Raw genomic sequence first — 71,723 nt, forward strand, 5'->3', positions numbered from 1 at the left:
GGCATTCTTGACCTGGGCGGTGGTGACACAGGTTATATACCTATATACACACGCACACACATGTGCATACACACATATATTTCACTATATATATAGTTTACCATTTTAACCATTTTTAAGTGTATCATCCAATGATATTAAATATATCCACATTTTTGTGCAGCCATCACCACCATCCATCTCCGGAACTTCTTCATCTCCCACTGAAACTCTGTATCTGTTAAACAAAGAATAACTCCCATTTTCCCCTCCCCCCAGCCCTTGGTAACCACTATTCTACTTTCTGTCTCAATAAATCTGATTACCCTAGATACTGCATACAAGTGGAATCATACAGTAAGTGCCCTTTTTGGGTCTGGCTTATTTCACTTAGCTTGATGTTTTCAGGGTTCAGCCATGTTGTAGCATGTGTCACAGCTTCACTTCCCTTTAAAGTTGAATAATTGTCCACAATTTGCTTTTTACAATAAATGTTGATTTAAGGTTGCTCACCATGATATTACATTTTCCCAGCCACACCCTCTGATGACTGGAAACAAAACTACCCCTGCATTGTGTAAAGGCAAATAGAAATTAAAAATGAGACAATTCTCCTTGTTGAAAATAAGGGAAGAGGAACCCCTTCCTCCTTTTTCTTTCAAAGTTTCTTTCTCTGTCCTTTTCAAATGTATGTATATCTTTATAATGGCTGAATAACCTCTGCCAGTCAGTCTCACAACTCTGGAATGTTTCCTCCAGGACCTGGGAGCCATCTTTTGAAATTCAAACATCCGGGGAGATATCGCCCCAAACTCCAGTTCCTGAGGCTAACTTTCCTGGGGGCTTTGCTCCAATTTGCAAAACCATCTCCTGTCCTAAAGGTGTGAGAAGTTTGTTTCTTCTCTGGATAAGCCAACTCAGGTGGTCTCCCCAAAGACCGTGATAAAGTTAGAACAATGTCTTACATAAGGTCCTGTTGAGTCCTCTCACTTGAGGACCACTGATTATCTGAGAACTTGCCTGGAGCGGGTAGTGTCTGCTTGGCAATGTAAGGGGGCAGATTCCTTTCTGCCTTTGCAACCTCTTAGCGCATTGCCTGTGATGTGCATCACAGTCTGGTTCAAAGCTTATTCAATAATAAAACTGTTTCGAATCTGCTATCTTTGTGCAGAGGTTTTCTGGGTTGGAAGACTTAAAAAATTTTTTTCTTTCCCCTAGCCCAGGAGTGCAGAGGGGCCTTGTTCAGAGTCATGTGTTGTAAGGCCTTTAATTTTTGCTTGAGGCTGCTAAGATCTTAACACTCAATTACTTGTTTGGGTGACGGGGGTGGGACGTACTACAGTGAATGATACCGACAGACTAACAACCCCGTCCTTATGGGCAACAGTATTTAATTCAACAAAAATTTAAAGCCTAGGCCTTCATGGGAGGTCCATAGCACTCTTAGCGGTGCATTTCCTTCTCTCAAAACAAAATGCAGAATAAAGGTTTTTATGGAAAAAAAAAAAAAAAAGATCTATACATCACTTCTTCCCAGATTATATCTTCTCTCCCTCACTGCTTCTTTCTTAACAGTCCGGGCCGGTGTCCATCCCCCCAGCCCCCACTTCCCGCTCCGAGCCTCCGGGTCCACCCAGGCCTCCGGCGGCGGCTGGAAGCCGCCCCTTCCCCTCCCCCGCCCCTTCCCTCTGTCCTCTTTCTCTCTTACAGCGATCCGCAGGTAAAGCTGCGCGGTCGGACTACAACTCCCAGCATGCCGCGGGGATCGGCGGGTCACGTGAGCGCCCGGAAACCCGGCCCGCGGCGGCGCCGATGAGGTGGCGGCGGGAGTGGCGGGGTTGGGGGCGCGGCGCAGCGAGCGGAGCGGCCGGCTGGAGCGCGACGACTACTGCGGGTCTCAGGTGCGCGAGCGGCAGCGCGCGGGGCCCGAGCCTAGAAGGGCCGGAGCCCAGCTTGGGGCAGCGGTGGGGGCGCCGCAAGCGAGGGCAGGTGTGAGGGGCTTCCAGGCGACGTGGGGACGGGGCGGAGAGGCAGATGGTGGCGGCCGGTGGGTGTGGTGCCGCGGGCAGGGCCGGCCGCCGCTCGTTCCCTCCACGCTGGGCCTGGCTCCTCGGCGCCCAGGTGCTCCGGAACCAGGCGGGGCCGGCGAGGACCGCAGCTGAGGGGGCGGGAGGATCCGGAGGGCCTCGGGAGAGCCGGCGGCCTGGTCCCCCGGCAGCGCGGCGGCGGAGGCGCTAGTGCAAGAAAGGGCTTGTCGTCTAGACCGGCGAAAGGATATCTCGCAGGTAGGGCGGGGATGCTTTTGCAAAGGATGTGCGGAGGCTAGAGAGGGAGAAGCGTCTTAGGGCAATAACTGGGTTTTGTTTTTTGGTGACTGCTATGGTCTCAATCAGGAATTTGATCTGATTGCTTTTTCGTCCTTAACTCAGAGTATTCTCATTTGCAGAATGTGGTCTGTTTATTCTAACTTTTGTTTATTTATTTATTATTTTTTTATTCTCACTTTTGACGGGATTATAGGAATGTGTGCACAGGGTTTTTGGCGTTTCCACAAATTAGGCGATCTCCTGATAACTTACTGAAATGATTATAGGGAGTTCCTGGGGTGGGCAAAATCTGGTTCCTCATGGCCACCTTCTTTCTTCAGCGTTTTGATGCTTGAATTCTTTTTTTCCCCCATTTGTTGAATGTTTGCTGTATGCCAGGCATTGTACTTAGAACCCTCTGTAAATTATCTCATTTAATCCTTCAGTGAGGAAATTGAGACTCAAAGAAGTTCAGTGGAGGGTCTCGAATTCCACCTGGAACTTTCATGTCTTTGTGTGCGTCACGTGTGGCTTCAGATGACAGGCTTCAAATGACAGTCTTCTATTAACCTTTGATATTCCGTCTCTGCATCAGAAAATGACCCTGAAACGATACTTTTATAAGCTCAAAGTCAGTGCAATGTCTTGTTCACTAGCTGTCAGAATCCAGTGTATTAGTCATTGTCGCAGGTTCTGATTTGTCTTGTTAGTCAGTGATAAGGAAATGTCACAGCAGTGGCCATTAGCTTGAGTATAAGTTCTTTGTCCAAGAGGGAAAGATTTTTATCTTGAAAACTCCTGTCTTTGGAATATGTTCAAAATAGGTAAGGAAGAATGTGGTTTGGGGAACTCTGCAATGAGATGAGAGAATTTTATAGAAAAGTGCTAGGTGTTTTACATCTGTGGCAAGGAACAATAAGAGAGACAAATTGCAGGAAGACTTGAGGTTTTTTTTAAAGAAATTTGAGTATTTATTTTTTGGCTGCGTTGGGTCTTTGCTGCTGCGTGCGTGCTTTCTGTAGTTGCGGTGAGCGGGGCTACTCTGTTGCGATGCTCGCGCTTCTCGTTGTGGTGGCTTCTCTTGTTGCGGAGCATGGGCTCTAGGCATGTGAGTTTCAGTAGTTGTGGCGCACGGGCTCAACAGTTGTGGCTGGCGGGCTGTAGAGCTGAGGCTCAGTAGTTGTGGCACACAGGCTTAGTTGCTCCGCAGCATGTGGGATCTTCCCAGATCAGGGCTCGAACCCACGTCCCCTGCATTGGCAGGCAGATTCTTAACCACTGTGCCACCAGGGAAGCCCAAGACTTGGGTTTTGAATAAAAGGATTTCCACGGTACAGGGAAACGACTTCAAATGAGATCATGTGGGATAAAAAAGATACTTGTGTAAATTACAATGCACAACTGACGCAATAAGTGAGCTCAATTATCCATTTAATGCTTTTTCCCCTACCTCTTTATACTGAGTGTACATAATTATTTTACTTTGCAAACATAAAAACTGAAGTCTAGGGAGTGAAGTAATTGCCCATATAATACCCTTCTTAATTGTGTGTGAGAACCACTATTATTAATAAAGTGCTTTTTTCCATCCTGGATCTATACTTCTGTGTTTAAGGTGTGATATTTCTAATTACTGTGTCTTACCTGACTTGGGATATTTTAACCTTTCAACCTTTCCTCTTACACAGTATAACATAGGGTCTAAGGTCAGGTCTGGGTTTGAATGCTCCTTTCATCTCCTAAGAGAGATTACATTCTAAAACCCATTTTTTCAGGACTTCCCTGGTGGCACAGGTTAAGAATCTGCCTGCCAGTGCAGGGGACACAGTTCGATCCCTGGTCCAGGAAGATCCCATATGCCACGGAGCAACTGAGCCCATGTGCCACAACTACTGAGCCTGTGCTCTAGAGCCCGCCAACAACAACTACTGAGCCCATGTACCACAGCTACTGAGCCTGTGTGCCTAGAGCCCGTGCTCCATAACAAGAGAAGCCACCGCACGGAGAAGCCCGCACACCGCAACGAAGAGTAGCTCCTGCTCGCTGCAGCTAGAGAAAGGCCACGTGCTGTAACGAAGACCCAACACAGCCAAAAAGAAGAGAAAAAAAGAAAATCCATTTTTCATCTGTAAGATGTGTGAGAACTACATGCAATGGCACATGGCAAGTGCCTAGCACAGGGCCTGACACCTTGAAAGCAGTGTTGGCCATCAGTCAAAGCAGTCATTCATTCAGAAAATTTTTACTGATCATTCTAAATGCTCTGCCGGGCCCTGGGGATGTACCTGTGGATTTAAGACAGGTAAGGCCACTGCTTTCATGGAACTTACAGATGAACAATAAACATGTGAACAATTAAAGCAGGTAATTAGATTGGGAGAAATGCTGTGAAGGTAAGAAACAGGTGGAGATGGGAGACGTAGTCACAGAAGGAGACCGTTTTAGAGAGGATGATCGGAGCAGCCACTCCAGGGGGTGACATTTGAGGCTGAGCCAAGGAAAGGCAAGAGCAAGCCATTTGCAGAGAACCAGGAGAAAAGTATTTCAGACACCAGAACAGCAAATGCAAAGTCCCAAAGCAAGGAAGGGCTTCGTGGTGAGTGGGGAGCAGGGCGGGCATCAGAGGAGAAGGAAGCGGCTACCTCCACGCTATGTAGGCTAGCAAAGGACTGGAGACCACCCCGATGTCCAGTGGGAGACTGGCCTGCGGCAGCTCTGTAGGTGCAGATGGTGGTGGACCTCCCGCCTCTGATAAGTGAAGGAAAAAATGATGCAGGATAGAGCGTGTTGTGTGCTCCCATTTGTATGTGTGCGTGTGGGGGGCTACACCTGGCACGCACGCACAGGTGCAGGTTCTGCAAGAATAGAGAAGAAAGGGTAGGAGCCCAGGGTGACGTGAGAACAGGGAGGGAGGTGTCCCCATGTATATACCCTTTGAGCTTTCTACCATATGTATATAGTATTTACTGCATACAGGTTTTGGAGGCCATGGCAAAACTCATGTTTTGTGGTTTTATCTGAGTCTTGGGAAACCATTAAGAAGGCATTTTAAGCAGAAGAATGACAGCTGATTTATGTTTTAAGATATATTTCTGGCTGATATGTGAAGAGTGAGGGGGTGGGGTGAGGGGGTGGTGGTGGTGTGTGTGCTAGATGTAAAATAGTGAAACCCTGCAGGAGGCTGTTGCACTAGGCTTGGTGGGAGACATGGGCCGTTGACCTTGGTAGTGGCCATGGGGATGGAGATTAGAAGATGGATTTGGGATGAATTTGGGGGTGAAAAAGACTGGATTTAGTAATGGGTTGAATGGGTTGAGGAAAAGAGAAATGAGGGCTAAGTGCTGGGGAGAGATGGGTGTGGAGGGAGGATGTGAAGCACTGTGTTTTAGCTCCAAGGAGGGCTCTCAGGTGGTCCGTTGGCTGTGCTGCTGGGAGCCCTGGAGGGTCCGAGTTAGAGCTGGTGCTCTGGGAGCCGTTGGCAGAAAGCCATGGTACCAGATGAAGGGGACAGAGAGCTCGGAAGTTGAGAGAGAGCAGTGTAAATGGTTTAGAGGTTGAGAAAGCAGGTCATTAGGGAAGTGTGGACTTGCTGGGCAGAGTTGCATGCCCTTTGAGGTTTGTGGTTTTGAATCTAAAAAGCAAAACCAGCTGGCCTGTGTGATTTTTCTCTGGCAGAACTCAACGGCTTGGGCGCAGGGGAGGAGGCCAGAGGCGAGAAAAAAAGGCCGAGAAGGGAGATAGTCCAGATTCTAAGTTGGGAAAGAAGGGAATGAGGACAAGAGGAGGGTTGTGGAAGAGAGGAAACAATGGGGAGGTGACCAGATGGGTAGCGTGCTGAGGTAAAATGACTGTCGAATGGAGAGTTTGAAGTAAGCAGTTTTCTGGAAGGAAAGAAAACAGGATGTTTGAAATCCGGTTTGGGAGGTGACGCGCTTGTTTTCTTACCGGATAACACGGGCTGGGTTTTGACTGCGGAGTGGGTTTTTCTTGTGGGACAGAGGAGAAGATTGGTGGGGAAGAGGACAGGGGACTGTTAGGTTACCCACCTGGGTGCTCACATGAGACAGAGCAGGGGGGCACAGTGGTGTCAGGCGCAGCGAGGCCCTGGAGCTTCAGAGAAGCTGGGGTCTCACAAGGAGGAGGGGTGGTTGTGGCGAAGGAAGATTGCTTCTTCCTAAGAGACCCCGGAGGAAGGGGAGTTATCTGGGGGCGGGCAAGAGTCTGCCAGGCTGAACAGGGTCATGGTGCAGCACAGGGTCACGGTACGGACAAGTGGATTAACCCCTTCTCTCCATTTCCAGAGAGCATTTCCTTCTGGTGTGGGTGGGGTGAGGATGGGTCCAGTGAGATGGAGGTGGCAGGTGATCTTTTCTGCAGTCTCACCTTTCCGCTCTGCAGTCTGTTTCCCCCAAAGTGTTCCTAATACAAGACAACTTTAAATCTTACTATATTTGAGTTCGAATGGACTCTATGTATGGAAAGTGAAATTTAATATTCCAAGGCAGTGTTTAGAAGGGGGAGATTGCCCTCTGCCTGGATGTGTCACATGTGAAGTCATCTCTTATTCGGCCTTGATCATACAATATGGAGTGTGCCATCCTGGGAAGTACCTTGTGTGGGTGATACTGTTGGACCCCAGAAAGCGTCATTACAAATCAGATGAGTTAGTGATCATGAACTTGCCTTGAAAAGTAGAACAGGACTCGGTGGTTCTATATCCTTTTTGATGGCAGGGATCTTACATTAAAAAAAAAATTTGTTTATTTGGTTGCTCCAGGTCTTAGTTGTGGCAGGCGGGCTCTTTAGTTGTGGCACATGAACTCTTAGTTGCGGCATGCATGTGGGATGTAGTTCCCAGACCAGGGATTGAACCTGGGCGCCCTGCATTGTGAACACGGAGTCTTAAACACTGGGCCACCAGGGAAGTCCCAGGGAGCTTACTTTTTATAAGGTTTTTTGTTTTGTTTTGTTTGGAAGATCATTCTTGTTCTCACATGATAGCTGTATATTTGGTATCCATGGGTTAAGAGAATACTAAATGACAGGCTTCAATTATTAATTCATGAACACTTAAAATGAATTTTGGTTTTACTAATTAAAACAGCATTTACACACACTTGAAAAATGTTAGACATTTGTTCAGTTTATATTCAGAGCTGGGAATAAAATGGTCTAAAAGTAGGATGTGCTTGATGGAGTCAGGCCTGGCAAAAACCCTGGACTTCTGCAGCACCCCAGAGCTCACAGATGATCAGAAATCACTTCTCTGATGTAGGGCATATGAGTGCAAGGTATTATTATTATTAATGATTATAATTACATAGGACCAGATGTTATAATAATATTCATTTTAAATGGCATTCTGCCAAAATCAGGTGAATGTTTAAAACTCTTTTCCCATTGTACTTATTAAGCATTTTCTCTCCTGTCACTGTAGCTAAGGAAAAGATGCTTTATTTAGAAGCTAAATCCAGATGGTTTCAAACAGCTTGGTAGTCATTTAAAACCATTAATGTAACTGTGCAGCCTTGAAATCCACAGCCATTATTGCCGAAGGAGTGTAATCCCTATCTATTGGAGCATACATTTTTGGAATTATTATCTTACCTGATTAATTATAGAATTTCATAACCCACACCCTTTCCTGAAATATTCAGTACAGTGTTGTGAGTTGTGAGTGTGTTCAGTTCAAAGAACTATGATCTATAAAGAATGGTTAAAACTTTGAGTTGTTTCACTTGGGTGTCATGTTTAGTTTGAGGCATGGAGGTAAATTTAGCAGTGACACTAGTAGCCCTCGGGTTTGTAATTTCCTGGAATTACAGACAGAAAGTTTATGTACATTTTGTGAGTGGAAATTTGTAGTTTTACTCGGCTCATAATTTTGTTTTAACATTTTTCAAGGAGAATGCTTATATGAAATTAGCTACACTTTCCTGATGTGGGATTAACTCTGGGCAGATCAGTGACTAAAATAATTATCTTAATACTTTACATCCATTGTTTATTTTGGTCTCATAACTCTCAGAAAAGATAGGCCATTTTACATATGACCGCCTGTAATTCAGAGAGATTGACTTGTCCCAGGGCTCACAGCCAGTAAGTGAATCAGCTATAATGTCTATATAACTTTAACCACCTCAACTTTGTACCTTTTGTCCAAAAGTTTCAAGGATGGCCTATCAGCTGGGTCTCTCAGCATTTAACGTTTTGGATTCATCTAGCAAGCAGTAGTATACATTGTAATAGAGAACAGGAGTATAAACAGCGGTCACAGGGAACATGGCCTTGGGCAAAGTCTTGTGATTCACTAATTTTACTGTTGGAGGCTTTAGAGTTTGTCTCCTACCTTGACTATTGTGGTATGTTTATCATACAAGGTATTTTGTTAATTTAATTTTTTCCTAATATGAAGATAAACTATAGGACCTTTCCAATGCAGTGGATGTTTTCCCTCCTGATTATATAAGTAATATGCATGTTTATTGTAGAATTTTTAGCAAAGTATATGGAAAACTGAAACCACCCATAATCCTACTACCCAGAGAGAACTCTATATTCTCTGTTTACTTGTAAATATTATGTAAACCTAGAGTTCAGTTGATTATAAATATTTATATCATATCCTACTTTTTTCACTTGACATTTTCTCATGTTGTTGTAAAGTCTTAATCATCATGTCAAATGATTAAGTAGTCAGCCATATGGATATACCGTAATTTGTTTAATCATTCTCCTCTTATTGCATATTTAGGTTGTTTCTGCAGACTCATAGCTGGAGACTGTTAAGTTTAGATGCTTACTTTATGCTTAATTATTCTTGGATGTCAGAGCCTGAATGCGGCTTTCCGAGAGGACAGAGGAGAGGTGAGAGGAAAGAGATGGCAGAGGAGTGGCCCTGTCTCTTTCCCCTATTTCTTTGTGACTGGCACAAAGTTCATTTCTTCATATAAGAGAGCTCTTCCGACTTTTTGTGAAAAGTACCTTTGTGTATAGAGCTGAATGCATCTTGTATTTCTTTAGGAATAAATCCCTGGAATTTGAATTTTTGTATCAAAGGCTCTTGGTGAACATGGCCATGTCATCTTTCTGTAAAATTGTGTTTATTTTTGCTTTCATCAGCATTGTATGAGAGTTCAGGATCATTCGACCTTGAGCTGCATTGAGCAGTCTTTTTTAACTACAGACTTTTTTTCCGCTGTAATTAGTGTTTCTTATGTTCTAGTGAGATTAGAACTTTTATTTGATAACTTTAATAGCTGTTTCATTTCTTCTGAGTTGTCTGTTCATTTCCTTTACTCATTTTTGGGTCAGAATTAGTGATTTTCTTATTAGTTTGTATGAGAGTTCGTATATTAGGATGTAATCTTCTGTCAAGGATTTCTTTTTAAAGGACTAGCTAATAGCTATAAAACATAATTATCAATCTAGTTTTCTGGTGTCAGCTAATCCATGTGATTTTTGTTCAAGTTCTGATTATATGGTGACTGGTTAGAAGTCTAAATAACAGTCTTTTTTTTTTGTTTTTTGTTTTTAAAATTTTTTTTCGGCTGTGTTGGGTCTTCGTTGCTACATGCAGGCTTTCTCTAGTTGCAGCGAGTGGGGGCTACTCTTTGTTGCGGTGTGCAGGCTTCTCATTGCTGTGGCTTCTCTTGTTGTGGAGCATGGGCTCTAGGCATGTGACCTTCAGTAGTTGTGGTGCACGGGCTCAGTAGTTGTGGCACATGGGCTGAGTTGCTCTGCGGCATGTGGGATCTTCCCGGACCAGGGTTTGAACCTGTGTTCCCTGCGTTGGCAGGCGGATTCTTAACCACCTCACCACCAGGGAAGTCCCAGTAATTACGTTTTTGGATAATATGCCTATTATGAGTAATGTTAATGATGTGTTTTGTTTTTACAGAAAGAAGAAATGACGTAAACCATTCACTATCCAGACTTTAAGGTCAAGGTGAGAAGGAAGGTCAGGAGGAACATGGCCTGGCCAAATATTTTTCGGAGAGGAACTCTGCTCTCCCAGTTCAGCCATCATCATGTGGTGGTGTTCCTGCTCACCTTCTTCAGGTAGGTGGGCCGCTAAAACTCTTCCCTTGTTGTCGCTGTCGTTTTCCTTTTGAAGGAGGTATTTATTGCATGGCAAGTGCTCAACGCAGTGGTTGGCCTGGGCTCGTCCTGAGCTAGACCAGCTAGTCCTTCTGCTGTACTTTGTGATTGCTCTAATACAGGGTTTCTGAAGGGCTGTCTTGCCCATATTTGGCAATGTCTGGAGACATTTTTAGTTATTATGCTGGGGGAAGGGGTGCTACTTGGCTCTAGTGGGTTGAGACCAGGGATGCTGATAAACATCCTACAGTGCACGGGACAGCCCCCCTACAGTAGAGAATTTGGGGCCCAAAATGTCAGTACTGCTGTGATGGAAAACCCTTGCTCTAATATAAAGTCCTTTAATTGTTAAAACCAGGAGCTTGAGAACAAAGGATACGTGTACTTAGGAAATGCCCTGGGCCGCCTTGAGCAGTCAAGATCGTAGTAGACCTCTTTGAGGAGCTTCATCACTCATGTGAGAGCCTGACCAGTCAGCATGACTGAAGAATCGTCTGTGTCTGACTCGGGGGCCCTCAGTGGCTCTCTTTGGTGTCTGTAGATGACATCAACCAGGCCTTTTAGTGTTAGGGGCACATTTTTCATAACCTTGTGACTCAACTATTTTGATTATTTCTTCTGAATAGATTTTATTTATTATTAATCTTTATTGAAGGCACCACAAATGATGATGATGATGGTTTTTTGGGTTTTTTTTGTCTGTTTGTTTTTTGTTTTAAGGCAGAAACTAGGAAAATGGTTTTCTAATTGTGTACGAGTCGATGGGTAATTTTGGATGCTTGCTTTAGGGAAAATCCATTTGTGAGGGGTTGAGGGAGGCATCAGTGTGAGGAGAAGACAGGCCGAAGGAAAAAGCCACTGAATGGCTAGTGCAGTGAGTGGCCAGTGATTGCTAAAGACTTAAAATCCTTTTCAGAACTGCAACCATGATTTAAAGGGATTGGGATCTATCACATCTCCATCTTCTACGTCCAGGGACATGTTATTGAATGAACATGGGGATTCTTATTGAAGAAGACAAGTTAATTGTTTCTTTGCTTAGCAGAGACTGTTTCAATGGATAGTTCTTATAAAGCAGTTTTCTTTCTTCTTTCTTTCTTTCTTCCTTTCTTTCTTTCTTTTTCTTTCTTTCTTTCTTTCCTTCCTTCTCTCTTTCTTTCTTTCTTTCTTTCTTTCCTTCCTTCTCTCTTTCTTTCTTTCTTTCTTTCTTTCTCTCTCTCTCTCTCTTTCCTTCCTTCCTCCCTTCCTTCTTTCTTTCTTTCTTTCTTTCTTTCTTTCTTTCTTTCTGAATTTCTCTTTTTTAAAAGAGTTCTAAAATTGGATAAAACAAATGGAAATATATCTGATTTTATTGAATGCATTTTCTTCAGCTGTATTTCTTCTCTCTTTTGTAGTTACTCGTTGCTCCATGCATCAAGAAAAACATTTAGCAATGTCAAAGTCAGTATCTCTAAGCAGTGGACCCCAAGTCCTTTTAACAAGTCAATTGAACTGCCTGTAGAGGTAAGCAGAACAAAGCGCTGGGGTGGGTTTAAGAAGGGCGTCACGCCCATTCATAAATTCTTCTGCAGTTCTGTTTGTTTCATTAGTCCTGAGGTTGGCTTACTGTTTCCTGTGACATAAAACCCTAACTATTCTGCCTGATTTTTTTTTTTTTTTTTTTTTTACAAATTTATTTATTTATTTATTTATTTTGGCACACGGGCTTAGTTGCTCCGTGGCATGTGGGATCTTCCTGGAGCAGGGATCGAACCCATGTCCTCTGCATTGGCAGGCGGATTCTCAACCACTGCGCCACCTAGGAAGCCCTGCCTGATTTTTTAACTTGCCCTGATTCAGGTCTGTTTTACCATTTCAACCAACTTATTTCTCGCTGTTTTGAAATCACATAATTCTGGCAAGGCTATTTTTTCACTGAATCTCAGAAGTACCATGCCTTTGAGATTTTGCCGGTATCGTTTTGTATGATCTTTCACCTTTCTTACACCCATCTAAATTTTGCTTTTTCCTTTGTGTCAAGATAAAGTGCCACTTTTCTATCAAGTTTTTTCCCCAGCTTCTGCTGATTTTTTCCCCCTCCTGAACTGTGTGCACTGCATATTACATAGTTTAATGTCTAGGTACTTATGCACTTTATAATCATTTCACGTCCCTATCTTGTTTAAGTGGTTTGAAGTCAGGAGGTCTGTATCCACTTCTAATATTCATTTTTTTTGTTTGTGTTGTGTTTTTTCGGGGGGCTGTGCCATGGGCTTTCGGGGTCTTAGTTTCCCGACCAGGGATCGAACCCAGGCCCTGGCAGTGAAAGCGTGGAGTCCTAACCACTGGACCGCCAAGGAAGTCCCTCTTATATTCATTTTGGACCAAGTAAATTCTTTGATGGCTATTTGGAATGGCGATGCTATTCTTTATAATACCCTATCTCAATACACAGGTCCATACCTGTCAGTCTACTATGTTGTTCGAGTTCCATTTATGTGGAATTATAGGTACATATTAATATGCTTTGCATTTTTATTTCTTAAAAATTATTTCCCCTATTTGGACCAGTTTGAAATTGACAAGAGATTTGAAGGTTATATGAATATCCCCTGAAGTGTAAATAAATTATCGTCAATTGCTTATTCAGTCTATCTTGCACTGAGGATATAATCAATCAATCAGTAAAAGCCTAGAGGATTAAAAAAAGAAAAGAGCCTGTCTTCATGGAGCTGACATTCTAGTGGAGATGCTCTTGAACAATTTTTCCGGAATTGAAGTTATCAGGGACTTTTAAAAGGCAAGCTGTTAAGATTAGATGGCTAGATTTCTCAATTGAGTCTTGACCAGTGCTGTGTGTACAGTGAGTACATCTGAATAATCATTAACTGACTTGTCACAAGCCCTCAATGTGAAGTGGCTTTAGAGAGGTCATATGCTCTAACCTCTCAGCCAGTATAGAATCTTTCTGTGTCATGATTGAAAGGTGACCACCTAGCTTCTGCTTTAATACTTCAGGGAGAAGAAACTCCCTGTTTTCTAAGGTGGACAATTACATTTTTATTTAACTCTTGTTATCAGGAAGTTCTTATACTGAGGTAAGAGTGTTCTGCTGTTTAATTTTTTTGAAAATTAATTTACGGCTGTGTTGGGTCTTCGTTGCTGTGCATGGGCTTTCTCTAGTTGCGGTGAGCAGGGGCTCCTCTTTGCTGCGGTGCGAGGTCTTCTCAGTGTGGTGGCTTCTCTTGTGGAGCATGGTCTCTAGGCATGCAGGCTTCAGTAGTTGTGGCACTCAGGCTCAGTAGTTGTGGCTCAGGGGCTCTAGAGCACAGGCTCAGTAGTTCTGGCGCACAGGTTTAGTTGCTCTGAGATCTTTGCAGACCAGGGCTCGAACCCGTGGCCCCTGCGTTGGCAGGCGGATTCTGAACCACTGCACCACCAGAGAAGTCCCCTGTTGTTTAATTTTGATCTTAGGTTTTATCCTGAGCCATGCATACTAAGTTGATTCCTGCTCAGGACAGCCTGTTAAACATTTGAGGGAAATCCATCTCCCTAAATTTCTCCTGTTGAGGCAAAACATCCCTGCTCCTTCAGCTGTAGTTTAGTGACACTGAGCACTGAATATGCTATTTCAGGTACAGGCTGACCAATATATAGAATAATAGGATTTGACTTAGGCACTAAATTTCTAGTTATACTGCCTTTGCTTTTTAGGTAACTGGGTTGGGGGTCCTGTGAGTCCCTCTAGTGATAACCACTGTAATAAACCACTGTAATAAACCGTGGTTTTGAGTCATATGCTGAGTCCTGTGAGGCCCCCCAGATTTGATGATTCACCAGGAGGACTCATAGGACTCAGCATATGACTCAAAAGCATGGTTTATTGCAGTGAAAGGATACAAAGTCACCGAAGGGAGGAGCTCATAGGGCAAGGTCTAGAGGAAAGCAGGCAAAACCTTGGAAGAGTCCATTTCCGCTGCAGTCATGCATGTGCTCCATTCTTCCAGCAACACGTCGCAACAGCTCTGGTAAGATGCTGTCTGCTAGGGAAGCCCATTAGAGACTTGGTGGCAGGGTTTTTATTGGGGCTGGTTGTGTAGGTCCCCTCTGCCTGGCACGTATGAAAATTCCACATTCCCATAAGGAAAGCAGGTGTTCAGCACAAACCACATTGTGTGGACAGTTTAGGCACAGGGAGCCACCCTTAGCAGGGAGTGATGGGAACCCTCCCGAGATCCAGGTTTCCAGGGGCCAGCCTCCAAGTAGGCCTTTTTAAGTGTACATATCAGGTCTGCTATGTTAACTCTTTCCTGCCAGTAACCGTGTCACATTATTAGCTCATGTTGAGCTTGCATTAACTTTCCTGCTAAGATATTTATATACTTACTTATTCTAATTGCTACTTATTAAAAGCAGGTTTCACTATTCTGATTTTTCAGAACAATGGATTCAGTAGCTTGGATGGATTGATTATGTTGAAGTCAGGTTCTGAGTTATCCTGGAGGTCTTTGTATTTCTGTACCTGCTCTCATGGAGAGCAGTGTCAACTTTCCGTTTTCTTCTTTAGACTTTAAAATCCAGGTTTTGTCTTTCCTGAAGGCTGCCGCTGGGAGCAGAGTGGCTAAGGCAGTTTGTACCTTTTACTCCTGTGCTTCCGAGTCTGTAACTGTCTTAACTCCAGCTTCCCTTGGAGACTGACTTTCTTGTCCAAAGTGGAAAGGTTCTTAGAACCAGAAGTATATGTAAAATTAGTCAACACTAAAAAACATTTTGTTTATAAACGTTTTAAAACATTTCTTAAGTTTAACTAGCATCCTCAGAAAGTTTTTATTATAGCTTTCCTGTTTATGCATAGCTGTCTTAGGTACTTACAAAAAAAAATCAAGCAGACACAGTCTGTATACCATGAGACTTTATAACGGATCCCACTGTCATGAACAAACAGTGGAAGTAGTAAGAGAACATAATATAAAATCTGTGTTTATAGATAATGAAGAGGAAATGGTTGAATCAAATATTTGAGGACAACTTGACTGAAAATTGTAAACAAAAATTTGTCGATTTGATTAAGAAGTCTTATCTCTCCAGACAGCACCGTCCTTCCAAAGTGTGGAGAGTAGTGTTAAGAGTCTAAACTTCTCTCCAGGAGAGGGAAGCAGGCAGGATTCAAGGTGCCTTCAACATTCCAGCTCAACCTCGGCCACAGCTGCTCTTACTCAGATTCTCACAGCAACCGATACCTGACCCCTGAACGCAAGTCAGCTTCAGCTCATCCTCGTGCACGGCTTCAGGAAGCTCTTGCGTGTCAGCAGTTCCCCACCCCCATGCACAGCTGTAACTCTGTGATAAACATTCTCACTTAGGAAACCCACACCGCGACCTTTCGTGCTTCCAGGAAGTGCCGCTGTGTAGCAGGCGGTGTAGCTTCATACAGGCCCTCCCCCCACGGCACAGGCCTCCCTTCGCACAGGCCGGTCCTTTCACATGGTAATGGTACACATGTGCAGGCCAGCGGGGGAGAGTTTAGCATCTTAAAGTCACTTGGTTGATGACGTTCAGGCTCATTTCATTCTCTTTTGAGGAAATATCTGCCAGCTACCCAAATCTGAATAACTAGAGTTTGTCTGTCAGTCACTCTCAACAGTAAAAATGACATTTCAGTTTGCGACTCACACAATTTTCCTCAAGACAGTCATCTTCTCTCCTGTTAGTGTAGTTGTTTTGATCGGAGCTGTATTATTGATGTAAACTTTCTTCACTAGCCTTTTCTCTTTTATCCTATTTTCTGAATCTTTTTGTTAATCCTGCTTTGGTTTTTTAGTTTTGGGGTTTGTTTACACTTTTTAAGTAGGCAGGCAGAAGTGTATGTCAGCTGAATTCTGGCAGTGAGGCAGAAAAAAGCTGTTGAAAATCTGTCAGTTTTTGTGACAGCCACACCTGCAGGGAGTTTTTGGTGGTTTCTCTAGAGAGTAAAGAAAAAAACCCTGAAACTTGGAGCAGGTGCTTGCATGTGAGCTCCTCACACTGGTGTGTGCCCTACAGGGCTTAATCCTGGGTCCTGTTGAGCCTGCACGGTTTCAGGGGTCAGAGATTGTGGTTAGAGGGAAAGGTGGCAAAATAACTCTAACTGGAGATATTTAAGTCCCGAAGTGGGCACACTGAAGTCCTGGTGGGCCTCAGCTGTGTGAGCTGCTCTCCTCACTCTCGAAGGCAGTGTGTGTGTTAAAGTAACAAGACTGAGGGCCTCAGCCACATGGTCATGTCACAGTACTTCAGGATCACACTTGATGTATTCTCTTACAACTGGGGGATTGGACTTTCTGTTAGAAGATAATGTATTTTTTTAAGTTGCTGATTGTGATTTTTCTCTTTAATATTCTAAAGTCAAATTTTCTATAGTAACCTATCTCAAAAATCATTTAGTACAACAACTTTTTGGTCTGGAGACCCCAGTGAGCTATGGGTTTGTATTTATGGAGACTTACTGTTTTAGAAATTAAAACTGAGAAATTGAAAAAAAATACATTGGTTTTAAGTTATTTTTAAATGACCTAAATAACCCATAACACGTTAACATAAATAACACTTTATGAAAAATGACTTTTTCAGAATGAAAAAAATCACTTAATAAGGAGAGTGGCATTGATTTACATTTTTGCAAATCTCTTCATGTCTGGCTCAGCAGAAGACAGTGGGTTTTGCTGTCTGCTTCTGGATTCGGCCTCTTGCAGCTTGATCCTTTAAAGTATGTGGAGAGAATTTGGCTTTCATAGGTACACGGTGGGAAGGAGAGAAGTATTTTAATAGCCTTTTTAGTTAATTGTGGTTATTTGTCTTTGATAACTACATGAGAATTTGACAAGAGGCAATTTCTTAAAGGTTAGTTACAGTGTGGAATCTGAAACTATTAATTAACTTTTTTATACACTTGCATTAAAACCATTTGTCTGTCTTATGCTTTGAATGGATCTTTAAGTGACAGGCTCATTTCATTCTCTTCTGAGGAAATATCTGCCAGACACCCAAATCTGAATAACTAGGGTTTGTCTGTCGCTCTTTTGAGTAAAAATTACATTCCAGCTTATAGCTCAGACAGTTTTCTCAAGACAGCTGTGCTATTTTGGTGCGCATAAGTGCTGTATACATGTTTTCTACTTCATCACACAGAATATTAAAAAAAAAAGTGTACTCAGGGGCCACATTTAATAAAATTAATGATTTTTACTGCTCGGCAAATATTTATTGAGTGTGTAGCACGTGCCAAGGATATTCTTAAGTGAAACTGCCTTTTTTTTAAAAAAAAAAAAACTGTCAATAAAGAATGCAGTGATTAATAGTACAGTTTGGTGTAACTGTCTTGATCCATGCTAAGGCACAGGAGTTTTATCACCACTGCTTTTGTACCATCAATGGAAAAGTTAAAGGGAAACAGTAAGTGACATTATAGTACTATGCAAATAGCTTTGGCCTTGTGGACTGTTTTGCATATGTTTCCTTATGTACAGAGTGCTGATGTGCTCTTTTCAGCGTCACCAGCGGGTGCTGTTGTGGGGATGGGTGGTGGTTCTGTGTGAAGGTGCTTTGGGTCAGCAGGATGGACTGGTTCTTGTCTGACTGCAGATCTGGAGCAGCAACCATTTGTTTCCCAGCGCGGAGGAAGCCACTCTTTTCCTCGGAACACTCGACACCATTTTCCTCTTCTCCTATGCTGTGGTAAGTTTTAGAACTCTCAGCTTTTATGTTGAGGAAGGATGTAAAATGAGTCCAGACCTTACGAAGTTGGCAAGGGATTTTGAAGTTGCTGACTGAGGAGAGTTTATATTTTGTGTTCTTCACATCCATCTATTCCTCCATTCGACAAAGATTATTGAGCGCCTGGCGTGTGCCAGGTACTTTTCTAGTCAATGGGGAATTTATCAATGAGCAACACAGGAAAAATCCCGACCTTTATAAAACTTATATGCTTTTTTGAGTGGGAGCTAAGGGAGACAAACGGTAACAAAATGCTATGAATGAGTAGATTACTGAGTGTATTCAAAGGTGGTAAGTGCCGTGGTAAAGAGCCAGGCAGGGAGTGGGGTTGTCATGTACGTAGGACGGCTGGGGAGGACCCCTCGAAGAGCAGAGTCCTGAGTGTAGGTGGACATGTCAGAGCCCTTCACGTACAGATGATTTTTTAAATTATGAGACTGGATGAAAATCGTCAAGAGAGTTGACAAGGATAGGGAAGAAATGGGAAGACTGAGCTGGGGCGGGCGGCTGGTGGGGGGGTGATTTCTGTATTTCGAGGTGGGGAAGGTGAGGGATGGGCCAGGGAGGCTGAGAGGGAGCAGGAGAAGCATGAGAGAGTGGTGTTGTCCTGGGAGCAGAACCAGGGTGGCTGTATCCTGGGATCGGGCAGCCCGAGTCTGCTTCTGGTCGTAGGGAATGTCTGTGGTGGCTGCGGAATTTGAGCGGTGGGGCGTGTGTGGCAACAGCCGGAGCTGCGCCCCGGGGGAGCAGTCTGACCTTTTCTCCCCAGCATCCTACTGTTTATCTTTAAAATGTGTCCGGTTATAAGAGCTTTTTAGGTGTAAATGTGCAGGTGATGTGAAACACTGGGTGAAAGTCCCAAAGTAACCTCCAGATGTTTATTTGGGTGGTTTTTAGCATATCTTTTCTTTGAAGAGGATACTTACAGACACAGTTGGAACAGATCTTGGATCATTTAGCCTAGCTCCTCAGGCCAGCCCTTTCTGTACAGGATCCCAATATAGGATCGCTGGGCTTTGGCTGGAGCACTCCCAGTGATGCTTCTCCTACTTCAGCCTTTTATGAAGTATTAGGAGAAGCCATGTGATCTCATGGAACCACTAGCTCACCACCATCAACTAGCTGTGTTAAACTTGGTATCAAAATGGAATTTAACCTTTTTTTTTTGATATTTAGTTTTCTTATCTATAGAGTTATAATGATATAGAGTTATAATGATATAGAGTTATGATGATAATACTTGTCTATAGGATTAAATAGGTTTAGGACATAAAAGGTAAAAGCCATGAAAAACCAGTGATCATAGCTCTTTATATTGAGCCGCATTTCCTTCTGTAACATCCAGGTATTGTGTGGGCATTTGGAGCAACACAGACTAAATTGGTTGCCTAATCTGAAACACAGTTGAGAGATTTTCTTCATCCCCCCCACCGCCCTTACTGTATATAGCGTAAGACCATGTGAATTGGAGCTATAGAATATAGAATCTTCTCTAATGCTTGCAGTGCCTTTTTTGAGGTAGTGAAAGCTTGACACTGATGAGGCAGAAACATTTATTATGATGTTTATAATCTGTTTTCTCTAATATAGATATATTTATCCAGCTGTATTATATTTATAGTACAGTCAGTTTATGAGAAACACTTGTATCTGAATTTAGATATTTAGTCAAGACATTTATTCATTTTACATATTTGTGGAGGAAACCTAAAGTGCATTGCCCTTAGCACTTTGGTCTGCCTTGCTGCCTTGCTGTGATCTCGGCTTTTAAATTTCTGCCACTCATTGGGAGGAGAGCAGAAGGCAGAACATTTGTACCTGTTTTCAACTAATTAGTGTCTCTGCCAACCTACTCTGCTTGCCTCGTGATGTCATGAAACCCAAGGGTCAGATTAAACAGGCAGAGCATGTGCCCCCGAAGCTTCTGTTCTATAGGACATGTAACATTTTAATTCAGAATGCAAATTGCTAAGAGGAATCCCTTTGGGAAAGCAGATAACTGAGTTCATCTATTCCAGAAGATGAAATATATTTGTGTGCTTGTTTTATTAGAATTATTCTTGGATTTTTTTTTTCTTCAGTCTCTTAGGCAGTTAGGGGATCAAATAGAATGAAAGTTTGTACTGAATTATGCTGTCTTGGTGCATGAAGCGTTTACAATATGGTGTACAGAAGCCATTGTCATTTCATGAAACCTTGGTGAAACTGATATAGGTGGCCAGTCTAGGCATGTGAATGAGATTTAATTTTTGTGTTTGGTTTGCTTTGTTTGCTTTGAAACACATCTTACTTTCTCCAGGTTGTGTTGTTATCCAGAGCTGTAAAATAAAATGCTTTATTTTTAGGGCCTTTTCATCAGCGGTATCATTGGGGATCGGCTTAATTTGCGATGGGTTCTGTCTTTTGGCATGTGCTCTTCTGCATTAGTGGTAAGTTGAAAGGCGTTATTTTTATTACTGTTATCTTGGCCAGGTATTTTAGAATCCAAGGAATCCCCCACTTTTGTATATAGACTAGAATAGTAAAATTAATCTTCAGTGTTCTAATCCCTTGTGTGCCTTTTCAGTTAGGGATGTCCTTAAAGTACGATTTCAGTCACACCCCTTCCTCGATTCTCAGTCACCAGCAAAGTCAGAGCGTAACTCGCATGGCATCCAGTGCTCGCGAGAACCCGGTCCCAGCCCGCCTCTGCAGTCGTTTGTGCCCTGTGCTCACCCCTCTGCTCTGCCAGACCAAACTATCAAAACCTCCTGTGGCCCTAACATATCCTGCTCCCTTCTGCCTCACTGCTGTTGTTCCTGCTGTTCTTCTGCCTTGAATGCCCTCTCTTCAGCTCTTCATAGTCTAACTCAGCGTCACCTTCAAGTCATTGGCCAAATAACACTTGTTTCATGATGCCCTGACTCCTGGTAGTCATAGTTCCCTGTCCTGAGCGCCTGGATTTCTTTGAAGGCACTTCTCGTGTCTGCTGCTCGGCTTGCTTATTTCTGTGTCAGTCTTGCTTTCCCTAGGAGTTTGCAGCAGGCTGGTTAAGACCACAGACTTCCCCAGACCTGCACTGCCTGGGATTTGGTCCTTCTCCAGGAGCTTCCAGCTATGGCTTCTCTGTGCTTCAGCCTCCCCTTTTGAATACCTGCACCTGGGGTTGCAGTGAGGGTTCTGAGAGTTGCCCTGTGTGGGGCATTTGGAATGGCACCTGGAGTATTAAGTGCTGTAGAGGGCAAGAGCCATATTCGATTCATCTTGATTTGTTGACAAGCGTCTAGTGGTAACTTTTTGTTGATTGAATGAAAGCATGGAGTTTAGGTAGACTCTATTATTGATTTTTAATGGCTGCCATTTGTGTGTGGGGAAGACCTTTTTTTTCTTTCTAGTTCAGAGATTGAAGCACTTTATTCACAAGCTGCTCATCCACACATATATACATACTATTTTTAAACCTGTATACATACTTTCCTGTTTTTATTTATTTTTTACATTTTTTGAAAAATTGAAGTATATACATAAACCCAATAAACCCATCCTTTTTAATGTATATTTCTGAATTTTGACAAATGAGTGTAGTTGTGTAACTGCCACCCCTCCATCTGCCCCCAGCCTTGGGCAGGCACTGACTGCTTTTCTGTCATTATAGTTTTGCTCATTCCAGAATGTCATGTAACTGGAATCATACAGTATTAGACGTACCATTTTTAAACCTGTGCCAAATATTCCCAAAGGAGAGTGACTACAAATCAAACGCCCACCCTGAGCAGAATGCCTGGAAAAAAAGCAGCCCTTTGATAAAAGCCACCAAGTGAGGGAGTGAGTCACAAGTTAGGCTGAGGCACTTAGTAGCCCCGGTAATCATGGCAGCAGGAGCTTTCCAGTCCCCACGCGGTGCCTGCGCTGTGCTAACGAATTTTAGGCACGTGAAGTCAGGTCGTCCCCAGAGCCATCCTCCATGAACTAGAGGAAAGGGAAATAGATGAAAAAAGAGGTCGAACAATGGGGACTTAACCTTTTAGAGCTGAAGATGCAAGTTGGAGGGATGTCCTCACCGCATTTTACACTGTTTGCCATCTGTGCCTCTCTGGTTGGGGACAGTTTGGTGCCTATCTCACCCAGTGCCACTCTGAGCAGGAGCCTCTGAAGAGTCAGCCACAGGTCTGTCAGGCTCCAGACACTGAATGTGTCTCTCACGTAGAGTTTTTAGTCGGAGCGTCCATGCGGATGTCACGTCTTTTTCTTTCTTCTTCTCTAAGGTGTTTGTCTTCGGCACTGTCACAGAATGGCTGCATTTCTACAGCAAGGGGCTGTACTGCAGCCTGTGGATCGTGAATGGGCTGCTGCAGTCCACTGGTTGGCCCTGTGTGGTTGCTGTTATGGGCAATTGGTTTGGAAAAGCTGGGTATGCCACTTCCTTCCTCTTTCATTTCTCTATTTCAGTAGTTTTACTATGGGATTGTTCAAGATGTGTCAGACTCAACTCACCTGACCCCTTCGACACCATCCACCTCTTCCCTCTATTTTGGAAAGTTCAGAGGAGCAGGGAGAGGAGGCGTCATGTCAGAGTTCATTGGACCCTAGGGGTGGTCTAGCCCGTGAGACTCATTCACAGCACTCTCCTGGCCATGGTCACATTTTGAGTGTGGCTAAGACAGTACATCTCAAATTTTTAAAAAAAATCTTCCCTTTAGAAAATGTAAATAACATACCATAATAACAAAAGTCTCACATGCCATCTCATGTATCTTCCCGTGGGTTTTGCTTTCCCTTTGTTTTGAGACTCAGTGATCTAGTTTAATCTTCTTAAATTAAAGATAAGGAAACTGAGGCCAGCAGTTATCCATGGGACTTGCCTAAGGTTACAGAGCAAAGGCTCCAAGAAGATGCAAATGAAGCATGCCAAACTTTGGGGCTTAGTTAAATCGTCCATTACCCCCCTAAACCTTCAGGTACTTACCAGTCGTACGTGAGGACGTGTGTGAGTTCATGGTGTGAGGATGGGCACCTGCTGCCACTCAAGAAGAACCGTACTTAATTTACAGGATGGAAAATAAGTTGAGCTACCCAAAGACTTGGCTTTGTTGTTTATCATTGTTTGTGACACTCTGCCTTTGGGAATACTGTTAATTTGGATTTCTGTCATCTGTACTGGATAAATATTTACATGTTGTGAGAGGCACACTTATTTCATTGATGGCTCTATGTTTTTTGTTTACTCTTTTACGCGGGACCAGTGTACACAGCAGGCATTGTCCACCCGCTGTGGTGATCAGTGCATGCTTTGACCAGCTCCTCGGTTTTCCAGTTTCATAGTGGGAGTAGTGGTGCCTGCTGGCTAATGATCTGTATCGTTGTGAAAGTTCACCTGTAAAACGCCTTGTGGTTAGAATAAGCCTCGCTTTAATAAGAATGCTCTAATTATGTTCAGTGTGCTAGTGATTTCTGGTTCTTTCCAACTCTAGTGTCACTGGTTTAACAGAATTGGTTTTCAGAGATACTCATTCTCCTGTGATACTTTAGTTTTCTTTTGGCATAGGTGATACTGTCTACTTGGTGCTGTTTAATTTTATTAAGATTTTTAAGGTAACTTCTTTCCAATCATGCTTTTTGAGAATTATGCAAAGGCTACTTGATTATAGTAGCCAAATCAGAGAGTATAAATGAACAGAGAAATAAAGACAAAACCACCTGAAATCCTGTCACTCAAAGATAATCACTTTGATATGTATCATTTTGAGGTAATCCTTATCTGAACTGTTATAAATTGGATGACATGGGATGGTAGGTGGCAGTGACTGGGCAGGTTGACCTCTTCATTATTTCTCTGGCTCAGTCACAAAAACAAACAGCAAATTCAAGAAAGCCATTACAGTTTACTTTTGAAAGTAAGACTGTTTGTTTTTAAGCAAATAACACTAGTAAGTGAAATCAATGATGCACTGCCTGACAGACAATAACTCTTCCTGTGAAGTGTAACAGTAAACCACGAAATAGCATTAAAACCATGACAAATTAAAGTCACGGTTGTTTTCAGCCAGTTTCTTCTGAAGTCATGTCTTATCAGCCAGTGTTATTCCATCCCTCTAGGACCCTCTTGGTAGGTTTTATGTTTTAGAGGCTTGGGGCATTTTTGCGCTGGGGTTTATCTAGTTCAAATCATTTGTTTCCAAGTGAAAAAACTTGGGGCCCGGGGGAGTTAAGTGACCTACTGAGGACATTGCCCTGCAGAGCTCACCTTGGGTAAGTTGTCACAGTTTTTTAAAACACATTGAGGCAGGTAGTCCTGGTAGGTACACCTTTGCAGGCCCACGCTGTCAACTCTGTCCCTGCACTCAGTCCTCTGAGGAGCAGAGCGCTCTGCACATGAGCACACCGTGTGGGCCGGGACTTCCTGGAGCTCCCCCAGCTGGAAGTGGCAGAGCTAGGACTTCTGAACAGACTTTATTTTTCACTGGACAGTGTTGTCTTCCTGTTAATTTCTAAGAGTCCTTCTGTCTCAATGAGGTTATAATAATGTCGAAAGAGCTGAAGAACCTAGATCCAACATTGTGTGTTACTAATATGTATCAAGTAGACTAAAATACAAATTTAAACGTTAAAAAATTAGTTTTTCTTAACTTTTTTTCCCTTCATCAGCCCTACCACCATTGCCTGTGTCCAGAGCTAGTTGTTTTTCTCCAGGACTGTTTTAATAGCTAGTTTCCCTTCCGTCAGACTCTTCGTCCACATATCCTTTTTTTTTTTTAATGGCCTTATTGAGGTATACCTTAAGCTGCACATGTTCTGAGTGTACAGGGTGATGAGTTTTGGCATGCATACACTTGTACAAGTTTCCTCACAAGTAAGATAATGACATATCCATCCCCCCCAAAGTTTCCTCATGTCCCTTGGTAATTCCTCCTACTGCCATCTGCAGTCAACCACTGATCTGCTTTCTGTCACTTTAATATGAATTTTCTAAAATTTTATATAAATGGAATCACGTAGTATGTCTTCTTGCCTGTCTTCTTCCGCTCGGCAGGAGATTAGGTGGAATGTTCATTCCTTTTTATAGCTGAGGAGTCATTGTGTCACAATTTATCTGTTCACCTGTTGGTGAACACTTGGGTTTTTAGTTTTTGGCTTTTACTAGTAAAGCTACTGTGAATATTTGTTCACGAATCTTTGTATGGACATATGCTTTTGTTTTTGGATAAATACCTTGGAGTAGAATGGTTGGATCATATGATAGGTGCGTGTTTATCTTTTTAAGAAACTGGCAATTTCTTCTAAAGTTGTTGAACCATTTTACATTCCCACCAGCAGAGCGTAAGGGTTCTAGGTGCTATACATCCTCACCAACACTTGGTATGTTCAGTGTGTTGTTTTTTTTCAGTATGTTTTGATTTTAGCTCTTCTAGTAGGTGTGTAATGATACCTTGTTGTGGTTTTAATTTGTATTTCACTAATGTCTGATGATGTTGGTCATCTTTTCATGTGCTTATTTGCATCTTATTTTTATGTGTGTGTGAAGTTTGTTAAAATCTTTTGCTGCCTTTTCAGAAACTGTTAGAGATGATTGTAGATTTATACTCTTTAACATTTTATTGCATTGCCTGTTTTTCACATTATTGAGTTTTGAGAGCTCTTTATATTCCAGCGACAAGCAGTTTCTCCCAATGCGTGGCCTTGTCTTTTTAAATTCTCTCAATAGTATCTTTCAGTGAGCCCAAAATTGAACTTATAATAAAATCTTAGAGTTAGAAGAGACATACCTGATGTTTTGAGGTTTGGCTATACTTTAAAAAAGCATTAAAATAGAATATTGATTCTTTGTAATGTGAACCTGTATTGTTTTGGCCATTTTGTATTTGAACTGCACAGAAAATCCCTTCTGATTCTGTTGTCTTCTGTCTTGCACCCTACCTGTCGTAGACGAGGAGTTGTTTTTGGTCTCTGGAGTGCCTGTGCCTCAGTGGGCAACATTTTGGGAGCGTGTCTAGCTTCTTCCGTTCTGCAGTATGGTTATGAGGTAGGTGTTTCTTTCTAGCTTTTTCTTGAGGATATAAATATATTTTTTATTTTTAGGAAATAATTGTGTGACCATTTAAAATGATCTAGAGCTATGTCTGGGTGGGCCAAGGTTTGTATTAAGAGTGGACAAACTTTTGGTAAATTCAAACACATTAAAAAAATTATTCATGGAAAAACACCCAAATCTAAAGACATATAATCAGTTGGGGAAAAGTATTTGCCACTCATGTTACAGATAAAGAGCTCATCTCCTCAGTATATAAAGAGTGCCCACAAATTGATAAGAAAAAGACCAACAACACACAGAAAGAAAGGTAAAGGATTTAAATGTGTAGTTCATGAAAAGGAAATAGAAATGGCTTGTAAACGTACGACAGGGTATTCCACTTCACTCAGAACTTATTCATTCATTCAGTAAATATTTTCAAACTCCTCTAAATGCCCCAAGGTAGTAGAGAATAGAGCCCTGACCAAAAGAGACAAAAATCTTTGCCCTAATGGAGTTTAGGTGTTAGTCGGCAGAGAAATGCAAATTAAAACTACACTGTAAAAAAAAAAAAAGAAAAAAACCCACGCCATATACTTGTTAGATTGGTAAAAACCCAAAAGTTTGATAACACGTATTTATGAGGATGTGACAAAGCAGGCATTGCAGGTGGGAGAGTAATTACAATGGCTCTGACCAAGCAGTTCCACGTCTGTGAATTAATCCCTCTGGTGAATATACTTCAGCATGTACAAAGAGATACATCTACAAGGTTATTTACTTCAGCACTGTTTGTAATAGCAAAAGATTGGTAACAGATGTCAACCAAAAGGGAGACAGTTTTACCAAGGAACACCTGTGCAATGGAATTCCGTGCAGCTGTGAAATAGAATTAGGCACCCCTGCAGGTCCTGATAGGGAAACGGCTCAATGGTATGTTAAGTGAAGAAAGCAAGGGTGCATGACCGTGTGTTGAATGCTGCCATTTGTGTGAAGTGGAGGAAGAATTAAAGAGTATCTGTTGTATTGGCTTGTATGTTTCCGAAGCAGTCTCTGGAAAGTAAAAATTAAAGAACAGTGCTCATATGTTGGAAGAATGAGAATTGAATGGCTGCGAGAAGGGATGGGAGGGAGGGTTTAAGTGTATACGTCTTCTATTTTTTGTTCCTTGAATCATGTCAACCTCTTGCCTGTTCAAGACCCTAATAATTAAAAGTGAGTTGCCCTTTTAAAAAGTAGATACATTTTTAAACAGCTCATCAAGTGTTTGGTCCCTGAAAAATTTTGGTGTGGTTAGAGCGAGTGGGACATCCTTCCTGTATTCCCAGTCACCTTTCCCAGGTTTCTTAGCTTCACACCTGGATTGTACTAATTAGCTCAGATGGGAATTTTGGTTCACCCTATGTGCTGCTCCCAGATTTGCCTTCTGGAAACACTGATTTTGTCACCTGTCTATCCACATCAGACTCCGTTCTCTCTTAAATAAAATTCGGCGGTGCAGCCTGGCTCTTGAGTCTTTCATCTGGATAGCATCTTTCCAAGTCAGTGTTCTTCCCTGTTACCGCCAGCAGTAGCCCTCCGCTCCCACCACGCAGAAGGCTTTCCGTCTCCCTCCTGCCCGGTGCCTTGGCTTCAGCCGTGCTGGGAAAGGCGGTCACTTGTAGGATTTTCAGCTGCCTCTGAAAGTGTTGTCTCTCTCCTTCAACCTGTGTTTCCGTCTTCTGAATTCAGTTCCTCTATATGTTTCCTATTAGGACTGGGCCTCCTCATTTATTCAGCTATATGCGGCTTTACATTATTATTTTGTGTATTGTTTAATCCCCTCAACTGGAAATTATCTTTGAGGGCAGATACTGTCTGTTGTGGGAGGCCAAGTTGTATAAAGAGTGATATTTTTGGAGCTAGTTCCGATTTCACAATCGTAATAATACCACTCAGTGTCTAGGAGACCTTAATTATCCTCTCTGAGCCCTGTAGAGTCACTGGGAAAAACTTGTGAGAAAACACAAGTACAACACTTAGCTCAGTGCCTGGCACAGGCTAGGTGCTCAGTGCTCATTTCCTTCCTGGCCGCCCCGTCCCCCCTACATGTGCCTCTAATGAATGTGCCTTTAATGAGCATCCCAGATGTGTCAGGAACACCTTTCCCCTCCCCCTGCAGTATGCCTTCCTGGTGACGGCGGCTGTGCAGTTTGCTGGTGGGATCATCGTCTTCTTTGGACTCCTGGTGTCACCCGAAGAAATTGGTGAGCAGCTGCTCTTCTGCTCAAAATGTCTTACTGTTATGGGCAGAGAGAAACCTGTGGCCAGAACAGAACAGCCCGTCTCTTTCTGCCTAGGAGAACTGTGAGCTCCTTTCAGTGTATTCAAGGAGCAGTATTGCTGTCTGTGTCCTGTCGATGCTGGGGCCTTGCCTGGCACAGCTGCAAATGTTTGAGGGAGTGAGGCTCACCTTTTTATAGATTCAGGGAAAACTCATCATTTGCAAAGGGGTTTTATAATGGAGACAGACGCTGGCTAGAAATTAGCATGGATATATTTCGAATTTCACTTCTTGAGACAGATTTCCTTTCCTTCATAAAAATAATTTATTGTGATGATTAATCTGTGGTTAAATACAGAATGTGTACAAGTGAAACCACGGAAGCAGGTAGATGTATGATTCTTCTCTCTTTTGAGTATGACTAAAGAGACACCTCAGTTTAATAGTACATAATTAACTTTTTTTCTTTCTCTCTCTTTTTTTTTTGGTATATAAGAGAGATGGTGTGATATAGTTGAAAAAGCATTGCTTTGAAGCCAGGTAAAGGAGGATTAGAGTCCTGGGTTTGTTGCTCATTAGCTATGTGACCTTAATTGGACTCTGAACCTTAGTAGGTTCTCTAAAATGGAAATAAAAATAACGTGGACCCCATAGGTAATGATGCATGCAGAGCACTTAGCCCAGTGCCAGGCACCTGGAGGGCCCTCTGTAAATGTGGCTTGTCACTGTTGTTGTAGGTCTCTCAGGTATTGAGGCAGAAGAAAATTTTGAAGAAGACTCACACAGGCCGTTAATTAATGGTGCTGAAAATGAAGATGAAGCTGAGCCTAATTATTCAATCCAAGAAGGCAGTGCTGTTACCCAAGTCAAGGCAATAAGCTTTTACCAGGCTTGCTGCCTGCCTGGAGTTATAGCGGTAAGGACTGTTCAAACCTCCTCACCACAGCCAGTGAGATATTCTAGTCTGGATAGTAACTCCGCCTGGGATGAAGCATCTTGAAGTAGTTACTCTTTGAGACTTTATTTTAGGAATATATGTTCAGAGGAATAATGAATAGTGGCCCTTAGCTTGTTTCTGTATTGGCACCACTTGAAATTTTATCTGATATCTAATGCAGGGGTTGGCAGACATCTTCTGTGCAGAGCCAGACAGTAAATGGTTTCAACTTTGGGGCCACCATACAGTCTCTGCCACAACTGCTCAGCTCAGTAAAGCAAAGGAATCCATGGACGATATGGAACAAATTGACCTGGCCGGATTTGGCCCGAGCCCGTGCTCACTGACCCTGATCTAGAGTTTGAGTAAGAAGGCAAAATTGTTATTTTTGAATATATGCCTTTTGACCAGTTGAAGTGTTACAGAATTATAAATAGACCAAGAGAGATTTGACTGGTTCATTAAGTCTGCCTTATTTGCTTATGTTCTTACCAATTCTAGGGGGAAAAAAGTTTGCCCTTGTGTTAAAAGGTTGAGAGCAGAATACTCCACAGTGTTTCTCGGTAACGCAGTCCAGTGTTTCCACAACCTTTATAGTCAGGTGTTTTCCTAATGTCTAAACTGAATCCCTCCTGCTGCAGTTTTTCTGTCCTGGTGTTTCGGGCGTTCTAGCGCAGGAGTGGAAGTTAAGAGGCCTAGGTTATGTTGCCAGCTTACCCACTAACTCTGTGTGAGGCCTGGGGTAAGTCACTCAGCCTGTCCTTGTGTCTCAGTTCCCCTTCCTACAGATAGAAAGTCTACCAGTCTTCCCCAGGGTCTGTAACGTTGGGTTATTGTATTGTGAATAAGCACCTTTTTTTATTTTATTGTTTAATGGTGCTTTATGAATGTAACCCTTCAGTTAGATTCAGAGTCTGTAGGTTGTCCTATTTCGTACCTACCAGTTCCCTTCTACCTGCCCCCAAACTAAGAGAACTGACATTTGTGAATAGATCATTTAAGCGTGAGTTAAAATTTAAGTTCCCACAATTCGTCAACCAGAAGGTGATGTGTAATACAAGGGAAGTGCATGTTCCTTTGGGTCTGTTCTTATGCTAATGATTAATATTTTTTAAAGTGGTTATTAAAATATTCTGGTAATGATTTAATTTCTGAGACAGAACTTAGATTTGTTGTGACTAAACGTGGCCCTCTTTCGCTGTTCCTTTGTATTTCACAAGCTGTTGTTCCCTGCCACGGGCAGGGTGTAAAGGAAATCCAGTTAACTTAATTCCTTTGTCTTTGTGGCAGGCTGTCTGGACAGAATGCAGTCATGACTGGGATTTGGCTCTCTAGGGGGCGGCTGCTGCCCTGCCAGGGAAGCTGCTTTAAAACAAGTGATACCTAGGGAATAACTGGCAGCTCCAGGGAAAAGAATATACTAGCCAGACACCCTTTGAAGTCAGTCTCTCTGTTCCTCCCCCTTCTTCCTTTGATGCTAAATGTTAGGATTTCCTGGTAATAATGTGTTGAATATAGGATTCTCAGCCCTGCTGCCATCTTAAGGCAGCTGTGACTTTCATTCCTCAGCGTAGAGCCACAGAGCCACAGGGCCCAGCGTAGATCCTGTTCTTTCATTTTTGACTCAAAGCTTTTGGAAACTACAATGTGAGAGTAGTTTTCATGTTGATGCTTTTCTTAGACCTTGGAGCTATAGTCCAGTCCCATTGCTTTGCATCACCCATAATGTTAACTTCCCAGGAAGTAAAACAGAAAAGTCTGGCTGCTTGCAATACAGGCTGTGATGTTTACTGGATTCGTTTGCTTATGGTTAGTGCTAGTCAGTGGCATGAATACCTTTTATCTTTATCTAAATAAAGAAATATGAGCATGTGTCCTGCCTTACAGGTTCAAAACACTGGTTTGCTTCTACCAGAGAACTGAAAGGAGAAGAAAGTGGGGACAGTTAAGGAGTAGTCCTGTGTGTTTTTTATCCCAAGGTCTGCTGTACTGCCTTTCTAGGCGTCAAGGGGGATGAAGAGAGGAGGGAGACTAGGTAAAGTCGGCAAATAGGAATTTGTAGAAACACTGACTTTTAAAACCAGGTGCTCTTCACCCCAAACTCCTCTGTTTTGTTTTGCTGTTTAATTACGTGAAAATGGTACTTATGCTGTGCTGTTTGTTCCTTATTGATTGTTGGATGTTTTTCTCATAGTATTCACTGGCCTATGCCTGCTTGAAGTTAGTGAATTACTCCTTCTTCTTCTGGTTGCCCTTTTATCTGAGTAACAACTTTGGATGGAAGGAGGCTGAAGCTGACAGGCTGTCCATTTGGTATGATGTTGGAGGAATTATAGGTAAGGCCAGCGATGCATCTTTTTCTATAGTAAGAATTAGTCACTAGTCATATTTTACTGGGTTGTGAAATCTGACATCATTTAAAATTTTATTACATATTCCACAGCCGTTTTCCCTAAACTGTCCTACCAGTAAATAGCCAAAATCTTTAAAAAAGAAAAAAAAAAAAAGGTTCTTAGAAAAGAAGATGAGAGACTAGTCTACAGCAGCGCTCTGATTTATAGGGCTCTTTTTTCTCAGTCCTTTGTTGATGGACCAGTTCTTTTGTCTTGGAAAACTGCAGGGATGTTTCTCTCTGATCTCTTTAAGTGTAACCCTTTTGTATACTTTCAGTGATACCTTAGCTCTAAGGCAAATTGTATGCCAGAGGTCCAAGTTAGGGTGTGGATGTGTTCATTTTATATACCACCCCGCAGCCAAAGAAGGGAAACATACTAGCTTAGGGTATTGCTTGTCAGATCATAAAGGTAGGAATAATAAAAGGGATTAACTTTTTTGTTTTGCAGTGGCTTCATTGTATATCCACAGCAGATTTTAGTAGTGACTTTTTGCTCTAGCTGGAAGTGTAGATAAGGAAGTAGGAAACTTTAGAATCACACAGATGGTACAGAATGCATGTTAGTGAGTACTGCGTATATGCCTGTCGCAGGCCCTTGATCTCCTTTCCGTAATGTTTGCATTTAAAAGTGTGGAAAGACTAAATTGCCCTGAGCACATGAAAGCATGGTGTATCCTTAGGTGATATACTGTTGCTGTATTTGAACTTGTGTGCCCTTACCCTTAGACCTAGAGCTAAAGGTGAGGTTGCTGCCTTTAAACCTGCACATACTTCTCTGTCCTGAACATACTGCTGATGAGGGTGTACCAGGTGTCCCTTTGCCCCTAGACTCCAAACAGGACTGTATCGAAATGTGACTGTTGCTTCAAGGGTCCACATCACCTCTTTTTAAACATCTTGACCTGTTAGTTATTGCCCAACCATAATTGCTGCTTTTAGTTTTACTCAGTTATGTATGTTCACTACTACTAATAGCCGATGAAGCACAGTCCTTAATTAATTATCTTTTAAAATCAGGAAAAGCCTTCACAGCTGGTTGGAGAAGGAAAAACAGCAAGGATCAGTGGGGTGCTTTTGATGATTTTCCCTTATTTGTGGTGTGCTGTCCCCATCAGCTGTCCTGGCGGTTAATAGTCAGGTGACCTTTCTCAAAGGAAATTATGGAGGAAGTTTTTTAGGAGAGTCAGCTCTCTCTTTGGATAGACCAGTGTTAGGATCCTGATCGAGGGTGGAGGGTACGTGGTAAGCAAGAGTCAGGTAGCTGAGCTAAATGAGAAATTTTGATTGGGTTGCACTCTTTGTGCTTGAAGGTGGAACTCTGCAAGGCTTCATCTCCGATGTGCTACAGAAGAGAGCCCCGGTGTTAGCTCTCAGTCTGCTTCTGGCTGTCGGGTCCCTTGTTGGATATAGTCGTGAGTGTTCGCTTGCAATTAAACTGTTTTCCTCATCTCTTAGGACTAAGGCATTTGCCTTGAGTCAGTGATCAGCCCCGGGGAGATGGTTGAGACCAGCCACAAAGGCAGAATATGGGACCTTTGTATTGTCCTGTAAATGCCAGTAAAAGTATCATCACATAGTTTTATTTGTGTTGGGGAGGAAACTGGCATCTATTCTGCTTTGTTGATTTGTTTAAAAGCTGGCTGGGGCGTGTATATGCTTTGTTCGAGAGTAGGCTCCAGAGAGGCCGCATTAGAGCCAATAAAACAATAAAAGGGACAAGATTTCAAAAGAGGAAAGATGGTAATTAGTAGGTTTGGTATATGTCCCTTAAGATGCTGCTGAGATAGAAGTGGAGCTTTCCTGGAGCTTTTAGAAGTCACATTAGCTTGAGCACCAGCAAGAGGCAGGCATTACAGATAAAAGCTGGGCGAGGCTGTGATGGGGCTGTATCCGCTTGCTGTCTCTGGGAGTGATCTGTGAGGTCACAGAGAGCCAGGTCCAGACCCATGTGCACTGTTGGGTGGAGGCACACGTGATGCGCCCCTGGCATCATTGTTCTGTGTCTCTGTCTTTCCTCACAGGGTCTCCAAACGATAAGTCCGTCAATGCCCTCCTCATGACTGTCACAGGTATGGCGTGGGCTCCATTTCACTGTATTGTTCCTCTGTAAATAAAACTGAGAAAAGGAAACTGATTGCTTCGTCAGTTTGAGTAATACTAAAACCTTAATTATAGAGAACTCAGAAGGTAAGAGGAAAGACGCCTCCTGCAGATCCTACTTCCCTGCTTTTGTGTCGCTTCCTCAGTCCTGTCGTAGCAGAAGCAGTCCCTTTTGACCGAAATTTTCTGAAATTTTTGATGGCTGCCCACACCTGCTCATTATTACTTCCGGAAGTGGCTTAGGAAGATGTCACAATGGAAACCAATTCACTAGCTTTCAGAAAGTCCAGGATAGCTAGTTTTTCCTCCTATGTTGGAATTGGTCAGTATTTCTTCACTCGAGCCCCTGATTAGAGACCATGCTATAGAAAAGTTCTTATTTTTTAAACTTGAGATCGTAGGATAGTGGGAGCTGCTGCTGCTCTGTGAGGAACGTGGGACTGATCCAGCCTCGTGAGCAGAGGCACGTGGGCCAGCTCCTGCTCAGTCCTTGGACAGCCTCACTAAGAGCAGTGGCAGATGGAACCCCCTGCACCATTTAAAATGCTTTTTCTCTTCTCTCTTTTTTCAATACGTTTGCTTGAATTTGGGCAGTCAGATGCTCTGCGATGCACCTCTACCATAACAGAATTTGAGAGGCTAGTGCGATTAGTTGTCAGTGAATGTACATGTCACAGGATTAGAGAGCTGTGTGTTCACCCTATTTTCTAGAGGAATGTGGATGTTAACTAGTTTGAAGATGATACTAACTGGGGGAGTTTCCATTTTTACTGGTTATTTTTTTCCCCCTCTTTCCGTTCTCTCCAACATACTGGTTAGAGTTTTGGGATAAGAGTTCGCCTTATTCAATAGATTCCTAGTGTTGTTACAAAGAGTGTCTTAATAAGAACCTGTTCTGTTTCTGACTTTAGGATTTTTTATTGGTGGACCTTCTAATATGATTAGCTCTGCTATTTCTGCGGACCTGGGTCGTCAAGAGCTGATCGCAGGGAGCAGTGAGGCTTTGGCGACTGTCACAGGCATAGTTGATGGAACCGGGAGCATTGGAGCTGCGGTGGGCCAGGTGAGAGAGGCGGGGAGGGCTTGACACGGAGTGTTCAGCAGCGCCTCAGTGGCGGAAGAGTTTATCTCCTCCTGCCAGGCCACAGGAGGTGGCACTCCTACGCTGTCGTGCACTGTACTGAAAGCCTTAGGTTTTTAGTCTCTGAGGTCCAGCTGATGTGACCTAACACGAAAGGTCCCTCTACATTTATTAGTTCCTTCTTCCCACGTTTACCTCCAGATTCTTCCTGTCTAGAAAGAAGCTAACGCCTTATAAGACAGATCCTCCAGTCCCAGCCTGTCATTCCCTTCTTCCAGCCTGAACCTGGCACTCCGTGGAGGCCATGAGACACGTGCTTCTCATTACCCCTCACCCCCACCTGACGTGAAGGCCCTACCTCTCTCCCCCTACCACACACACACACAGACACACACAGACACACACACACACATTCTTCCCACGGATCCCCACCAGAGATTGCCATGGACTCTGCAGCTGCCCTGAGTCGCTTTCTCAGCTTCATACAACTGTGTCTCAAAAGGCAGTTTGTAAATGTCTTATGTCAGAAGCATGTGGGAATTCATTACAGTACAGAACACTAAGCTTACCATAGACTTGCTGACTGAGAGCCTGGGGGATCTGTATTTCAACAAGCCGTCCCAGCGATTTTCATGCACTCGAGAGTTGCAGATCTTCTGGGCTAAGACTGGCTTGCTGTAGGTGGTCAGAGCTGTTCAGATAGGTCTTTTTTCTTATTTTCAGCTTCAGAGAGGTATCCCTTCTCCGGGACAGTCAAGAGTTGTGCCTCTCCTGTTGTATACCACTCTAGGTCATTGTGTGCTAATTTTGCAAAATGTGGATTTGAGAATCAAATACATGGATAAAATAGTTGAAACCATGAAAGTGATGTGATGTTTAGTGGGGAAAGAAAATATAGGCAAAACCTCAGAGGATGCCCAGCGGTCACAGAAACAGAAAGCTAGAATTTGAGGACGTGTGTTACCCAGATCATACATGTAGAAAGGTCGGGAGAAAGAGAATGGAAGGAAAAAGACTTATAGTTTTGATATTGAAGCCTTTTTTTTTTAATTAATGTATTTATTTTTATTTTTATTGGCTGTGTTGGGTCTTCGTTGCTGCACTCGGGCTTTCTCTAGTTGCAGTGAGCGGGGGCTACTCTTCATTGCGGTGGCTTCTTTTGTTGCGGAGCACGGGCTCTAGGTGTGTGGGCTCAGTAGTTGTGGCTTGCGGGCTCTAAAGCACAGGCTCAGTAGTTGTGGCTTGTGGGCTTAGTTGCTCCGCAGCATGTGGGATCTTCCTGGACTAGGGCTGGAACCTGTGTCCCCTGCATTGGCAGGAGGATTCTTAACCGCTGCGCCACCCAGGGAAATCCCGACACTGAGGTCATTAAATGGCCTTGAAGATTGCTACTCTGCTTGCTTAATGGGGGTGGATCCCTGGTTTCCAATTGCTAGTGATTAATTCAAGAGGAGGGAGATTCATCATCTTCACGCTCATCTCCACCTAGCCGTATATTACATGTTTATTTGTTAATTTCTGTCTCTCCCACTGTAAGGTGAGCTTCACGAGGGCAGCATTTTGTGTTCTGCTGTAGCCCTGGTACCAGGAACAGTGCCTGACACACAGTAGACATTCAGACATTTGTTGAATGGTTGTAGAGTGAATGATTTATAGGATCAATGTGTTAGTGTATTTGATTCTGAGACTAAAGGAAAAAAAAACTTAGCAAAGGTAGGAGAAATTTATTTTCTTGACATGCTCTGGAGTAGGAACTACAAAATGCTGTTGGCCACCTGTTCACATGTCTTCATATAAGGGGCATTGGGCATCCTTTCCTGAATTACTATATTTTAAGTTTTCCTTCCCAACTAATGTTTTCTTCATTAAGCAAATGGATAGGTTGTAATTAGCATTTCAAGGAGTTTTTTTTTTATTTAGGTTGCTTGCCAGTGTTAAGATCCCTAACTATGAACTTGGGTCAGTATTAGATTGACCTTCATGGTTTGGGAAGCAGGATCAGGAGTAAATCATTGTTAGCTTAACTTATTACCCTGTCATGTTGATTTTTGAATGATTTCCTATTGCTTGAGGTATGAAATTCCAAACTCCATGACTTAACATGGACTTAATAAAGCCCTTAGAAGAAAACATAGAGACAGCTTCTCATGAAAGACATATACCAGTGGTCAATAAGCAGTTGAAAAGATTCTCAGCACCCTTAGGGAAATGCAAAGCAAAAACATGAGCTACCGCTTGACACCTAATTAGGATGGCTATAATTAAAATAAAACCGAGTAACAAATATTGGTGAGGATGTGCAGAAATTCACATACAGTGCTGATGAGAATGTAAAATCATGTAGCTATTGTAGAAAACATTACAGTGGTTCCTCAAAAAGTTAAGCATAGAATTACCATATGACCCAGTAATTCCATTCCTAGGTATGCTGTACCCCAAAGAATTGAAAACGGATTCAGATAATTGTTTGCCAGTGTTCATTGCAACATTCATAATAGCCGAAAGGTGGAAACAACTCAAGTGTCCATTGATAGACGAATGGATAAACAAAATGTGGTGTATCTATGCAGTGGAATATTATTCAGCCATAAAAAAGAATGGCTTTCTGATACATGCTGCAACATGAATGAACCTTAACAACATTATGCTAAGTGAAATAAGCCAGACACAAAAGTACTGTGTGATTCTACTTAACCTGAAATGTCTAGAGATAGAAAGCAGATTAGCATTTATCAGGGGCTGAGGAGAGGGGCCATGGAGAGTTCTTGCAGAGGGTTAATGGGTGCAGAGTTTCTGTTTGGGGTGATGAAAAATTTTGAAAATAGATAGTGGTGATGGTTGTACAACATCATGGATGTATTCGATGCTGCTGAGTTGAATACCAAAAGATGGTTAAAATGGCACATTTTATGTTATGTATATTTTATCATAATTAAAAAAAAAAGAAAATGGGTTAAAGGCTATTGGACACTTTTTAGTACTTGAAAATAAAGGAATATGCTGTAGAGTGTCAGTTATACAATAATCCTGTGAGCAAATAGTGTAATTGAGAAATGAGTGGTATACTTAAAAGATGAACTATTTTTATAAGCATCAGTTATAATCCCTTTCACTGGAAGAAGGAATGATTAAATGGAAGTGACTTGAGGCTGTTCATCATCCTCTCTTAGTAGCAAAATGAAAAAAAATATACCTCCTGACTTGTGCCTTCTGTTACACAGTTTTTGTATGTGGATCCTGCCAGCTTACCAAATGAGGGCTGTCAATAAAGCTTAAATAGGAACATGTATATGCAGGAGCTCTGCAAACTGCAGAACATTATACAAATCCAAACTCCCTTCTCATTTTCTAGAAGAGACATGTTTAATCTACTTGTTAGCTACTTCACTTTATTAATTTATATTTATTTATTTATTTTTTATTTTCTTGGGGGTACACCAACTTTATTAATTTATAAAGGATTATATTGTGATTTCTTTTTCTCCCTTTTAGTATTTAGTGTCTTTGATCCAGGACAACCTAGGATGGATGTGGGTTTTCTACTTTTTCATTCTAATGGTAAGTGTGTGCCCCCACTACCCCCACTTCTTTTAAACTAGCAGTTTTTAAATTAAATTAGTTCAAAGAATTTACTTAAATCACTTTTTTTTTTTTTTACATGCAAAGTAGTCTTTTTTTGTTGAGGAATAATTAGCTTAAAAGAAATTGCATATATTTAACAAGTAAAATTTGGTAAAGTTTAACACACTTACGCGTCTGTGAAGCCATCATCCCCATCAGGACAGTACATGTATCCATCACTCCCCAAAGTTTCCTCCTGGCCTCTCTGTAATCCCTGTCTCCTGCCTCTTCACCATTCCACCTCTCTCCAGGTAACTGCTGATGCACTTTCTGTTGCTATAGATTAGTTTGCGTTTTCTGGAGTTTTATATACATGGAATCATGCACTATATATTTTCATCTGCTTCTTTCAGTCAATCAGCATAATTATTTTGAGATGCATCCGTGTTGTATGTATCCGTAGTTCATTTCTTTTTATGGTTAAGTCATTTCTTAAACCAGCAAAATTGCTGACTGCTTTTAAAGATTCTTTTGTGAAAAGTAACGTTTTATTATTCTCAAAGATGCATTCATTTTTCAAGGAAGGGAAGGGCTTTGGTTTGCCCTTGACCTGAGTCTAATGAGTATTGTCTTTTATAATTCCAGAAAAAATGATGAGAGACTTATATCCCCAACCATTAATCAGGGTACTCTTCCAGGATACTCTCTGTATGCTAAATATAATTTGGGGATTCTGAAGGAAATGTGTACGCCAAGCCACATAGGGTTAAAAAAGAAGCATTGCTGTAATTAACACTGTGGTGTGCAAGTTCTAAAATGAACCTTGAGGCTCTTGGGAAAATATCTGTCGTGCCTTAGACATTCTCGGCTGGAACTTTGTACTTTCTGGGAAACAGCCAATACAGAATAAGGCCTTGTGCTTTTGAAACACTGCTCTCTGTTGAATAAGTGTGTGACATACTCTTATCACATACTGAGAAAATGCTCAAGACAGGTCTACTTGAGAGTCTGGTGACGGCTTTGTCCACCAGGGGATGCATTCAGTATCCTGTCCCTAAATCTAGGGCAGCCTCCATCGTCCAAGTCTAGACACTGTCCTCCAGCCTTATCCAAGGAGCCTTCAGGATAGCTCAGCACCTGGAATCCCCTGGAGCTGCCTTAAGGCTTATGTTCTCTGCTCTCACAAAGGATGCTTTCTTCTGCCTAACTGCCCTCCAGCTTCTAAAGACTGGGCCATGTAACTCTGTCTTCCACTTCTGACATCCCTGCTAAGTAGAGGGAAGTATCTCCTGATGAACCTGCTGTTATGATCATACTAGAAATTGTAATAGAAAGAAAACTGAATCTGTTAGAAGAAAAACATGTTTTAGATATGAGCTCCAGTATCAAATTTTCTGCTCTACTTATAGCGAATTATTTAATCTGTGTACCTTAGTTCTTTTTCTGGAGACTGTAATGTAATGTTAAGTATTTTGTAATATTAACTGTAATTTTCAAAATCATTTTCTAATTCATTAAAGATTGAGCTGTCTCTGTACAAAGTCAAAAAGAATGTAATTGTCCAAATTCATTATTATGTTCAAAACATGATGCTCTAACAGAATTAATTAACTTGTCACAGTCTGTTTAATGCTTTTTTCTCTTCACAGACAAGTTGCACAATTCTGTTTATTTCACCATTAATAGTGAGGGAAATATGCTATCTTATGCAAAGACGACAAGCTCGCATATTGAGTGATTGACCGGTGCCCACAAAAGAACAAGAATGATAGGAGACACATCAGGACTATTATTTCTTTTTGTTCACCCTATTTTGGGGTTGTCTTAAAAGCTCCAACATAACCTCAGATTGTCAAGCCTCTTTCAACAGTGTCAGCCACTGGAGACGCTGCCCAGAGTGAAGGCTGGGCTGTTTTTCCACACTACAGGAATTATTGTTAATGATTTTTATCGCTGTTGTTTCATGAATGTACTGAATGGCCTATGAATCTGCCAGCATCTTTGTTGGCCTGTGGAGATTTATCCCCTTAACCGTAAATGCCGTATTGGACTTGGACCCTAGTTCTCCAGCCTGGAATGCCGAGTGACCACAAGACCGTCACGCACGGTTTGAATCGACGACGTGCTGCATTTTGCTTTGGTCATGAGTTTGCAGGGTGTGGCTCTTCTCCGAACAGTCAAATCCTGATAAAGCACTCCAGCCAGGTCCAGCCTGCCCTGGACAGAGAATCCCTTTGCTAACCATGGTGGGAAAAATCACACTACATGTTGATTGGCTCAGTTACTCTGTATCTGCTCTGAAGTCGATCAGTTCCAGAAGCAGAAATATCTTCAAATGATTGTCAACTTGTTCTCCTCCCATCTTCATTCAGAATTACCTTTGACTCCTGGAAGTCTTTAGTCTTCCTTTCAAGGACCATAAGGTACCTCAATTGTGAACATTCCAGTATGTAATTTATAACCGAAGTACTCAACCCCAGACTTGTTCTCTGGGAACTTTAGGACCCACTAGGAAGCTAATCAGCTTAGCCCTATTTTCAGAGGATTGACCTCTGTCGCAACCGGGTTCCTTGCGTTACCTCAGCAGAAGACTAGAATTAGAGAAAAAAGAAAGACCTTTTGGCCCTGTAAGTGTTAAGTATGTGACAGTGAATCACATTAACGGATTACTAGGGCCTGAGGTGTATCTAGGTGTCTATTCTATAGAAGTTTTAGAGTATATGTCTTCAAGGCTGTGAATTCTATACTAATTATCAATATTTTAAGGTCATACTATATATATATTTTAAATTATGGAAGTGAACAGGTGAAAAATGTACAATTTTGAGGGCTGCCTAATTTGCATCGGGTTAGGGAATATTTTTCAACCTCTTGCTTTATACTCTCAAATGCGGTGCATTTATGAACTTGTTAATGTTATTTAATCAAGCAGATTTCCAATCAGTTCATTGCTCATTACTGACAAAAAGGGAAAATTTGAAACACAGAAAGGGAAAATAAACTGACTTTTATAATAAATATCTGTCCATCTGGTTATTTTATATATACTCTGAGCTCCGTGTTGTAGAATGTGACTCATGCCTTGCAATTTCCTGCTACTGAGTGTTCCCTGGTGACCATTCACTGACCCTATGGTGTTGCCAGATTGTACAGATCTGTTTCTATTACATTCTGTGAAAGCCTTCCCGTCCCCTTTGTGTAAGATTGTGTAAGTTTGGATGAGCTGCCTAGATGTAATTTAAGCATCGTCTGTAGATGAACCCCTTGATTATTTAGCCTCTTTCTGACATTTGGCTGAGAGAGTTTCCTCTCCCCCACATAGTCAGTATGGTCACATCTTCATATCCTGACACCAACCATTGTTTTCTTTCCCAAGTTTAAGTTTAGCTGGACAAGTGTTCCTCTGACCTCTCTGTAGCCCCCAGACTCTACCTGAAATGAAATTATAAATAACTGCTCGGCGCTGAATGAATTTGTATCTTGCACTGCGGGTATGTTTCCTGTTGTTCTGGTTCTGGCATTCTACATACGAATTAGCTCTAAAGAACTCCTAAGAGTTAACCTCACTTTCTTATTTTTTTCCCTTGAAGCAAAGGCCATAGTGAAGGCCAGTTTGGAAAAACATTCTTCTCTGACACCTTGATCTCTGATACTTGCTAGGTTGAAATACAGCCTGCCTTTTCTTGTCATATGGTGTTTTCTCCTCCTGTATAGTTTTAAAGGGAGAAAGGCCCCTCTCCATTCCTGCTTATTCTAGTCTTTTCTGCTTCCTGGAGGACTGGTGTCCCAGTCAACATCCACACAAGAAATGTCTGAGGGCCCCCTGTGTGCGTCGTGATGTTCAGTGAGATGGAGGGTACAGGATGCTCTTGTCCACTCCTTCCCTTTCCTTTACAACCTCTGAAGTCCTCCCTCCTCCCACATAGGTAACTGATAAAGCCGTTTCTTATCCCTACTAGTTCTTCTGACTTATGCCCTATTTTCCTTTCACAACCACATCCTTTGAGTTAACAGATGCTATCTGCTGCCTTCCTGGCTGTGCTACTAACTTCCTCCTCAACTAGGTAACTAACTATATATCTTTTCACCCAGAACACTCCTGGTTTATGCCTGATATTCTGACATGATTATCATGTAATAATTACAGCACCTCCTTCACTCTCCAATGTCCTAGTTTGGATATCTTATCCTTAACCTCTGACCTTTTTTGCATCTCTCTACAGAAACCATGCAACTAAAGGTCATAGAACTTAGAGATCTTTTTTTCTCATTCCTCATCTTTCTTAATCCTCCTCTTATACTTGACGCAAGTAACCATTTCATCTTCTCCAGGACTTTTTTTCTTTGGCTTCTATGGCATTTTAATGTATTGAATCTTCTTACCTCCTATCTTTTACTGGGTTCTCTTCTCTGCTCACCTTCTGCTGGTTTCCAGGAGGGGTCACCAGCTTTCCCAGACGAGCTATTTTTAAAACCAAACAATAGCTCTGTTAAGTACTAAAGAGAGATATTTCATCAGTTTATATAATACTATCTGATGTTTAGTTAACAGCAAGTCTCAAGGGAAATGAGCTCAACTTGTATAACCTCAACCCCCGTCCCATTCCCACCCAGACCACACTGCCAATTGCCTTTATGAATGGTTTTCAAATTTTTCAGATTTTTAAAGTCATAAACCCTTTTGAGAATCTGAAAGCCATTTATCCTCTCCCCAGATCAAAATGCACCTGTGAACAATCTTTTAACATTTATTACAGGGGGTTCACGGGCCAAAACTTGAAGCCCATCCTTGGACCACAAAGTTAGAAACCTTGGTTGAGAGAATCAAGTGCCACCTGTTGGCCTGAGGTTTCCCACAGTCCAGCTTCAGTCTGCTTCTTTTTTCTTTTCCTTTTCTTTTCTTAAAATTATTTATGTAGGCTGCACCAGCTCTTAGTTGCAGCATGCATGCAGGATCTAGTTCCCTGACCAGGGATGGAACCTGGGTCCCCTGCATTGGGAGCATGGAGTTTTACCCACTGGACCACCTGGGAAGTCCCTCAGTTTGTTTCTTTACTGAATCTCCTGATGTTTCTCTACACGAACCTTCTACAAAATCAGACTGGTCAGCTTATTACTTGGCTACAAATGGCAGTGTGTATTCATATGTCTTTTTTTTTTTTTTTTAAGGAAGCACCTGTTTTCTGGTTTGTTTTTTAAGTGAAAAAGAAAAAGTGTGTAATTGTGATAAAATACATGTAACAAAATGTACCATCTTAACCATTTTAAGTGTACAGTTCAGTAGTGTTAAGTATTAATATATTCACAATGTAGTGTTTACCTTCTTGTGTTGATTCATACTTCTGGTCTGTAATACCCCTTCTTAACTTTCTGCTTTCTGAATCTTAATTTTCCTTCAAGGCTTGGCCAAGCACCATCTAGTCCAAGAAACCACCAGCCCTACTAGCCCCCCACTGTCTGGCCTTTTTTTTTTTTTTTGGTAGCAATAGCAGTATTACTTATTTGGTGCTTAGCTGCTTCAGTCTAACTTATTTTTATATCTAACTCCCCAAGTGATTATTGGTCTTTTTCTGCAATGCCTAGCTCCTTGCATGATTGGTGCTAAGTAAATGTTGATCGTGTTGGAAGAGGTGGAAGGAAAATGAGAGCGTGGAGGGGGACTGAGCAGGGTGGTGTAGCTCCCTGACCCTGCACGTGGCTCTTTCCCTTGCATTACACACGACATGCCTCCTGCAGTAAATGGCCAGGTTATCAGGCCAGGCCGTGGGGCTGAGAGTGCATTATCCTCTCGACAGGCTCTTCGTAGCCGTGTCAGCTCTCCCGGAGAGCTAAGTCAGAGTGAAGGGTGAACTTGCTGCTGCAGAACAAACCCCATGTTGTTCAAGCTGCTGTCTTTATTCCCGCTGTGTGTTTTCACCTGGACTATCCTCTTCCTTCCAATTCTTTCTGTCCCTTCTGCTGCCGATGTCCCACCTCCATGTAACTTTCCTTTTTGTTTTTAAATGGAAGTATAGTTGATTTACAGTGTTGTGTTAGTTTCAGGTGTACAGCAAAGTGATTCAGTTATATATATGTGTATATATATATATATATTTTTTTCTTCAGATTCTTTTCCCTTATAGGTTATTACAAAATATTGAGTAGAGTTCCCTGTGCTATACACTAGATCCTTGTTGGTTATCTGTTTTATATTATAGTAGTATATATATGTTCATCTCCATGGAGCTTTTCCTGATTACCCCACTTCTAATGCTCTTTCCTTTCTTTAAACTTCTAGAGTTGTTATGGGTAGACTGCAGTCTGCCCAGACTGAGTGCTTTTACTGCCTTATTTTGTTCTCTGGTTGTTTCTGGTTAACTTGTTTCCTCAATTAAATTGTGAGCGTAAAAGAATCGACTCTGTTTCCAAGGTCACAGCAGCCGTCTAATCAAGACAGCTGGTTTGAGATGGCGGCGAAGTAGAAGGATGTGGAATGCATCCCTTTCCACAGATGCATCAGGAATACACCAAAAGACGCAATAATTCCCACAGAGAACCAGCGGAACACCAGCAAACGACCTTGGACACCAGAAAGGACTACAAAGATCCCGACATAACTGGGTGGGACAGAGGGGAAAGAAAAAAAGAGGAGAAGAAGGAGGAGAAGGAAGGAAAGGGAAGGGTCCCACACCCTGGGGTGGAGGGATCTGAAACAGGGGAGATTGCCGAATTGGGGGAAATGTCCCTTATCTGACAGGGAAACCCCTTCTCCAGTGGGGAATTTCCCTGGGTCAGAAGGGAGGCATCTGGGACTGTTCAAAGAGGCTGAAGCAGCTGAGCTGTGGCAGACAGGAAAGAGTGAGAAACACACGGAGGGTCTGCACCATGGCTCACCGTGTCCAGACTGAGACATAGGTTCACAGCTGAACAGGGGGTCTGGGAGCTGGAACGTGGGAACCAGAGAACGGGTTCAGGGTGGGAAACATTGTTGGCAGTGGGGAGACGGACTGAGAGGACCGGAGGGAAGAAATCTGCAGTGGAAAATGCCTACCGCGGAAAGCTGGGTGGCCATGGCGGCAAGTCCATACTGCTGACTCACAAGCAGGGGGAGGAGCCGCGGGTGTAGCCTCTCTCTCTGCGCCTGTGATGGACAGAGGAAGGACCCCTCTGGGCCTGGCTAATGCACTCAGGGATAACAAATGCCCCCGGACAGGGCTGGCCTAGGGTGCCTGCAGCCAAGAGCCAAAAGCCTGCAGAATGGCCCAGCTCTGGAGACATTCTGTTTACACCTGAGCCACTGGTGTCCCTCTGCAACAGGCACCACCACGGCCAACTGAGCCGCCGTGACCCAGGCAGGGTGCCCCGGCGGAGTCATAGCAGTGAGGAGGAGCCGCGGTTGGAGTCGCTCTCTCGGCCTGAGCCACCCCAGCTGCCGTGACCCAGGCAGGGCGCCACTGCTTGCTCACTCCCAGGGGAAGGAGCCACTATTGTACCCTTTCTCTCCCCACACACCAGCACTTACAGACAAACAATAAAGGAAGCTCTGCTGGTCGCAGAGTAATACAAAAAACCCAAGGCAGATAGAAGGACACTTACAGCTGAGATCCCAAGGAAACAGAAATATTATTATTAATTCTATTGATCTGGTCCATTCTGGGGTCAGTTCTAGTTTTTTTGTTTGTTTGTTTTTTAATTAATTATGATCTTAGTCCTAAAGGATCTACATGTTTTATAACATATTTTTTTATTCTATTTTTTACTCTATTTTTATTTTTAGCCTTTTTATATATTTCTATTTCCAGCTAAGTTTTTTGTAGTGCTGACTGTATCTCTCCTACCTTCTTTTCATCTCTATCTTTTATACATTTTTATTTCTTTCTTTTTCTTTTCATATTTCCAGTCACACAACGCTCTTCTGTTGCCCTTTCTTCTATATTTTTTTAGTTTCTTAATGTACTTATAAGCAATATTATCAGTCTGCTCTGTTTCCTTGCTTTATTCTCCAGATGACACACTGCTTTGCTTTTTATTATTAGGTTTCATCTTTATCTTAGTTCTAAGTATAAATGTCTGATTTCATTCTGAGAACCTTCAGTCTGTCTGGTGGTACTCTCGCTCTTTATTATATTTGATCCTAGCTTTCAAAATCTCCCTGGATTTGTGTTTGTGGGTTTTTTTTTCCCTTTATTTTTTGGTTTTGAATTTCTGTTGGTTTTCTCTTTGATTGTCTGATGGCATACTGGGGTTCTTCTGTCAGGTCTTTCTAGTGCCTTATGTTCTATTGGATTCAGTATTTGTGTGTCTTGTACATGTATGTGTTTCCTTGACTTAGTATTTGTTTGACTCAACACTCTGCCGTTAGTCTGGGGCTTGGCCAGTCTTCTTTAAACCCCTTTATTGCTGGGAAAAGCAACCTCTGAAGTCTGGACTACTCCATCAGAAGTCAAGTAGGAGGCTCTGGGGAGGGAGCAGTGAATCCAGGATGCTAGACTACTAGGGAGTCCTCAGACACAGGGAAGATTAACTGCAGAGAACTCTCACAGAGCCCTGTATCAGTCTAAGACCCAGCTTCTTGTGACTGTCAGCAACTGCCAGTGCTGGACACCTCACACCAAACTACAAACAAGACAGGAACACAAACCCACCCATCAGCACACAGACTACCTAAAGCCATATTAACCTCACAGATACCATAAAACACACCACCTGACACGGCCCTGCTCATCAGAGAGAAAAGACACAGAGCCACACACTGGAAAGCATACACCAGACCCCCCCACCAGGAAGCCTACTCAAGACACTGGACAAACCCCACCACAGGGGGCAGAGGGCAGAAACTAGAGGAATTAGTACTAGGCAGCATAGGGAAAGGAGATAGAAAATCCTATAAATTAGACAAAACAAGAAAACAAACACCATGCAGGTAAAGGAGCAGGAAAAAAAACCACAAGACCAAATCAATGAAGAGGAAATAGGGAAATTGCCTGAAAAAGAATTCAGAGTAATGACAGTAAAGATGATCCAAAATCTCGATAACAAGATACAGAAAATACAAGAAACAGTTGATAAGGACTCAGAAGAACTAAAGAGCAAACAAACAGTAAAGGACAACAAAATAACCGAAATTAAAAATACTCTAGATGGTATAAACAGAAGAATAACTGAGGCAAAAGACTGAGTAAGTGAGTTGCAAGATAGAATGGGGGAAATAACTGCCACAGAGCAGGAAAGAGAAAAAAGAATAAAAAGAATGGAAGACAGTCTCAGAGACCTTGGTGACAACATTAAGTGCACCAACATTTGAATCATAGGCATCCCAGAAAAAGAAGAAAAAAAGAAAGGGTCTGAGAAAATATTTGAAGAGGTTATAGTGGAAAACTTCCCCAACATGGGAAAGGAAATAATCAAGTCTGAGAAGCACAGAGAGGCCCATACAGAATAAACCCAAGGAGAAATACACTGAGGCACATATTAATCAAACTAATGAAAATTAAACACAAAAAATATTAAAAGCAACAAGAGAAAAGCAGCAAATAACATATAAGGGAAAACCCATAAGGATAACAGCTGATCTTTCTGCAGAAACTCTGCAGGCCAGAAGGGAATGGCAGGATATACTGAAAGTCCTGAAAGAGAAAAACGTACAGCTAAGAATACTCTGCCCTGCAAGAATCTCATTCATATTTGATGGAGAAATCAAAATCTTTACAGACAAGCAAAAGTTAAGAGAATTCAGCACCACCAAACCAGCCTTACAGCAATTGCTAAAGGAACTTTTCTAAGTAGGAAACACAAGAGAAGGAAAACACCTACAAAAACAAACCCAAAACAATTAAGAAAATGGTAATTGGAACACACATGTCAATAATTACCTTAAATGTAAATGGATTAAATGCTCCAACCAAAAGACACAGACTGGCTGAATGGATACAAAAACAAGAGCCTTCTATATGCTACCTACAAGAAACCCACTTCAAACCAAGGGACACATATAGACTGAAAGTAAAGGGATGGAAAAAGATATTCCATGCAAATGGAAGTCAAAAGAAAGCTGGAGTAACAGTACCCATATCAGACAAATTAGACGTTAAAGTAAAGACTATTACAAGAGACAAGGAAGGATACTACAAAATGATCAAGGGATCCATCCAAGAAGGACATATCACAATTCTAAGTATCTGTGCACCCAACATAGGAGCACCTTAATACATAAGGCAAATGCTAACAGCCATAAAAGGGGACATTGACAGTAACACAAAAATAGTAGGAGACTTGAACACCCCACTTACATCAATGGACAGATCATCCAAACAGAAAATAAATAAGGACACACAAGCTTTAAATGACACATTAGACCATCTCGACTTCATTGATATTTGTAGGACATTCCATCCAAAAACTACAGAATACATTTTCTTCTCAAGTGCACACGGAACATTTTCCAAGATAGATCACATTTTGGGTCACAAATCAAGCCTTGGTAAATTCAAGAAAATTGAAATCGTATCAAACATCTTCTCTGACCACAACACCATGAGACTAGATACCAATTACGGGAAAAAAACTGTAAAAAATACAACCACATGGAGGCTAAACAATGTGCTATTAAGCAATCAAGAAATGACTAAAGAACTCAAAGAGGAAATCAAAAAATATCTAGAAACAAATGACAATGAAAACAACAATCCAAAACCTACAGTCCTACCTCAAGAAACAAGAAAAATATCGAATAAACAACCTAACCTTACACCTAAAACAATTAGAGAAAGAAGAACAAAGAACCTCAAAGTGAGCAGAAGGAAAGAAATCATAAAGATCAGATCAAAAATAAATGAAAAAGAAAGGAAGGAAACCATAGCAAAGATCAATGAAACTAAAAGCTGGTTCTTTGAGAAGCTAAACAAAATTGATAAACCATTAGCCAGACTCATCAGGGAAAAAAAAGGGAGAATATGCAAATCAACAGAATTAGAAATGAAAAAGGAGAAGTAACAACTGACACCACAGAAGTACAAAAGATCATGAGAGACTACTACAAGCAACTATATGCCAATAAATTGGATAACCTGGAAGAAATGGATACATTCTTAGAAAAATACAATCTTCCAAGACTGAACCAGGAAGAAATAGAACATATGAACAGACCAATCACAAGTATGGAAATTGAGTCTGTGATTAAAAATCTCCCAACAAACAAAAGCCCAGAGCCAGATGGATTCACAGGAGAATTCTATCAAACATTTAGAGAAGAGCTAACACCTATCCTTCTCAAACTCTTCCAAAATATAGCAGAAGGAGGAACACTCCCAAACTCATTCTACAAGGCCACCATCACCCTGATACCAAAACCAGGCAAAGATGTTACCAAAAAAGACAATTACAGGCCAATATCACTGATGAATATAGATGCAAAAATCTTCAACAAAATACTAGCTAACAGAATCCAACAGCACATTAAAAAGATCATACACCATCATCAAGTGGAGTTTATCCCTGGAATGCAAGGATTTTTCAATATATGCAAATCAATCAATGTGATACATCATATCAACAAATTGAAGGATAAAAACCATATGATAATCTCAATAGTTGCAGAAAAAGCCTTTGACAAAATTCAACATCCATTTATGATAAAAGCTCTCCAGAAAGTGGGCATAGAAGGAAATTACCTCAACATAATAAAAGCCATATATGAGAAACCAAAAGCCAACATTGTTCAAAATGGTGAAAAACTGAAAGCATTCCCTCTAAGAATAGGAACAAGACCAGGGTGCCCACTCTCACTATTATTATTCAACACAGTTTTGGAAGTTTTAGCCACAGCAATCAGAGAAGAAAGTGAGATAAAAGGAATCCAAATTGGAAAAGAAGTTCAATTGTCACTCTTTGCAGATGACATGATATTATACATAGAAAACCCTAAAGACTCTACCAGAAAACTGCTAGCACTAATTGATGAATTTAGTAAAGTTGCAGGATACAAAATTAATGCTCAGAAATCTCTTGCATTCCTATACACTAACAACGAAAAAGCAAAAAGAGAAATTAAGGAAACTCTCCCATTTACCATTGCAACAAAAAGAATAAAATACCTAGGAATAAACCTGCCTAAGGAGGCAAAAGACCTGTATGCAGAAAACTATCAGACACTGATGAAAGAAATCAAAGACGATACAAACAGATGGAGAGACATACCATGTTCTTGGATTGGAAGAATCAACATTGTGAAAATGACTATCCTACGCAAAGCAATTTACAGATTCAATGCAATCCCTATCTAATTACCAGGGGCATTTTTCACAGAACTAGAACAAGAAATCTTATGATTTGTATGGAAACGCAAAAGACCCCGAATAGCGAAAGCAATCTTGAGAAGGAAAGATGGAGTTGATGGAATTAGGCTTCCTGACTTCAAACTATACTACAAGGCCACAGTGATTAAGACAGTATGGTACTTGCACAAGAATAGAAAGGAAGATCAATGGAACAGAATAGAGAACTCAGAGGTAAACCCAAGCACATATGGGCACCTTATCTTTGACAAAGGAGGCACAAATATACAATGGAAAAAAGACAGCCTCTTCAATAAGTGGTGCTGGGGAAATTGGACAGCAACATGTAAAAGATTGAAATTAGAACACTTCCTAACACCATACACAAAAAGAAACTCCAGATGGATTAAAGACCTACATGTAAGGCCAGACACTATAAAACTCCTGGAGGAAAACATAGGCAGAACACTCTATGACATTCATCAAAGCAAGATCCTTTTTGACGCACGTCCTAGAATAATGGAAATAAAATCAAGAATAAACAAATGGGATGTAATGAGACTTAAAAGCTTTTGCACAGCGAAAGAAACCATAAACAAGACAAGAAGACAGCCCTCAGAATGGGAGAAAATACTTGCCAACGAAGCAATGGACAAAGGATTAATCTCCAAAATATACAAGCAACTCATGCAGCTTAATACCAAAAAAGCAAATAACCCAATCCACGAATGGGCGGAAGACCTAAATAGACATTTCTCCAAAGAGGACATACAGATGGCCAAAAAACACATGAAAAGATGCTCACCATCACTAATCATCAGAGAAATCCAAGTCAAAGCCCCAATGAGGTATCACCTCACACTGGTCAGCATGGCCATCATCCAAAAATCTAGAAACAAATGTTGGAGAGGGTGTGGAGAAAAGGAAACCCTCCTGCATGTTGGTGGGAATGTAAGTTGGTAGAGCCACTATGGAAAACAGTTTGGAGGTTCCATAAAAAACTACAAATAGAACTACCATATGACCCAGTAATCCCACTCCTGGGCATATACCCAGAGAAAACCATAATCCAAAAAGAAACATGTACCATAATGTTCACTGCAGCACTATTTACAATAGCCAGAACATGGAAGCAACCTAAATGCCCATCAACAGATGAATGGATAAAGAAGATGTGGCATATATATACAATGGAATATTACTCAGCTATAAAAAGGAATGAAATGCAGCTATATGTAATGAGGTGGTTAGACCTAGAGTCTGTTATACAGAGTGAAGTAAGCCAGAAAGAGAAAAACAAATACTGTATGCTAACTCATATATACGGAATCCAAAAAAAAAAAAAAGGTACTGATGAATCCAGTGACAGGGAAAGAATAAGGATACAGAAGCACAGAATGGACTGGAGGACATGGGGTTGGGGGCGGCGGGGGGCGAAGCGGAAGCTGGGACGAAGTGAGAGAAGAACATAGACATATATACACTACCAACTGTAAAATAGATAGCTAGTAGGAAGTTGCTGTATAACAAAGGGAGATCAACTCGGTGATGGGTGATGACTTAGAGGACTGGGATAGGGAAGGTGGGAAAGAGTCTCGGGAGGGAGGGGATATGGGGGGATATATGTATAAATACTGCTGATTCACTTTGGTGTACCTCAAAAGCTGGTACAAGAGTGTAAAGCAATTATTTTCCAATAAAGAGCTTAAAAAAAAAAAAGACAGCTGGTTTATCTTCCCTTGTGGCCTCTGTACTTTCAAGTTCAGGCACATCTTCCTTTTGCTTTTCCTTAAATGCCCTGATCATTTCTGGTAACCACGTTTGTTCTAGCATACATCCAGAATAAATCAGGTGTAGTATGAAATTTATATATGTGAACACAGATAATACAAATCACTTAAATGGTTATATATGTGTTATAGATAATTCTAGGTGACTATATATGTAATTATGTGATACATTTAACTACATACACATATAAATACATACATATGTACATGTACATCAAGACTAACATTTGAAAGGGAGTTCTGTGCCTGAGCCCCAGTGCTTCATGCGTGTACACTTTTTTTTTTTAAGCTTCTCATCTTCCTGGCCTCATTTTCTTTTTCTTTCTTTTTTTTAACGTGTTTATTTATTTGGTCGCACCGCATAGCATGCGGGATCTTAGTTCCCCAATCAGGGATCGAACCCAGGCCCCCTGCAGTGGAAGCTCGGAGTCCTAACCACTGGACCACCAGGGAGTTTGTTTTACAGGACTTTTAAAAGTGCCCTCCCATCTGCTACCTTCTTTTATCCCCACCACATTTGTAAGGTAGGACTGGTGGTTCTGGTCCTTAGATTTGAGACCTGAGGCTCTTAGAAGCTCACAGGTTTGCCCAGGGTCACACATCTAGTATGTGACAGCAGGACTGAATCAAAACCCAGGTCTTCTGACTTCAGTGCTTTTTCCATGTTGCCACTCAGCCTCTTCTCATTTGACTTTAATCTTATCCTAGGCTTCCTTCCAAGGTATACGCTGTGCAAAGCTCTCGTCTTCCGGGCACCAGAGTTGTGCAGCTGAGCAGGTCTGCCAGATGCTGCAAAGCTTTGTCTTGAAACTGCCTCCAGTTCTGCACCTGCTGCTGGACTGAGCACCCCTCAGAGCCCCCCAGAGCCCTGCTCTGCACCACCTTCTGCTTCAGGTTTGCCTTTTTAAAGAGCATCTCTTCCCTCTTTCCTGGTCCTGCTGCCTGAGGCGCAGGAAGATCTGCCACCTGATAGACTTTTTTTTTAAATTAATTAATTAATTTAATTTATTTATTGGCTGCATTGGGTCTTTTGCTGCTGCACACGGGCTTTCCCTAGTTCTACGAGCGGAGGCTACTCTTCATTGTGGTGCATGGGCTACTCTTCATTGTGGTGCATGGGCTCCTCGTTGTAGTGGCTTCTCTTGTTGCGGAGCATAGGCCCTAGGTGCGTGGGCTTCAATAGTTGCGGCACATGGGCTCAATAGTTGTGGCTCACAGGCTCTAGAGCACAGGCTCAATAGTTGTGGCACACGGGCTTAGTTGCTCTGTGGCATGTGGAATCTTCCCAGAGCAGGGCTCGAACCCTTGTCCCCTGCATTGGCACGTGGATTCTTAACCATTGCGCCACCTAAGAAGTCCTGATTAACTCTTGCATTGTGATGTCCTCTGAGTCGGGAGGTGATGATGTCATGCGCCCACCTGAGGCAGCTCTGCCTCTTTCCTCTTGACCAAGGTCCCTGCTCTTACCCTTTTTTTTTTTTTGGCCGTGCTTTGAGGCTTCTGTGACCGAGTCTTAACCACTGGGCCGCCAGGGAATTCCCTTTCCCTTCTTTCTAATGAATGTTTAATTAACTTTGAATGATGGTCTTGCATCTAAAATGCCATTAGTCAGCTTTTTATTGCCTGCCATTGCCCTTCAATTAAAGAAATAACTTACTTTTCCTTTTTGCCCTTTCAGAAATTAGGTAACAATAATAGCCAGGACATGGAAGCAACCGAAATGCCCATCAACAAATGAATGGATAAAGAAGATATGGCATATATATACAATGGAATATTACTCAGCTATAAAAAGGGATGAGATGGAGCTATACGTAATGAGGTGGATAGACCTAGAGTCTGTCATACAGAGTGAAGTAAGTCAGAAAGAGAAAGACAAATATTGTATGCTAACTCACATATACAGAATCTAAAAATGGTACTGATGAACTCAGTGACAAGAACAAGGACGCAGGTGCAGAGAATGGACTGGAGAACTTGAGGTTTGGGAGGGGGCGAGGGGTGAAGGGGAAGCTGAGACAAAGTGAGAGAGTAGCACAGACATATATATACTACCAACTGTAAAACAGATAGCCAGTGGGAAGTTGTTGTATAACAAAGGGAGTCCAACTCGAGGATGGAAGATGCCTTAGAGGACTGGGAGGGGGAGGATGGGGGGGACTCGAGGGAGGGTGGGGGGAGTCAAGGGAGGGAGGGAATACGGGGATATGTGTATAAAAACAGATGATTGAACTTGGTGTACCCCCCAAAAAAAATAATAAATTAAAAAAAAAAAGAAATTAGGTAACAAGTAGCAAAATCATTTGAAACCACTTTAAATCCTGTGTAATCACAAAGAAGTTGTCATAACTTCATAATCAGTGAAATACAGATAAAAAGGCCACCCCATTGGATGGGAATGTCGTGGAGTGTAATGGGTTGATTGTATTTAGGTAAAACCTTTCGTCTAAGTACTTCAAAGGCCTCCACATTGTTTAATAGTTATTATGATGCCCTGAAGAGTGATATCAGGATACCACAGTCCTAGATTGTGTGTATGTATGTGCGCATTTGCTTATTTATGTAGCATTTTGTTTGTTTTCCTAGGCTTACCATAGAGAGTTTCAGGAACCTGACTATTGCTGTGGATTTCATTAAAAAAGAAAGATACCTAAGGATCGCATACACAACTTGCCTTTGTTGCAGGGGATGAAGATATTAATAAATCTTTAAATTAAATTATTAACAAATAAAGAGAGACCACTCTGGAGCCAGGAAGGTGGGGTTGGGGGATGAAGGAGCAGTGACTAAAGTAGTGGCTGAAGAGAGACCCTTCCCCAGATGCCTCCAATCATGAGATAGGTTTCATCCTTGTTTGCACCACTACGTGGGTTTATGTAAAGATGATTCTGTGAACAAGGTCTTGGCAGGAAGATAATTTAACAGAACTTTTGAAATTCAAAACAAGCCTGTGTCCTGGCTAAAGGAAAGTTCCGTAATTAAGACCAAAGCCCCCACTCCTGGACTCTGCAATCACTTTGAGGCTGTTGAAACAGCGTCTGGATATAGGGATGGGTTCCTTGAGAGAAGAGCCTTTTAGAGAAAAGACCAGCAGGAGTGGCCCACAGGGATGACCCAGTGCTGGCCCCCTTGCCACATCTGTCTGCTGTTTGGCATTGGCACAGCAGCTCATTTCATGCTGCAGGATCTAACTTATAAGGTGATTTAAAAAAAAATCAACATTTACGTTTTCCTCTGTCTAAGCAGCCCTCCCACAAAAGAAGCAGTTCTCTCCAGTGAGGCTCCTTGCCAGGTCTCAGCCGCTCGTGCCTCTTGACTCAGCAGGGGGAGACAAAGTCCCAGAGACCCTGCCCGTTGCACTTGTCAGCACCAGCAAGTGCTTTACATGATTACCCTTGGGTTTTGAAACCTTCCTGGCTAGTTATTCTTGTCACAAGTTCTCCGTGCCTCCACCCTCCCCCCCCGACCCCCCCCCCCCCCCGCCTCTTATCACCACTGGTGACGGCCCCACCTGTTTTACTGAAAGATCAGGATTATCTGAAGTTTCTCCATTTGGGCAGTTCTCTGTTTTACGCAGGAATTGATGCCCTCCCTTCACTCTAAATTCCACTCCTTTTTTTTTTTTAAATGTATTTTTATTGGAGTATTATTGCTTTACACTGTTGTGCCAGTTTCTGCTGTACAACAAAGTGAATCAGCTGTATTTGTACATATGTCCCTATATCCCCTCCCTCTTGAGTCTCCCTCCCACCCTCCCTATCCCACCCCTCTAGGTCATCACCCATCATCGAGTTGATCTCCCTGTGTTATGCAGCAGCTTCCCACGAGCTATCTGTTTTATATTTGGTAGTGTATATATGTCAGTGCTACTCTCTCAACTCGTTCCAGCTTCGCCCACACCCCCTCCCCCCCACCCCCCCACCCCCCCCCCCCCCCCCCCCGTCCTCAAGTCCGTTCTCTACATCTGCATCTTTGTTCTTGCCCTGCCACTGGGTTCATCAGTACCATTTTTTTAGATTGCATATATATATGCGTTAGCATACGGTATTTGTTTTTCTCTTTCTGGCTTACTTTGTCTATTCATCTCTTGATGGGCATTTATGTTGCTTCCATGTCCTGGCTATAGTAAATAGTGCTGCAGTGAACATTGTGGGACATGTTTCTTTTTGAATTATGGTTTTCTCAGGATATATGCCCAGTAGTGGGATTGTTGGGTCATATAGTAGTCCTATTTTTAGTTTTTTACAGAAACTCCATACTGTTTTCCATGGTGGTTGTACCAATTTACATTCCCACCAACAGTGCAGGAGGAGTCCCTTTTCTCCACACCCTCTCCAGCATTTATTGTTTCTAGATTTTTTGATGATGGCCATTCTGACTGGTGTGAGGTTCCACTCTTCTTGATTAGCTTCTCTCCAACTTTTTTTTTTTCTAGTCTTTCAATTCTCCAGCCCTCTCAGTTGAGACCCTTAAACCTTCCCTTCCACAACTTGCTGGTACCATCCCTTCTGCTATGAATAGTGACCAGTTCTCCAAATGGATGGTCTACCCACACGCACCCCGGCCATACTCTCCCTTGTGAGGCCATTCATTGTTGGAGTGCTCTCGTTGCTAGAAAATGTGTTCTACCAAGTGAAAATCTTACAGTTTCTTCCATTGGTCCTAATTCTTCCAAAGCAACACAGATATATATTTTCTCTTGATATATTTGAAGACAACTTCCATCTTTTTTTCCTTTTCAGCTTTTTATGCTTCTAATCTTAAATTTTTATTGAAGCTATTCCCCAGCCATTGCTTTCTGATCAAAGCTGACTGTCTCTGTTCTTTACTTCTGATGTCCATAACTACCTTCTTATTCTTTGAATTCTACTTTTCTCTCCATTTTTATTTCCCCTTTTCCTCCTAATCCTCAATCCTAAGAAAACTCTCCAGACAAAATTGTTTCATCTTCTGTGTTCCAGACACTCTTGTTCATACTCTATTTTTAGCTTTGTCTTCACCTGTCTGCCAAACTCTGGAAAGTCAGGACTACCTTCTAATCATTTTGAAAAATCCTCTCACACAGTGCCTGGCAAATAGGCGTTAGAACTTAGTTAATCTTTAATTTTCTCTGTTCCAGTACTTCTTTTTACACAGTTCACTTTTTCATATTTTTCTAAAACCTCCTGATGACTACCATATTTTTGTCTCCAGCCCCAATGTGTTACTCATTTTCCAATCTTAAATTGCCTGGCGATCACCAGGATGTCCTGCTGGCGGCCCAGTGTCATAGAGTTCATTTTCTCACCCTAGTCCCTGCAAACCCACTTCGCGCATAACTTAGTGGTCTTCATTTATGAAGCGGCTCGAAACATTTTTGAGTAACCTTAGGCATCAGGCCCATTTTGATCCTTATTCATTAAGTAGCCCCCTCTTATTACTGGACCCAGAGTGTCCACTGTGCCATAATTCTCGCATTTTCTTTGTTGTCTTTAACTGTCAGTGAACCATCTCCCCCAGGCTCACAGTCTTAAGGCTACGTTTGGACACATCTTTTCCTCTCTCCTTGTCCTCAGCCTCTTTCTTGCTTGTTTTTTTTTGTTGTTGTTGTTGAGTTTTTGGCTTTGTTGGGTCTTTGTTGTAGTGTGGTGAGCGGGGCTGTTCGTTGCGTTGTGCCGGCTTCTCATTGTAGTGGCTTCTCTTGTTGTGGAGCATGGGCTCAAGGTGCGCGGGGTGCAGTAGTTGCAGCACACGGGCTCAGTAGTTGCGGCACTTGGGCTCTAGGACACTCAGGCTCAGTAGTTGTGACTTGCGGACTTAGTTGCTCTGTGGCATGTGGGAGGATCGAACCCGTGTCCCCTGCGTTGACAGGTGGATTCTTAACCAGCGAGCCACCAGGGAAGTCCATTTCTCACTTGCTTTTCTAACACACCTTTCTTGTTTATTTCTAAGCCACTTTCCTCTCCCTGAATTATTCTCAATGGCCTTATTTTTGGTGTTTCCCCTTCTAGTCTTCCCTGCTCCAGTCTACTCCATGCTCAACTCTCAGAATAATCCTGTTAAACAGTTTTTTTGTGGATTTATTCTCCTCTCAGGTATCAAAAGGGACTCTCTTTTTTTCTTGGATTATTGTTGAGACATTGCATGAATCCTCATCTCTAGCTAGAAAATGTGGGAGACCAGAGATCTGATGGTAAGTAGTAGCGATACCTCTCTTCCACTCATGTCTTTTTTTCCGCCCCCCACACTGCCCAGTGAATCTTGGTTCTTCAACCAGGGAGTGAACCCAGGCCCTCAGCAGTGAAAGCGCAGCGTCCTAACCACTGGACCACCAGTGAATTCCCAACTGATGTTTTGTTTGTTTATATGTGTTTTTTTATTAACAACTTTATTGACATACAGTTTACACATATATAAGTCACCCATTTAAAGTATACGGTGGTTTTAGGTATAGTCACAGGTCTGTCTAATTTGAGGACATTTTCATCACCCCCAAAAGAAAGCCCATAGCTCTTAGCAGTCACTCTGCATTCTCCTCTTTCCCCAGCTCCTGGCAGCTTGTAATTTATACTCTGTACCTATGGATTTGCCTATTCTGGACATTTCATATAAATGGTTCTTTGTGATTGGCTTCTTTCACTTAGCATAATGTTTTCAAGGCTGTTCTAAGTGGGTTTTCTCCGTTGCTATGTTTGTTTGGCGTCCATTCATCAGAAGGCCAAATGCCTTCATTGTATTATCTTACTTTCTGTACTCTTGGTGGCCTTGCATTTGTGGCCTGGCTGACAGGGCAGAGACTGCCCCTCCCAGGACTAGCAGCTCTCAGAGATAGCAATGGGCTCGCCCCGTAGCACACTTTTCATACGCAAACCATCCAGCCTGGAGCCCACAGCCCAAGCCAACCATTTCCTTTATCGAATTCCCACACACCAAGCCAATCCCTCCCCTGCCCTAAGTCAGCCGAGGGCCAGGTGCCAAACAGCTAAGCGACAGCCCTTCCCAAAGCCTTCCTGAATGACTAGTCAGTCCTGAACTCCGTACCCTGCCCTGCCTTGCCTTACCTGCAGAAAGCACAGTAAAGGCTCTGGCTCAGGCTTTCCCCGGCTCCTCCCACTTCCTGACCCAAACGGGAGCGTCCCCATGTGGCCCCGTGGGCGTGGTGTGCCCGCCTTTCAGGAGCCACGAGTAATAAAAATCTTCTTTCAATGGCATTGACCTCTGCTTGCCGTCCCTCAGTCGCCTCACCTCCATAGGTTAAAATCTCACAGGTGCAGTTGAGACAAAGGCTCATTTCTGTTGTGGCATGTATCAGTACTTCATGCCTTTTTATGACTGAATTCTATGCATATACCACATTTTGTTAATTCACTCATCAAATGTTGATGAGTGAATTAACATTTGAGTTAGTCACACTTTTGGGTATTGTGTATAATGCTACTAGGAGCATTTGTGTATAAGTTTTCGTGTGGATATATGTTTTCAGGTCTCCTGGGTGTGGAATTGCTGGGTCATAGGGTAACTGTAATTAACATATGGAACTGCCAGACTATTTTCTGAAGTGGCTGCACCATTTTACACTCCCACAAGCAATCTGTGAAAGTTCCAATTTCTCCACGTCCTCACCAGTACTTGTTATTGTCTGTCTTTTTAAAATTTTAGTCATCCTAATAGATTTGAACTGGTATCTTATTGTGGTTTGATTTGCGGTTCTCTCTAATGACTCATCACATTGGGTATCTTTTCATGTGCTTATTGGCCATTTGTCTGTCTTCCTGGAGCAGTGTCTCCTTTGCCCGTTAAAAGTTGGGTTATTTGTCTTTTTATTGTTGAGTTGTGAGAATTCTTTACATATTCTGGATACAATTCCCTTGTCAGATATATGATTTAACATATTTTTCTCCTGTTCTGTGGATTGTCTTTTCATTTTCTTGCTGGTATCCTTAGAAACACAAATTTTAAAAATTTTGATGAGGTCCAGTTTACCTGTTTTTTCTTTTGTCATTTTTGATTTTAGTGTCATACATAAGCTATCTTTGTCTAGTCCAAGGTCATGAAGATTTACTCCTAAGTTTTATTCTAAGAGTTTTATTATTTTAGCTCTTACATTTAGGCATATGATCCATTTTAAGTTAATTTTTTGTATGTGGTATTAGAATCCAAATTCACTCTTTTCCATGTGGCTATCCAGTTATCCTGCTGCATCATTTGTTGAAAAGACTATTCTTTCCCCATTGAATTGTCTTGATACCCTTGTTAAAGATCAGTTGACCATAAATGTAAGAGTTTATTATTATTATTTTTTAAATTTTATTTATTTATTTATTTATTGGCTGCATTGGATCTTCGTTGCTGCACACGGGCTTTCTGTAGTTGCAGTGAGCGGGGGCTACTCTTCATTGTGGTGCACAGGCTCCTCATTGCTGTGACTTCTCTTGTTGCAGAGCATGGGCTCTAGGTTCTCAGGCTTTAGTAGTTGTGGCACATGGGCTCAGTAGTTGTGGTGCATGGGCTTAGTTGCTCCACGGCATGCAGGATCTTCCTGGAGCAGGGATTGAACCCGTGTCCCCTGTGTTGGCAGGCAGATTCTTAACTACTGAACCACCTAGGAAGTCCAAGAGTTTATTTTTGAACTCTCAGTTCTATTCCATTGATCTGTATGTCCATATGATCTATATAGATCTATATGTCTATCCTTATGCCACTACCACACATTCTTGATTATTGTAGCTCTGTAGTAAGTTTTGAAATCAGAAAGTGTGAGTCCTCCAACTCTTTTCTTCTTTTTCAAAATTGATTTGGTGGTTCTGCATCCCCTGCATTTCCACATGAATTTTAGAATTAGTTTGTCAATTTCTGCCAAAAAAAAAAAGAGGCAGCTGGAATTTTGAAAGGGATTGTGTTGGCTCTGTAGGTCAGTTTGGAGAGTATTGCCATCTTAATAATATTAAATCTTCTGGTCCATGAAAATGGGATGCCTTTCCATTTATTTGGATCTTCTTTAATTTCTTTCAGTGATGTTTCATAGTTTTCACTGTACAAGTATTGTGCTTCTGTTACATTTATTCCTAAGGTGTTTTTTTTTAATGCTATTGTAAATGGAATTGTTTGCTTCATTTCATGTTGTTCATTGCTAGTATATAGAGATACATTTGATTTTTGTATATCGACCTTACATCCTACAACCTAGCTGAACTTTTTTTGTTGTTGTTCCAGTAATAACTGTGAATTCCTTAGGATTTTTCATATACAAGATTACATCATCTGGGAATCAAGATAGTTTTAATTTTTCGTTTCCAATTTGGATGCCTTTTATTTCCTTTTCTTGCCTAATTTCCCTGGTTAGAACATTCAGTACCATGTTAATGGAAGTGGTGAGAGTAGCCATCCTTGTCTTGCTTCTAATCTTAGGAAGAAAGTGTCCAGTCTTTCACCAGTAAGTGTGATGTTAGCTGTGGGTTAACAAAGAGCCTCTTGCCTTTTTGTCATCTTACACTGTTCTGTTTCTCTTTCTACTCTTTGACTTTACAGCATATTGGAAGGAATGTGAACCTTAGAATCAGACTCGGGTTTGAATTGATTGTTTTATTAATTCTACCAGGAAATGTTGAGTGTTAGACACCAGTGAATAAAAACAAATCATTGCCCCCAAGCTACTGCTAATACAGTGAGAGAGACTGTCATATGGGTTAAATTTTGCAGTGTGATAAGTGCTGTGATGTGGGTATGCCCCGGGCAGTGGGGAGTACAGAAAACGGGCCGCTGAGAAGATTACTACAACCTGAGGATGTGATGCCTGAATTGCTCTTGAACTGCAGGAGGTGGTCTTGGAAGAGAGGGAACATGTGCAGAGATGGGAAGGTGGCTGGATTCTGTGAACCACAGGTATGTCTGTGAGGCTGGGGATGGAGTGCTTGCAAGTTTAGGGCCAGAGGTGATCCTAGAGTTAGCAGAGCCATCTCATCAAGGGCCTTGCAAGCTTCTGAAGGCTTTGTGAGGACTGGATTTGTGTATTAGACTATTTGGGTGGTAGGGAAAGAGATGAACTAGTGATGGGTGAGACCATGAACAGGGAGACCTGGAGATAGGAGGTTATTGAGTAAGCAGGGAAGAATTGGGGGATTAGTGTAAGGATGGAGGAAAAGAGTAGAATCAAGGAAGATTCGAAGGTAAGATTAATAAGGCATGTTGCAATTGACTGTGAGACTTGGAGATGGATTTGGAGAGACTGACTTGGATTTCTGATGTGGCATCTGGGTTGATTGGTGGATTACTTGAGATTCAGTTTCCTCATCTGTAAAATGGGGAAAATGCTTCACAGATAACAATATATGCAAATCTCTCAGCACAAGCGTATGGTTGGGACTCAGTAAATACTTATCCTTTTTGCTTTGCCCCATTTTGTTTCTGTTTCTTCCATTCTCTAAATATAGGTCTTCCTTTGGTTAGTTCTACCTTCAGAATGCTTTTCTTTGTTGTGTCCCACAGTTCCACTGTCACCCCATGTGAATGGCCCCCAGATATCTCTCTTCACGTTGTTCTCTCTCCTAAGTACTTTTTTAACTTAAAAAAAAATGTTTGTTTATTTATTTTTGGCTGCGTGGGGTCTTCGTTGCTGCACACAGCTTTCTCTAGTTGCAGTGAGCAGGGGCTAATCTTTGTTGCAATGTGTGGGCTTCCCATTGTGGTGGCTTCTCTTGTTGTGGAGCACGGACTCTAGGTGCACAGGTTTCAGTAGATGTGGCACATGAGCTCAATAGTTGTGGCTCATGGGCTCTAGAGCACAGGCTCAGTAGTTGTGGCGCATGGGCTTAGTTGCTCCACGGCACGTGGGATCTTCCCGGACCAGGCCTCAAACCTGTGTCCCCTGCATTGGCAGGCGGATTTTTAACCACTGCGCCACCAGGGAAGTCCTCTCCTAAGTAATTTTGACTGTGTTCTGGGCATCTGTGTGGCCTCTCAGTCCTCACAAGGGAGAACCATCCCCCAAATCTTCCTCCTCCTCATATCCACAGGCCTTTCAATGGCACTGTCATTTCCTCAATCACTCTGGCTTAAAACCATCTTCTCCAGTTGAAAAAACACATCTATCTCTGGTGGTTCCTAGTTTTCCAGAGTCATTTTGACATCTCTCTCTCTCTCATTTCCTCACATCCAGTGAAAATTCAGGCTCTGTTTAGTCACATCCGTAACACTGTACACACATTTCCTTTCCCATCCCCACTGTTGCCACCTTCCTTTAGGCCTGCGTTACTCCCACCTGAACTAAAACCATAGTTCTCTGGTTTCTCTCCCTTTTGATCCATCCTGCTGGTAACTTCCAGAGTGAGCTTCTGGAGACCCTGATTTGATCCTGACTCTCACCCTGTTGAGGATCTTCAGTGAGATCTGCACAATCACTGCATCAAGCCTGAGCTCGCAAGCTTGTCTTTAAGACGCCACATCCAAGCCCAGTGTGCCTCTCCAGCTCTGTCTCCCTACATCCTTGTCAAAAAATGAGACAGTTTTCTGCACCTTTGGTATCACCTCTGTGTCTTCCCTTGCAGGAACTGTATTGTTCTCCAAGGCACAGTTCATGAATCTTACCTGACTTTCATCAAATCAGGTAATTCTCTCCTTCCTCATATCCTGTAGGACTTTGTGCTTACTTTTTATTTATTTATTTATTTTATTGAAGTATAGGTGATTTATAATGTTTCAGGTGTACAGAAATGTGATTCAGTTTTATATATATATATATATATATATTTGTGTGTATCTATATATGTACACACACACATTTTTCATATTCTTTTCCATTATAGGTTATTACAAGATTTTGAATATAGTTCCCTATGATATACACTAGGTCCTTGCTGTTTATTTTATATATAGTAGTGTGTATATATTAATCCCATACTCCTAATTTATCTCTCCCTTCCCCCCACCAATCACTATCCCCGTTGGTAACCATAAGTTTGTTTTCTATGTCTGTGAGTCCATTTCTGTTTTGTAAATAAGTTCATTTGTATCATTTTTTAAGATTCCACATATAAGTGGTATCAATGATATTTGTGTTTCTCTGACTTACTTCACTTAGTATGATAATCTATAGGTCCATCCATGTTGCTGCAAATGGCATTATTTCATTCTTTTTTATGGCTGAGTAATGTTCCATTGCATATATGTACCACATCTGCTTTAACCATTCATTTGTCAGTGGACATTTAGGTTGTTTCTATGTCCTGGCTATTGTAAACAGTGCTGCGATGAACGTTGGGGTGCGTGTATTTTTTCGAATTAAAGTTTTCATCTTTTTCAGATATATATGCCCAGGAGCAGGATTGCTAGATCATATGGTAACTCTATGTTTAGTTACTTTGTGCTTGTTTAAAATGATCTGTGTATATATATTATTTCTCCTACTAGATTTAATCTCCTTTAGGGTGCCTCCTTCATCTCTGTAACACTCCCTCCCCACCAAGTCCTCCCTCATATCCAATAAATATTTGTTGGTGGAATATCCTACATTTCTCATCTTCCTGAAGCATGAGCTTTGCTTGCCAAATGCCAGTCCCCAAAGATCTGTGACACAGGCAGTGAGAGGATGAAGGACAACTGACTTTCCCCTATGGATCTTCTTATACTTTAATACAGAGTAGTATGAGGATATTACAAAGACTCGTTCTTATTTGAATTCCTGGTAACTGAGTCCTATAGCATTTGGTGAGTTTGATATGGTCTATAGAGCACTTAACTCTTTATGTGGCTTACATGGATGTAAGTCATCATGGACTGCATGGGAGCTGGAAAGATCGAGAAATTAATCCAAGTGCTGTGCAGTTATAGAGAGCTGTAGGTACCAGTCTGATTTTTCCTTGTAGAATTTAGAACTTAAACTTACATACTTCTTGGGTACTTTCAGTCAAAATAAATAGCCAGGTGATTCATTTGGGAAATTCCACAAGGTGTGCCCTGCCCTCCCCTGCCCCTCCCTGAAATGACTTCTCAGCAAGGCCGCCTCAGCTGGGCTTGGACGGAGGTGGCTCTCACTCCTAGTCTCCTATCAGTGACTTCCAGGAAATGAGAAGGGATGCAGGAAGAATAGAAAGCATTAGATAGTTTCTGTCTTGGGCTTTAAAAAACATGAAAGTACTCAGTTCCTACAGCACTCATCTCCTGGCAGCCAGACAGGGAAGGAGAGACACTGTGAAGGGTGCCAGGGTGCCAACAAGAGCATCCGCGTCCTTGGTGGCGCTCAGAATAGCAGCCAGGCTCTCAGTGATTCACCACGCTTGGGCCTGCCCACTCGGTATCCGAGCGGCTGAGCAGAGCACGGGGTGAGTCAGGCCTCCCATGCTTGCTGCCCGACTGCAGTTCTGTGCCTTCCCCAGGCGCGCTGGGCCGGGAGCGAAGGCGAGGCCCGTGATGCAGGAGGCGGTGCCAGTGAGGAGAGGGTGCCTGCTCTGGTCTCTTCCTTCTTGAAGGGTTTTCTGCTCCTGTCTGCACTAAGCCCTGGGGATATTTGGAGAAGAAGAGGAATCCTGGTATTTGGAAGAGAGATAGTTTTGGGGGCCTGTCTAAAATCACGGCCACTTTGCCCCATTGAGTGAACAGCGCTCCTGCGTTGGTCCCTACAATAGCCCTTGTCGTGCTGTCCTGCCCATCTCCCGTCGCATTGGTGTTCTGTCTCTCGCTTTGTCCCACTCTTTTCTCTTCATTCTTTCCTCTCTCCCCTTGCTCGGCAAGAATTATATGTATTTATGCAATCACAGCTGTTGTATTTTTCCTTCTCAGGATAGTTTTTCAACAAGGCGCATCCACATCTCTTGGCTGGTCCTCCCTTATCCTAGCCCTAATGGAGAGCGTAGCCCAGGGTTCTCAACACCAGCTCCCCAGTGTGCACCCAGGCCCAGAGTTCACCACCTTTGTTCCCCTTTGACCTGTAGCAGAATCGCTAGTTGAAAAATCATCCTACTGCTTAAAGCATGTGATGTTTAAAAACGGGTCCTTCTTCATCTTGTCGACCCGAGACAGGCCCCGGGTCTTGGGATCTCCTTCGGCCAAGCTCTCATTCTCTCCTCAGCGCAGGGCTCTTGCTGTGTGTCCCACTTCACTTTTGTAGCACGTCATTTTCCTCTTTGCCACTTTCCCGGCACCGAATTTCTTGGATCAACTCAAGTTAAAACTGAAGTGTCCCTGTTCCTTCTTCATGGCGGGAGCTCCCCGCTTCCAGCTCTGCGTGTGTCTATCAGCAGACTCGTTCCACGACACCTTATAGCAATCCAGGCACAGCGAGGTTTGGTGGCTTGTCTAGAGTGACATAGCACTGTCTGGGCGAGAATGATAGTTTACTCTTTCAGAGGTTCTCTATTTTCTTTCCCTTGTGTCTGCACGGCATACGTGCTCTGAAGAGAATGCAGCTTTAGTAACAGAACAGCCAAGTGCTTTTATTTCCAAAAAAGAGCTGGACAAGACGAAGCCCCGGGGGCTGTGTGGATTATACCCTGTGTGAGGATAGGAAACAGGAGGAGGTCGGGTGTGAATACCACTTGGCTTCTGTGGGGTCAGCACGTGTAGTGAATATGACCGGATCTCTGGGTCACAGCTGATTCTAAGCCCCGGCAGATGACCCACTTATTTCCAACACATGACACAATATTTTAAAGCACAAGGGATAGTTATATAAAATTCATTGCAATGAGGTAACCTGGGGCGCTTAAATGTGAAGTGTTTTGAAGTCGCTTTCATTTTTATCATCCGAGCACTGCCATGAGATGGGTCGGACAGAGATTTAGGCCCATTGTAAAGGGAGGACACTGAGGCATCGTGAGTGAGTGAGTGAATGAATGAGCTCACTTGGCATTTATTCCGAAGGGCGCAGACGTGGTTAGCACAGCCGGGATTAGACCCCTGATCTCTGTTTGATTTCCCTCACACTGCTCTCTTTTCAGGAAGCCTCTGTCATGTAAGAGATGAAATGAATCAGCCCCAGGAAGACCTGTGCTCTGAGTTGTTTTACTAAAGTGGGAATGGGTTTCCCTGAATTATCCACATGCTCTTCCCTAGAGTGGTGCCTGTATCATGTGGAATTTATTCTAAGTCCTGGGGGCAGCCTGTGGTCTGCAGTCCCTCAGGGCTCGGCTCCTCTGGCTCTGTCCCACCTTCCCAGACCCAGTCCTGCTGGCGCCCCCCTGCCTTTCTCCCGACTGTGCCATTTCCCAGCAGGTGGCTCCTGTTCTCGTCAGCTCCTTGGCTTGTAGGGCAGGAGAAGGGAATGGTATACTCCTTGCTCCCTAGAGATGCTTCCCTTCATTCCACAGATAATGAGTGAGCACCTGCTATGTGCTGGATTCCCTGATTATACACCTGTCATCGCCGTGTCCATCTACCAACTTCAAGGAAGTTCTCCGTCTTTCTCTAATGAGTTCAGCGCTGGACTGGTGGTGTCCCACCCTCTTTACAACCATCCCTGCCAAGGAATGTAACGTTCACATTACTGACCACCCAGGCATCCCACCCTTCTCGGTGTCCAGACCTCCTCAACTACGGTGCCTCCTTTTCCAGGACGCTGCGGTCACCCATGAGGGCATTAGGCTTATTGTACTTCCTAATCACGTGGGACTGTTCCTCATCCAACCTTTTCAACTCAGAATCTCTCTGATCACATTTCACAGGATTGACAAGCTATGATCCTGGCTCCCCTCTCCTTCCCCTTGCCTTTGACAGACATCACTAATTGATGGCCAAGGCACTGAGTCCCCCTGAGTCTGGACACAGGCTTCAAAGTCTTTCTCAACATGAACCACTAGTGCCACTGCATATTATCACATTTGGTCTAAGGGGTTATAATGATTTTCAAAACATTTTGGGACCTCTTTCTGTCTTCCCCACCTCCACTCACCATGACCTTCAGGCCCTGGATCTCTCCTTCTCCCAGTCTAGGCTGCCTTCTCTTGTTTTTTTTGCAAAGCTCAGAAAACCCATTTCAAAAATGTGCTTTCTCTGATACAAGAATGCCTCACTGCTTGGATTTTTATTACACGAATCCTAAGCATACTTAGGACCACTCCATCCATGCCATAGATTTTCCCACTCTCCCCCTTAGAGTGCCAGGCAAAGATGGCTGGGCCGCCAGGTGGGTTTGCTGCATGTGTGGGCTCTCCAGGCTCGTCTGGGCCCCAGTGACAATCGACAGTCGTTTAATTCTTCCTCTCTGGTTCCCTGAGTCACACTCTGCAGTAGACCTGCTGTTGTTGAACTATCAGACTCACTCCTGGCTCATCTCTTAAAAGCAGATGACTTCATTTCTTATCTTATTGATAGGTGTGAAGCCATCTTCCTTCTCCTCCACTAAAAAGTGGTCTCTTCACTTTCTCCCACCCTTTCCCCCTTCACTTCTGTCTGCGTCATCCTGACCCTGTGCCAGGTCTCTCCACTCTGCTCCCTCTTATCTTCTTCTGCCCCATCACTTCACTCTTCTTTCTTTCTCTAATCTCCAGTCTCCCACAGGCCACCAATTCTTTCTACTCCTTCAGTCTCTCCTAACCTAAAAACACAGTCAAAAACCATGGATAAAAAAACAAAAAACAAACAAAACAAAACAAAAACCCACCCAAAAAACACCAAAAAACCCACGAATCAAAATGATGCCCCAAAACCTTTCCCCTCAACATAAAACCCTCTCTCTTCATCTTCACTGTTAAATGAGTTGAAAGTCATCTATACCCTAAATAACGTGCTACCACCCTCTGCCCCAATCTGGCCCTACCTCTCCGCCTTGCAGCCTTCAGCGTCTATGCATTACCCCTCCAAGGAGCCTCTCCCCTCCCCACTGGCCCCTTCATTCCCATCCCGTGGCCACTAGTCAGGTCCAGGCCTTCTTTACCTCTCACCTGGCTGTTTAGTGGCCTCTGTCTCCTCTTTTCCGTATATTTTACACACCGATGCCTAGCTAATCAATCTCAGGGATGGCTTTGAGAACTTCGTTCTTCTGCTCAAAATTAAATGGAAAATTCTTGATTTGGCACTCATGGCATGCTCTTCCCAGTCCCCTCCTACCTTTCCAGCTACCTCTCTACTTGGGTTCTTCTCCAGCCAAAACTGGACTGCATACTAAAATACACCCGTTGTTCTTCCTCTAAACCTTGACCCAAGCTTGTTCTGCTGGAGCAGCCTTGCCTTCTAACCTGTCTTTCAAAGCTCAGCTCAAGTTCCATCACCTTCGTGAAGCCTTCAGAGGTTCCCAAGACCAGGTGTGATCTCCCTTCTGACTTTCTTGAAGCACATTTTTGGAACCTCCTGAAAGCACTGCCGCATTCCTACTCTTGCATCTATTTCTAGCCTTTAATCTCCTTGAGGATAAGGAATATATATCTTTAATTTTATCCACTTCATCGGCTCTCACTCTGGTGTCTAATGTAGAGGTTTGCACTGTTGCTGAGTCCTTGCTTGGTGCACGTGAGGTGTCCAGTGTTAAGTACTCTGAGCCCAAGGTCCGAAACAGGTGCCCACAGCTCACATTGTAATCCTGGACATGTTTTGTTTCACCATTCTAGAGTTGAGTTTTTGGTGTGTGTGTGGGGGGGGGGCGGTGTATGTGATTAAATACATAAAATATAAAAAAATTTCCATCTTAACCATTTTTAAGTGTAAAATTCTGTGGCATAAATTACATTCACAATGTTGTGTAACCATCACCACTATTTCTAAAATGTTTTCATCATTGCAAACAGAAACTCTATAACCATTAAGCAATAACTCCCCAGCCCCTGCTAACCTTTTATCTACTTTCTGGCTATGAATTTGCCTCTTCTAGATATTTTACACAAGTAGAATCATATAATGTTTGTGCTTTTGTGTCTGGTTTATTTCACTTAGTATAATGTTTTTGAGGTTCGTCTGAGTTATATTAAGTATCAATACTTCACCCCTTTTTATAGCTGAATAGTGTCCCATGGTGTGGCGATACCACATTTCATTTATCCATTTGTCTGTTGATGGACACTTGGATTGTTTCTACCTTTTAGCTGTTGTGAATAATGCTGCCCTGAAAATTAGCATAAAGATAGCTGCCTGAGTCCCTGTTTTCCATTTTTCTGTGTATATACCTATGGATAGAATTGCTGAGTCATATGGTAATTCTTGTGTTTAGATTTTTTTTTTAAATTAATTATTTATTGGTTGTATAGGGTCTTTTGTGCTGTGCATGGGCTTTCTTTAGTTGCGGTGAGTGGGGGCTACTCTTCGTTGTGGTGCGCGGGCTCCTCTTTGCTGTGGCTTCTCTTGTTGCAGAGCACTGGCTCTAGGTGTGTGAGCTTCAGTAGTTACAGCACATGGGCTCAATAGTTGTGGCTCATGGGCTCTAAAGCACAGGCTCAATAGTTGTGGTGCACAGGCTTAGTTGCTCCATGGCATGTGGGATCTTCCTGGACAGGGATCAAACCCGTGTCCCCTGCATTGGCAGGTGGATTCTTAACCACTGCGCCACCAGGGAAGCCCTGTGTTTAGCTTTTTGAGGAACCCACTGTAGAGTTTTTAAAATTCAAATTATTTAACAACTTCAAAAACTGAGGAATTACCCATAAAATCAGATTTTTTCCCAACTTCTTTTGAAAAAAGTGAGAAAGTCTGGCTCTCCTGGGTCCATGTCTCTGTAGGGGTATGATCTGCTGGGGATGGGTGGGGAGCACTCGCTGTAGGTGTGGTGTCTGGCCTCCGGCTCCACAAGGTCCTTCCACAGCCGGTATCAGACTTTGGCAGCCCCTGTCCGGGCCTCGTTCTAAGACTGTGCTGTGGTCCCCTCCCTTCCCTGTGACTCCCCAAGCCTCTCACATGGACACTCTCTCCCCGTGTTAGTACTCACTCCATGATATTACTTGTGTGCATGCCATTCCTCTCCCCATCTAGGCTGTAATTAACTGAGGGCAGAGCACCTGTCTTTTTGTCTCTGATTTACCAGAAGTGGCTGGCACATTGTTTATATCCAAAGTCTTAATTATATTACATTTTATTTTTTAATTTTTTAAAAAATTAATTTTTATTGAAGTGTAGTTGATTTACAATGTTGTGTTAGTTTCTGCTGTACAGCAAAGTGAATCCGTTATACATATACATATATTGAATTTTTAAATTGAATAGTTGAGGCTTAGGGCAGAACTAATTTGTACAGTTATGAGTGACTGAGTCGAGCAAGTGCTAGACTGCATCATGGCATGTTATAAGAAAAGGGAATAAGTCTAAAATTGGGGAAATGAATTACAGATTACAGGCAATGTGGGAAGGGCT

General features: G+C 42.5%; 1 protein-coding gene across 11 annotated transcripts; it reads left to right on the top strand.

The window, feature by feature from the left end:
- Positions 1-1,802: 1,802 nt before the first annotated feature.
- SLC37A3 (solute carrier family 37 member 3) lies at positions 1,803-41,458 on the top strand. 11 transcript variants are annotated; one of them, XM_057732020.1, is made up of 16 exons: positions 1,817-1,880; positions 4,061-4,587; positions 10,186-10,346; positions 11,780-11,888; positions 17,985-18,077; positions 20,462-20,545; positions 22,361-22,506; positions 25,968-26,115; positions 28,265-28,349; positions 29,104-29,282; positions 31,498-31,639; positions 33,009-33,110; positions 33,720-33,767; positions 34,710-34,861; positions 38,372-38,437; positions 40,090-41,458. In XM_057732020.1, exons 3-16 carry the CDS (start codon positions 10,258-10,260, stop codon positions 40,180-40,182), a joined length of 1,536 nt encoding a protein of 511 aa, XP_057588003.1. In that variant the 5' UTR covers positions 1,817-1,880; positions 4,061-4,587; positions 10,186-10,257; the 3' UTR covers positions 40,183-41,458. The 11 variants fall into 11 exon arrangements, with proteins under 11 accessions (XP_057588004.1, XP_057588003.1, XP_057588007.1 ...); XM_057732024.1 differs by having other exon boundaries at positions 26,019-26,115; XM_057732031.1 differs by having other exon boundaries at positions 26,019-26,115; positions 40,311-41,440.
- Positions 41,459-71,723: the final 30,265 nt, after the last annotated feature.

The sequence above is a fragment of the Hippopotamus amphibius genome, chromosome 4 (genome assembly GCF_030028045.1).
Source record: "Hippopotamus amphibius kiboko isolate mHipAmp2 chromosome 4, mHipAmp2.hap2, whole genome shotgun sequence".
NCBI lineage: Eukaryota > Metazoa > Chordata > Mammalia > Artiodactyla > Hippopotamidae > Hippopotamus > Hippopotamus amphibius.

What these genes read in the sequence shown, in the direction of transcription:
- SLC37A3 (XM_057732021.1), top strand. Translation starts at nt 10,258, where the DNA reads ATGGCCTGGCCAAATATTTTTCGGAGAGGAACTCTGCTCTCCCAGTTC. An exon ending in TTCTGCAGTATGGTTATGAG is followed by an intron (nt 26,116 to 28,264) that starts GTAGGTGTTTCT and finishes CTCCCCCTGCAG; the next exon opens with TATGCCTTCCTGGTGACGGC. An exon ending in CCTCCTCATGACTGTCACAG is followed by an intron (nt 33,768 to 34,709) that starts GTATGGCGTGGG and finishes TTCTGACTTTAG; the next exon opens with GATTTTTTATTGGTGGACCT.